This window comes from Semicossyphus pulcher, unplaced genomic scaffold (genome assembly GCF_022749685.1).
Source record: "Semicossyphus pulcher isolate SPU_LCO1_2020_fin unplaced genomic scaffold, fSemPul1.0.p SCAF_25, whole genome shotgun sequence".
Classification (NCBI taxonomy): domain Eukaryota; kingdom Metazoa; phylum Chordata; class Actinopteri; order Labriformes; family Labridae; genus Semicossyphus; species Semicossyphus pulcher.
Window position 1 is genome coordinate 8,744,327 of NW_027211699.1, and position 50,550 is coordinate 8,794,876.

Genomic DNA, 50,550 nt, shown 5'->3' on the forward strand with positions numbered 1-50,550 from the left:
ACATGTTGCTAGCTAGTTTGCGGCTTATTCGTCATGTTCATCAGATTAGCATTGATCGGCATTCTCAGTAATACCCTGTACCGCAGTTTAGGCTGTATCAAAGGCCGATACCGATACTGGTCTAATAATTGGTCATTACTTTGTTCAGACATACGTCTATTTCTTTGAGTGCACATTGAAGGCATTGTAATACCAGAGCCAAATTCCTCTCTCTCTATATATGCAATATATACAAAAATATAAACATATATATATATATATATATATATATATATATGTGCATTGAATATACAGTTTATGAAACGGATCATGAAGTTATAATTACAACAATAATTCGATACGTACATAAAGCCTAGTAGTAGTTATGATAGCTGTTCGCAGTTGCTACTTATATCCATAGTTTAAAAGAAGTCAGAAAGCTTTTTGGAAGCACGCGCAGGGCAGGTAGGTGGAGCTCGTGCGCAGCTGGTGTCACACATCAAACCAGAGAGAGAGAGAGAGAGAGAGGGAGAGGGAGAGAGAGGCCGTCGGGTACAGATCAGGGGTTACCACAGGACACTGCTGCCTGCTCGGGAGCTGGACCTCAACAACAAGCAATAAGACGCGTTCATGCACAAACTGCCTCGGATATCTCGACCTACCTCATTTTCACCTCTTGGATATTCAGCTACTTGGACATACAGCACAACACGGGACATGTGTGACAGCGTGTGTTCAGCATTAATGTTTCAGGGCTGTGTTTTTATGTCGTCTCCGTGAGCCGGAGCTGCGCGTTTCTCCCCACAGACTGGACCTTTTTACTTCTCGTTCGCGGCGTTCATTCAGCGTGCATGGATTTAAGGACAGGCAGTACTGGTTGTGACATAAAGGAGTATTCTGTCAACGCAACGGATAGTTCGCCTCTTTGCTACACGGATTAGCAAGCGATATCACAATTACATAATTGTATTTTAGTTACAGTAAATATGCAGCGAAAAACTGCTCGCGACGGCGACGTAGGACTTGTTTAACGAGGAGACGCGGACGTCGAGGTCATTGTAAAGTCTCGGACAACAAAAGTGTGTTCGTAGGGTGTAGTTCGTTACAGTGTGTTTTTTTTTATCGTTGTAGCTACAAAGTAACGAGTACTGCAACTCCCCGAGCACAGCAGTTAAGTTAGTGGAACACTTGTAGCATTCGAACTGTTAAAAATCGGTTACAACAACAACACCAACGTTCGATTTGTCGTCTAAACGCGTTCAGAACGTTCTAACCGACGACAAAGACGGTTAGTCGGAGGACAGTATCCTGCCTGTGCTCCTTCAAGGGCTGAAAGGTCACCGGGACCGGTCATCTCTTCTTCTCTCCTCCTCCCCCACCCATCAGTCTGTTATGAAGATGTGAACTCTTCTCTCCCTCCCTCTCTCTTTTCTCCTCGCCGTCCACGACGCTTTGATCTTTTTTCTCTCTATTTGCTACGAAGAGATCAAACGCGACTCCCGCCTCTCGGGGATGTACGAAAGCGTGGATGTGGTGGGTTTTAGCCCCAGCCCGAGCAGTCCGAGTCCCGGTGGCTCTTTTCTCAGCATGGACTACTACCACAGACCCCCGGGGCTTGGACCAGACAAGGGACTTCTGTCCGGGGTTGGAGGACTCCAGCGTCCGTTTGGAGGGTCCCTGGTGACCAGCAGGCATTGGAGCGGGTCCAGCCACTGTGAGTCCTATTGAAAAATAATGTTACATTTTGCCCTTGTAAACAAAATAACTACAGGGTACACCACAATTACTGTAGATAATTTAATTTGTTGAAAGATGACAAGGAGGTGCTGGTGGGTAAAGCCATTTCTCTTCCTTTGATATTTGTTGTGAGCTTGAGGGGATGAATGCACGAGTTCACTGGTTCCAACTGGGACACATGCAAGCCCCTTCTTCAAGTATCAGGTGCCCTATAGTCTCTCTTTTAGCTTTCGTTTACTAGATGGGAAATGTAGTGACATTCACTTTACTAAACCATCCCCCTCAGCAGGTTTCCTTCCCTACTTACAGCACTCGTGAGCTATTTCTGCACTAGCTGACTGCACCATTTAAACCATGCATATATTGACACATCCTATATGAATATTGTGATTGACTTTTTAGTCTGAGTTTTGACAATATACAATTATGAAAAAGGACTTTTGATCAAACTGCATGGTTAGTTTCAGCTTGCGTCAGCGAGCATGTTGTCCTGTTTCATTGTTCCTTATTGTTCGCTATCCAAGTGCCAGACGAGTTCTGCATTTGATATTCAATAAACCAGTATCGCACAAGAGGAAGTGCAGTTGTACATAGCAACACAGCTGTGATGCGGTCATAGTCATGAGTGCTTATTACCGCCGTGCTGATATTCAGTATAACAACCTCCAGTGTGAGCAACTTACTGCTGGACTGTTGCCCACTGTGTCTCCATGCTACCAGCTGCTCTGTATTATATACATTTATCTTTATGTTTCCGTTTGTCATGTAACCAGTGACATAACAGTTTGTTGACACTTGCTTTAGTGTCGTGTGATTCTGCGGCACAAGCTTCATCAGTGTCGGCAAAGACGGATTGCTGTAAGCTGAATGAGGTGGAGTTATACATAGACCAAAAGTCACTGTGTTGTTATACTCTATATCAGCACTCACGGGAGGCATCTTGTCCAATCAGATTACTCGGGTCAGAACTATCTGTTGTATAATGACCCACATTTGTTGCAATGTTATTGTGGGAATTAATGTCCTCGCCCTTGAGGCTGTTACTGTTATGCTGTGTGTTATGTGACTGAAAGGCCTCAGTAGGTCATCTGCTGCCTGAACTCATTCACCAACGCCAAACCATCCTGACCTCCAGTGTTTGGAGTGTTTACAGCTCGTCTACAAAAACTACACAGGCTTTTAATTTATGAATGTTTAGAGACGAGTACAGTGGATTAATAGATATGTAGATTTACAGACTATTGATTTTCATATTTAAGTTATCCTACAGTATTTTATTCTAAACATTGCCCAGTTTGATCTTCTTAAATAAGATTGTTGGACAAACAAACCATTTGAAGATTTCTTGAGCTTTCTACAAAGGTCCTTTTGACTTAATAAAAGAAGCCAGAAACTTCTCTTTTAAACAATTTTTCTTGGCCTGTTATGCCTTTACTGAGAGAGAGAGGACAGTGGATAGTGTCTGAGGCAGGGAAGGAGGGAATGGGGATGACGTGCTGCAGGGGGGCCGAGGGTGGGAGTCGAACCTGGGGCTGCTGCATTGAGGACTGTAGCCTCTGTATATGGGACACGCGTTTTAACCGCTGAGCTAAATCGGCGCCTGCTAGACACTTCTTTAATCTTACCTGTTACCAATTCACAAGCAGCTGTTCGAGAACTTTGACCAACTAAGACAAAAATCTATTTGCAGAAAATGCATAAAACGAAAGAAAGATTTCACTGCCAGCCGTTGGTACCTGGTGGTTTTAGATCAGTACAAAAAATATTCATGTAACGTTGTTGCATTACTCGGATACACATTAAGTAAAAAAAATCAGTTTACGATGATGTTAACATTTATATTTGATTCAAAAGTATTTGGAAGTGGCTCTCTGCCTGTGTGTGGCCGTCAAAAAAGTGCAGCGAGGGACGAAACATGGGAGAAAACACATTGACACGCAGATAGAATAAACCAGTTCCAAAAAGAACACGGAAAATTACAACTAGTAAGTACACTTTTTAAAACACCAGGTTACGGAGTGCTAAACAAACACTGGCATAAAAACATATAAACAAAAAGGCAAAAATCACAGAAGTTAAACAAGGCGAAACCAAAACAAACGTAAACACAAGACGGGGATGGAAAGCTACAAGAAGAGTTTTTAGCTGCTTCTTGAAAAAGATTCTGCAGATCTGATGGACTGTGGAAGATGACTCCAGAGGGTCGGGTACAACATGCGCGGTCGCCTTTTGTTTCGGTAATGGAGCATGGGATTGATGGAAGGCCGAGGTTAGGTGATCGGAGTGCTTTATATGTAGTGAACAGGATCCTGTAGTTTATTCTGAATTTTAAAGGAAGCCAGTGGAGGGATGCGAGAACAGGGGAGTTATGGGACAGACGACTGGTTCCAGCTAATAATCTGGCAGCTTGAACTATTGAGAGATGAGTGAAAAGGGAATTACAATAATGTAGGCGGGAGAAAATAAAAGTGTGAATTAATCGAGATCAGAAGATTGATTAGATTCTTGGTACCAGTCACCATCTTGTAAAATCAGCGTTAGAGTGTGTGCGTGTGATCAACAGGAAGTATACGCTCCCATGCGGGTCACCCTCTCTCTCCAGGTCAGAGAGAGTAAACAGGTCAGTGCAATCTATACACTAATCAGTACCATCACAAGTTCCAGTGAACACGCCCACCACCAATAATAAAGGCACAGTAAACAAGAAACAAACTATCAAACGGAGGAAACTTACAGTGGTGACTCCTGCAAATATATTTAAAGCATCTGACCTTTGACCTTTGTTTGGTTCTGCACTGAAAAAGATCAGATCAGAAATCCATTTATTGTGCACCCTTTTAATTGAAGGCACAGATATTTTCCATGCATCCATTTTCTGTGCAGGATCCTGGGGACTACAGCCAATCCCAGCATGCACTGGTGCACCCTGGACACTGCATCCTTCTATCACAAGACGAGCCCGCATAAACACACAAACACGGGGCTGCAGTGCTGCGAGTTCATGTTGCTGCCCCGCTCCCTGTGTCACATGCTGGAGTCAGAGGCGTGATGTCACCGTGACATCACCCTCGCACGAACGAGTTTAAGTCATAAAGAGGGAGAGAGAGAGAGAGAGAGAGAGAGTGCAAAGTGGTGAACAACAGAGGGACAGAAAGACAAATAGAGGCGAGAGGGAAGTGCTCGTAAATTCAGGCTGTAAAGACAGGATTGCCCTCGGAGAGTGTGTGTGTGTCTTTGTGTGTGTGTGTCTTTGTGTGTGCCTGGAATGAAGAGTGTCTCACAGGTTAAAGGTCAAAGGTTATACACCGACTGCAGGCGAGCACACACACACACACACACCGAGCCTCTGCTTTAGAGACGTGTAAGCAGTGGCTGGGGGATAGTTCTTCACTGTGTGTGTGTGTGTGTGTGTGTGTGTGTGTGTGTGTGTGTGTGTGTGTGCACATTTGGGTGTGATCCAGGGCAATGACTCACTGACAATTGGGAAGTGACCTACATCCCTCCCTCTCTTTATTTCTCCTTCTATCTGCCTCTTTCTTTCCTGTGTCAGCTGCCCAGTCATCATTTCCCTGCACTGAATGACCTCTCTTTCTGTCTGTTGGACACACACACACACACACACACACACACACACACAGAGAAACACAATGACGCACACACACATTCACTCACACTCACAGTTTGTCTGGGAATGTGAGGGTATACTGACTAAGTTTGACCTGAGTGTGAGTGTGTGAAAAGGGGAGGAGGTGGATGGTTGTGTGTCAGTGTATCTGCGAGATCTCTTTTTATTCTGTGTGTGTGTGTGTGTGTGTGTGTGTGTGTGTGTGTGTGTGTGTGTGTGTGTGTGTGTGTGTGTGGGATTGCACTGCCATCAGATAAATATTAAAAGAGTGGCAGTGGAAAGCTTGTTATTTATTCATTCATTTTAGAAAGTCTTCTGCACGGTGGCCGACAGGGGCAAACACGCTGCAGCTGCTGGGATGGTTTCCATCCGCAGGAACGGGCTGCAAAACCAGAGAGACTTTATGAGACAAATACTGAGACGTCGTGCAAATTACACAACGAGATGCAAAAGGCAAAAACATATGCACTGAAAGCAAATATCAATATAATAATATAATAATAATAATATCAAATAAACAGACATGTGGGCTGCAGTTCAGAATCAGAATCGGTGTTTATTGCGAAGTAGGTTTACACATACAAGGAATTTGTTTTGGTGATTTTGGTGCAGAACAATTAACACAGAACTAGAATAAAATGAAGTAAAAGACTTAAATAGAATAAGATAAAAAAGATAAATATTCTTATTTTATTCTTATTTATTTTAATCAGCGGGATCAGCACGGTGACTTTTGGAAACGAAAGCTCAGCGTTTCCTACTTCCTGTCGGCACACACGACCTCACGCTGTGTGTGCTCGGTGCAGCCGCCAAAAGTAAACACTCTGCAGCACATCCGCTCTGCGTAGCCACAGCGCTAACGAGCACCAGGACAAGGTGTCGCTGATCACAGGAATAAACACATCGAAAAGCCTCCACGCCGAACTAAAAGCCTGCCTCGATCATCCCGCTAACATGATCTGTGACGGCGTCGCATGCTTGTTTACAGTTTACAGGCAGGTGACACACGGACTCTGCAGCTCAGCTCTGGTGATGAGCTCGATATCAGACGGACTTCTGTCGTAGATTACTCGTGTAAAAAGAGAAAATGGCGAGTTTTCCTTTTGCACCAGGCAACAATGAAGGAGCAGCAGAATGAGCTTGTGACACAATCTCAAGTCCTGCGATGTGAGTGTTACACATGTGCACGTCACAGTTGTGATAAATGATTTATCGTGCAGCCCTAAAGAACAGCTGTCTACTCTCTTTATATGGACGTTACATGCGAGCTCTGTTGTGCAGCCAGGCTCAAGTTAAAGCAAACGGCTCTTAGAACTTATTTTATTATGTAGTTTGACATCATAACTGATTAATAAATAAATAGATCCATGAACAAACATCAATTTATTATGAAGAAGATCTTTTAAAACATTTCTCTCGTGTGTCCGACGAAGAGCGTCAACGTTGCTCAGTAGATTTAACGGACGTGTAAGAAGATTTAACAGACGTGTACCTGAAGGCGATACGAACACGTTGGATTGAATGGATTGTTGCATCAGTGTGATAAAATACCTCGACTCAGGTATTACCTAACCGACATTAAGCCTTCAGCTTCACCTAAATATAGTCTGTCAATAGGATTTACGATATTTATACTGATACTGTTTTGTAATAATATACACACACACCATCAGGGCTTTCAACAAGGACGTGGAGCAGCCAACCAGCGGGACGAAGTAGCCACCTTAAACCACGGTCTTTGTGAATACTTAATTCTGATTGGCTGCAAGGTGACACTATATCCCTGACGATGGACGGAGTACACTTCAGTGACACGGCCTGTTCAAAGTATCAGCCTTATTTAGCACCGTGATCGTACTCCGTCAGCACCTCATCTTCTGATCCCCACAGGATGGAGGCTGTAACACAAGCTGTAAGAACGGCCTGTGATGTGATCATCAAAAGTTAATTGGTTCGGGGGAGGCCAGAGCGTAGGGCGGTTCTTATCGAGCATTGTATTTTATTTCCTAATTCAAGTAATAAACACTTTATTACAAAAATAGCAGGAGGAAATCACTCAACAACAACAAACAAAAATATAAACTAAGGATTCACAATGTCATCGGCACGTTATCGGCATCAGCAGATATTTTCCTCCGTTAAAACAACTCTTTAATTCTGCCTAAATGCTCGATGATTCCCTAAAAAAGCTTGATGTAATGCTACAACATTAGCTCAGCACAAGTTATCGACAATATACATGTAAACACTAAAAAGCTAGCTAACAGTTAGCTCACATTCTCGTCATTTTACTGACTTAACATCAAACACGCTGAAAATACACCCGCAGCCAAAGCCGACGCGAACAGAGAGTAACATAAACATCAGTGTAAAACTAACTCACACATTCATGGACGCACACACGATAAAAAGAGTCCGTCTGCGATCACTGATGTCTCCGTAGTAGCTGCAGTAAACGAGTCCGGGCATGTCTCCCTCACTGCCGTGTTTCGGGGGGATGCTGCATTCAAGTGCGCTCAGAAACGTAAGTGATCAGACATGTGACCTTTTGTACAATGCCTCTTCTGTCAAGCGTGAAGACGGGTGCAAGGTGTCTGCGGTATGGCAGTTTTTGGCCACTACAATAAGAGTAGGCATGATATCGATGCCACTACAGGGGGAGACTCGATGTTCTCTGCAATTAGGTGAAAAAAAAACATGAGCCTAATATATCGGTGTGTATATATATATATATACAATATAAACTAAAAACGTATGATATGGAAAAACATAATTTATACAAAAATGCAAAAGCGTTCTTGGACTTTCAGGCCGTGTGTCCAATTACGGCATTTTTCTACTCTGGCAGCGCCCACGACCTCAGTTTCAAAGCGCGTCTCACCGGCGCCTACTGTTGCTAGGATACCACAGATGTTCCCTCGGTGGTGACCGTAAAGTCTGTTTGAAACTGCTCAAAGAAACGTCACAAAGAAAACATAAGAACAATGTGTCCTGGCTGTAGCAGCAGCTGAAATTGTACCCTTGAGAAACAAAAGGATTAGCTCCTCCTCCTCCATTGTTGTTGACAAAGTTAATATCAGAAGTCCCGCCCCTTCTTGATTTTGATTGGTCGGTGAGAGAGAAGTGACATTAACGAGCGCGGCTGTGTTCCAGAAGTTGAACTATTTTCAACTGAGAGAAAAAATTGCGGACTTTGAGGGCGTTTTGCGCTGAAGTGCAGAAGTTTGTATAGAAAAGCAAAAAACGCCGTTAGTGGACACAGGCCCTTATCGTGTAAAGTTCCAGTGTGAAGACGCACACCTGTTAATCTTATAACAAGGCCTGTTTAAAGTGTGTTTGCATCGTGTCTTAGAGATGCTCTGCCGTATAGATAGATAGATGGATAGACACACAGCCGCACATTCAGCTGGATCTGCTGCTCTGTTGTCTTCTAAAGCAGCTCATCTAATGAGGACGTCCCCGTCTGTGCGATCATGCAGCTCTTAACGTGTTTTGTCATCAATTATTTTGCTAAAATTTAAAAAGCTCTGAAGACGACTCTCTGCAGGAAACAAACCTCTCAGCTGAGCCTCAGACACACACACAGGATGTAGAACAGGAGCGTTTCTGTATCAAGATGCTCTCTTTGTTTTGAAGCCGGATCTTATGGTCGAGAAAACATCCATGCAAAGCTAATTAAACTATTTAATCAGAGTCAAATCAAACAGAAATCCTGTCAGAGAGCTTTTGTGTTCATCTCATAAACTACGAGAGGAGAATCTGCGGTCACAGTCGCTCTCTGAGCTGATGGAGATTTTTCTCTATTCAGGAACTGTTTTCTGGCTCACGTCCAGGACCGCCTGTGGAGACGCTGAACGTTGCTCTACATCAGATTTGAAAAACAGCTCAACCCAGGCCCGGCTAACATTCAGCTAAACTGACCTGAGCAGACAGGCTGGCTGCTCTAACCAGGACCGTGCTTCAGTTATAACTCAGGCCGAAAGTTTATCATTAATGCAGGAATAATAATCAGTTATTTACATACAGTTTGTTTTGTAAAGGCACTTACAAAAAGCTGCTTCAGGTGCATTTCCTTTTACAGTTAATGACAGAAAGCTGACCTTCCTCTTCACCTTGGGAAAGCTCAGAGATCCTGAGAGTGATAACAGACGCAGCGGAGGAGCCACTGATTGAACGATGATGCAAAGCAGTCAGCAGCGCCTTTAAAACGGCCCGTTCAAGACGGGACTGTTACACCTCGTCGTCTGTGTAAAAGCCACCGAGGCGAGACGGCAGGGTGAAGTCGTTCTGCCTCCGAGCCGGCATCGAAAGGGAGCAACAGAGGCATCAGTGTAAAGGGCGGAGCCGGCAGCTGTGTGTGTGTGTGAAGCCTGCACTGTTTGTTTACACGTCACACACGCTGTAACACTGTGTGAAAACACACTGGGGCAACAATATGACGGCGCTGTCTGGTTAAGTGTAAAAGTAAAAGGCAATTTAACGGTGGAGTTTCGCTGCATAACCTCTCAGAAAGTTAAAGTGCTTCCTGCCTATAAAATACCAGCCCATCACGGAGCGTCCGTCCTGCCAGGTTGCAAACAGAGCTGTCAACCGAAGCATGAATCTGCAGCAGAGCAGGTTGTAACATTACAACCGCCTAGTTCAGAAGTGGTTCCGCTAACACTCGGCTTTTTTGCTTCGTGGGAAAGGTTACAGTTGGCATTTAGACCCGGGTAATTATCGCCTCAGCTCCAATGGGCATTGATGGGTCCACAAAACCTGTGTCGACACGCTGATCTCCGCCCCCTTTCCGGCGCGATGCTATGCTCCATCGGTAACTTCTGTGGCTCCTCGTCATCTCAGCTACAAATTCTGAAAAGAAATAACCACCGTAACATCTTCATTGTTTACTAACCCTGTTTCGGGCGCGTTTGTGACATCAGACGGTGACGCAGCAGAAAAGAGACCAACAGGAGGATACTTCACTGGCAATGGGAAAAGAGACAATCGGCGTTTCTAAGCGGGTCTTCCCGCGTCTGAAAAACGCTATATTTCGTTGGGAAAGAGGTACAACAGTAGCCCTTTTTAAGCAGTGCTGTTATTTACCACCTTCATACTTTCACATTGAACCACACAATGTGTGATGTCCCAGTGTGTGATTTTACCAATGACGGTAAAGGTACTTGAACCACCCGTCTCCATCTACTTTTATTGTACAAAAGTGAAGCCAGAATCCCCCCGGAGCAGGCTGCCCGCTCCGTTGGGCTTTTGTATCTTGCACATCTTGCACATTTGTATCCAGAGTGTGTGCAGCAGAGATCGGCTGGTGGAGCTGCCCCCTTCCTCTACCCTAAACACACCTTTACCTTGTGGCCTTGCCGTGTTGGAGCCCTCAGGTGTCCTTGCCGTGTTGGAGCCCTCAGGTGTCCTTGGCGTGTTGGAGCCCTCAGGTGGGCTCAGTCTGCAGCAGAACAGCTTCTTGTGTCGGTCTGAAGCAGATATTCACGCTGATGCAAAGTTCAATGACTGTAGTGTTAGTGTTAGTTACGTCTCCTCTCGCCGTTCCTCCTCTACTCTGCTACTCGGGAACAGAACGCTGCAGGAGCCCCATTTGTCAACAGAGCTGTCAATCATGAGGCCACACCCCCTTTTTACAGCATCAAATAACTAATTAAAAGTAAACTTGGACAACCTGCTGTGTGAAAGGGGGGCTAGTTAGCAGGCAACAGACTGAAGCTGTGCTGCTCTGCTTCACGCTTACTTGCGTCACTCTGACCTCAATTTGGATCACCTCTGCCTCAGCTAGTTTTGTGGTTTGCGATCATTCTGAGACTTTTTTTCCAGATTTAATTATTTATTTCATGTGCACAGTTTGTCTCATCTGTGGGCTCAGTTTCTCCACAGCTCTGCACATCGAGCAAAAAGAGTTGATGAACCAAACTAGAATAGTTATGTCTCTGTTGAGATGTTTGGACTTCTTCACGTGACTTCCCTTAGCGAGAACTCCTGCATTGTTTCATGTGCGACGACGCAGCACAAACACTCTATCATCCACCATCTCTCTCACTGGACATCATCATATGGAAATGTGCTCTCCATACCCGGCCCTGCTCTCTCCTCTCGCGCTCCCTCTCTGTGTAAACAGAGCAGCAGAGGGGAGCCGAGTCTCCTCCATACAGGAATGTCTGGTATGGCTTCTAACGCAGGGGGAGGGGAGCGCTGAGTGTGTGTGTATTGGTGTGGAAGTGTGTTAGGTTAGAGGTCAGAGAGGGCAGAGAGAGAGAGAGAGAGAGAGAGAGAGAGGAGTTGTGGATGCTGCTGGTATCTTAATCTGAGCGGTTTAGGACGGTGAAATGTGTCACAGTCACACAGAAGGAGCGCGCGCACACAATCAGGGGAGGTGTTTACGTTCTGCTAAGCTGCTAAAGGGCAGCAGGCGGATTAAAAAGAGGACATTACATAAAAAACAAAACATGCGTGATGTCTGCTGTAGATGTGAAACAAACCACCAACAGTTTATGTTCATGTGTCAATCAAAAAGTCCAGACCGACCAGATCATAACTGGATTCAACCACAGCAGGTGATTGAGAGATTATAGAGTTCAAACCTGATTTTAATTTAAAGGTACGGAGTTTTAAAAAAGCATGTTAGACACAATAATGAGAAAGAATCAGGGCTCAGGGTCCCACACACAGAGGCCCAGGCCTCGATACAGCAGCCCCGGGTTCGGCCCCCGCCCTCGGCCCTTTGCCCCGTGTCATCCCAACTCTCTCTCCCCCCGTTTCCAACATGATCTATTGTCCCCTCTCTATGAACACTTGATTTCTCCTCGTGATTATTCGCCGTCCACTTAGCCATCCCATGACGCCTTGTGTTTAGACCCTCAAGCATCAGAGGCTGTGTAACTGACGTGTGTGTGTGAGCGCGTCGATCGTTTTTTTAAACTAGTGCAGAAGCTGAAATAACATAATGATGAAGTCAGACAGCATGAATGTGAGAAATAACGTGAACACAAGTTTCTGACATTTCTTAAAGGGCCAATTTTCAACCTCAGTCCTCTCATGCTATCATGTGAAGCTAATGCCATTATGGTAGAACAGAAAAGCAGTTTCACTCTGTGCCTTTGGAGGGCGCTATCCGCTTCTCCAACAGGCCCTGGAAAACCTCCGCCAGACTACGTAATACGTGCCATCTAGCGGAGGCCAGGGAGCTCGCTAAACTACACGTCCTCAATCTAGGACGCCACCTCTGATGTCATGCCTCGTTCAGAATAGTCAGGTTTGAAATGTTGACTGCAGACAGGAAGAGTTTTTAGATCCACCGGTATATTCTCGTCGTATTTCAGATGCTGTACCGCTCTGAGCCGTTGCCTGCAGTGAAACGGTCGTATTTCACTCCAGCGTGTCTCACTGGGCCATGCCTTTCAGAGGGAGGGGCGCAATGCATGCTGGGTGTTGTAGGAATGTAAAATGGGTGAAACTACGAGCTGTTTGTACAACTTTCTCCACAGCTATGGCGCCAATCTAAAGTATTATTGCTTCTATTGATTACACCAGCTTTGATTGACAGCGGCTTTTTCCAGGGGCGACCTGCTCCTTTAATGTTCTCTGCACTTTGAACTTTTATAATTGAGTTTTTTGTGATTTTAACTGATTTGGTGCTTTGATGTAGACCTCCCAGGTTCACTTTTTTATTTACCATAAAGCACCACAGTTGCAACTATTTGAAATTCTCATTTGCTCCAGCAATCATTAAAAAAAGGCAGAAAAACTTTCCAACTTGCATCAAAACTTTTTTAAAAAGCAGCAGATTTTTAAGGTCCAGCCTGTGATACAGCATCCTGAATCATGCATTGTAATGTGTCTCTGCAGTCTGACTAATCGTACGTCTCCCTGTTTGCCTCCCTCTGTCTCCTCTGCAGCTATCGAGACGGAGAGCACGAGTTCAGGAGAGGACCTGCTCGTCCCCGGCCCCCCCTCACCTCCACCTCCACCGCGCATCTACAAACCCTGCTTCGTATGTCAGGACAAGTCTTCAGGATACCACTACGGAGTCAGCGCCTGCGAGGGCTGCAAGGTAGGAAGCACAGAACACACACACACACACACACACACACACACACACACACACACACACACACACTCCAGGATCAGGCAGAAAACCTGAATGAAAAATAGCTTCAGAGCGTGAGCCGACTGAGCGTTTGCATAATGTTTCAGAGAAGAGGTCACGACCTTTACACCTCCCCCAGGATCACTAAGCCTCTTTGCTTCATTTAATCCCTAACACACACACACACATGCACACACAAAGAATCTGTGCATGCAGTTAGTATCTGCTCTAATATCTGTGTGTTTATGAGCAGGTCCTAGATATGCCTCCTCACGGCTCTGTTTGTAATGCAGGTGTAAAAACAGCACCTGCGTTGTGTTCCTCTCCTGTGCTCCGACTTGTCAGTCACTGCCTTTGTGTCTCCGTCAGGGTTTCTTTCGGAGGAGCATCCAGAAGAACATGGCGTACACGTGTCACCGAGACAAAGTCTGCGTCATAAACAAGGTGACGAGGAACCGCTGTCAGTCCTGCCGGCTGCAGAAATGCCTCGACGTCGGCATGTCCAAAGAGCGTGAGTAGAGTTAGATGCTGTTTCACTCTGAGGACGAGGACGAGCCTATAAAAGGCTCCTTTACTGAAAGGGTTAATGTTTGTTTAAAGTGGCTTTTTAAGCGACTTCTGCACTTCAACCAGGAGACACAAGACAGGACGGTTCAGGCTCAGCGCCGTGTTTTAAACGTTGACATCTGTCTCCCTCTGGTGGTTGTTCTAAGTTAATGCATGCCCAGTAAAAACACCATCACTACCTTATAAAAACTTATTTTATCACAGTAGCGTTTGTTTTTTAAAGAGTTGCACAAGCGAGTTACTTTGGTGCATCCACATATATGTAGCATTACAAAGAAAAAGGTCTTTGTGCATCTAAATCTGTGCTTTTCTTTTTCCTCTGATGACACAGAAATGCAGAAATCTGTGAGGGCAAATTAAACTGATGCACACATTTTATTTAACAGCACTCACGTGCAGAATATCTCTTCTCACATGTGAAGAACAAACATAAAAACTCCTCCATCGCTTCCCTTCTTGCTGATCTGGCAGCAGGTGGGTGGACCCATCACCATTTAATCCCTTCAGTCGGTTGCAGTCCTCGTCTTTTATGACTGGCTGTCGCTTTTGTTTCAGCAGAAGCACAAAAAAAAAGAAAGCAATAGTGCAACTCTCTGCAGAGATTCTCTGGCCATTTTGCCGTCACTATACGGCTGAAGAGAGACAGGAAGTACGGGGAGTAGAGAGTGGGGAGCGCTGTGCAGCAAAGGGCCGAGGGCGGGGTTGGACGTGTGGCGGCTGCGAGGAGCCTCTGGATATGTTGTGTCTGCTCTAACAACTGAGCTAAACCGTACGACTCGCTTGTTACGTCCACATCAGCTCTAGTTCAGGCAGGCCACGACGTCAAGCTCTATATTAGCTGTCGACAGCGAGCCAAGCCAATCCTCAATCAGCTGACTTCCCCGATGCCTTCTGTTGGAGAATTACATCCAGAGCGCTCGATTTAAACCGCTCAGGCCCAGCTTCCTTTGCTGCTTCCTCTGCTGGCTGATTTGCAACCCACCTCCACCTCAGCTCCTCCTGTCATGCTGTGTCCGAAATTAATCGGTCGTTCATGCTGTTCTGTTCGGGGGGTCTCTGCCGCTGCGCTTCCTGCTGTAGCCGTTCATGATGGCTCATGAAGGGCAGGAAGGTGTGCTCTTCCTGCTTCGGGCTGTCCACGCAAGCACTTGGAAGAGCAGGAGGTCCCGGAACAGAACCATCCCGCCAAATGTAACTTGTACAAAGTAAATACAGAATATTTTGACAAAATGGTCCTGACTGAACTACGCTCATTGTTGGACAGAGATCAGCTTCGACCAGCCGGGCCGAGATGGTTTCTGATGAGGAGCAGTGATAGGATCCTGTACTTTGGGACAACAGTCACCACGAGCGCTCCTTCAGATTCTGCCCACGCTCAAACTTTCTCCTCGCAGGCTAAAATATTGTTCATGTTAGCAGAAACAATCTTAAAGAAGGAGACACAGGACGGTTACCTCTATTTATTTCTACGGGACACAAAATATCTGATTCGAAACATAAACAGCTGCCAACAACGGGTGAAAATAGCCGCACCAATTATTCTAAAGTTACTCCTGTCAGCTGTTCAGGAAAGCAATAATTGATCCAAGTCACTCCTCTGCACAAAGCGACCTCTGCATCCTGACTGTTTCTTCCAGCGTTGCGTTGTGTCTCTTTAAATGACATCAGGCTGCACAGTCGGTGAAGTCTGACTGCTAGCCGTCCTTGGGTGTGGTGGGGAGCAGGGCAGAGGTGGTTGAGGAGAAAGAGCAGCACATGGCTGAGCAAAGATACCGACACCTTTTCAAAATATTTGCAGGCGTGTTTTTACAGCTGTCGCACTCCACATCAAAGAACACTTGTGGTAAAATGTTGCGTCCCTTTAAGAGATTTAAACTTCATTCATCACAGTAAGTAGACCTTACGCCCCCTCCTCGTCCCTAATGTGAGAAGTTAAATGTTCATTCTGCTCGACTGTCTGACCCAAACCTTCCTGTTTTCAGTGGTGCGGAACGACAGAACGAAGAAGAAGAAGGAGGAGAAGAGGCAGCAGGTGGAGGTGGAGATCTACGTCCTGTCTGCAGACACGGAGCAGATGATCGAACGCATTCGCCAAGCTCATCAGGACACGTTTCCCTCCCTGCGTCAGCTGGGAAAATACACCACGGTACAAACGGCAACCATCACAGAGCTGCAAAGGTTTCTTAAAATAGCTGTGTGTCTCACTCGCTCTCGTTTGTCTTCCTCCGCTGATGCGACCTGCAGAGTAACAGCTCGGAGCACCGGGTCCCTCTGGACGTGAGTCTTTGGGACAAGTTCAGCGAGCTGTCGACTAAATGCATCATAAAGACGGTGGAGTTTGCCAAGCAGCTGCCCGGCTTCACAACGCTAACCATCGCTGATCAGATCACGCTGCTCAAGGCCGCCTGTCTCGACATACTGGTGAGTTTATCGCACACACAAACACTCAGACTGAAGGCGTGTTCATGCAGAGGCAGAATCATGCGTGTGTATTCCTGTTGGTTAAATGTGACCGGCAAATCTTTTGCACCTCAAGATTTGTCTGCAAACCCAGACATGCTGTAATCACATCCCCTGAAGGTGCACACAGCTCGGATTACTTCATCGCCTTCTCAGGGAACTCTGTAACTTTGATGCCTTGCAGCTACATGAAGCTACATGTGTTGATTACCTGTTGGCGACACCAACCAAAGGCCTTTAAGTTTAAGCTGCAGAGCGCCCGCTCATCCATCTCTCGTGATTGGCATTTTCAGTATAACAATTAAGTCATGCAGCAGCTGCACTCTGGCTCATTACTGAGTGGTATTAACCAGAAATAAACAGATTTTCTTCCTGTTTTTTTAGATTATTTTTTTGGACTTTTATGCTTTATTGAAAGAGGACAATTGATGGTGTCGGAAACTCGCAGCAAAGAGCCGAGGGTGGGAGTCGAACCCCGCTGCTTCATCGAGGACTGTAGCCTCTGTGCATGGGCTGCTGATACTAAACCGGCGCCCAAAAAAATAAATTTTCATCTGATTTTTTTGGAGTAAACATGTCAAAAGGGTGCCGAAATAATGACATCATGATGCAGATTTGTAACATATAAACAGTCGTGCTTTGTCGGGTTTGTCTGCAAGAGGAGAAGCCAACAACTTTTAAAATGCTTGTTTTTTTAATGGAGTTTGGGTCGCAACTTCTACTTTTAGTTTCAGGTGTTTTATCACTTTCAGATTGCAGATTGTCCAGTTTTTTTGTAGATTTTTAAAGCTTAAATAAATGTTTTTCTTCTTGTCTAGATTCTCAGGATCTGCACCCGCTACACTCCGGACCAGGACACCATGACCTTCTCCGACGGTCTGACCCTGAACCGCACGCAGATGCACAACGCCGGGTTCGGCCCCCTCACGGACCTCGTGTTCTCCTTCGCCAACCAGCTGCTCCCTCTGGAGATGGACGATGCAGAGACGGGGTTACTTAGCGCCATCTGCCTGCTCTGTGGAGGTACTGCACGCCATTTCTCTGGAATATTAAATCAATTAATAAAAAATATCCTAATAGGGGTTGCATTATTGTGATTGCTTTGATTTGTGATGTGTCTTTGTGTGTGTGTGTGTGCGTGTGCAGACCGTCAGGATCTCGAGCACTCTGACAAGGTGGAAGTTCTTCAGGAGCCGATCGTCGAGGCCTTGAAGGTTTCACATCTAATTATTATCATTTTTCTATGTTGTTACCTGCAGGACATTTTCTTGCACCTGTTTTCTAGGAGATGGGAAGAGTGTGATTACTGTCAAGCGCTTACCAAAGGAAATATAGTGACGATATATATTTGTTTACACGTTTCCTCTGTGTTGTGCAGTTCTACGTGAGGAGGAGGAGGCCTGATAAACCCTGCATGTTCCCCAAGATACTGATGAAGATCACAGACCTCAGGAGCATCAGTGTGAAGGGTGAGACACACACACACACACACACAATTGTTTGGGTCACGCTTGTTGTTGGTCACTCACAGGGCTGAAATTGATTAATAACGAGTGTTAAAGGAGAACAGTGTCGTGCTGCACTGCTGAGGTGTCTGACCCCGGAGTGACCTGTCTGACGCGCTTTCGACATGAAAGTAATCAGAAGCCAGACTGCAGTTACAACAGTTAATTTATTAAAAGTGCTGCATGGGTGTGAGAAGAGTCTCTCTGGTGCTCTTCAGTGTGTGGATCCAAGTCCAAGTGACTGAAAGGATCTGAGGCACTGAGGGAATATTAACACATGCCATGGTTTTACTGTAGCTGCTTTCTCACTGGTCAATAAACCTGCTAACACTCGCCTTTTTTGTTTAATGGGAGCAGCTACAATCGGCATTCAGACCCGGGTCAAATGATCGCCTCGGCTCCGATCGGCACTGATGCACAAAACCTGTGTCGACACGCTAATCTCTGCCCCCTTTCTGATGGATGCTATGCTCCGCCTGTAACTTCTGCGACTCCTCGTCATCTCAGCTACAAATTCCGCCCACCTCCGTCCGAGCAGCGCTCGAACATCGTTTCAAATTTGTCGACGCCGAGTTTGATAAACAGACTGAATGAGTGATAGATACAATAAAGACCTAACCACCGTAACATCTTCACTGGTTACTAACCCTGTCTCGGCCGCGTTTGTGACGTCAGACGGTGACGCAGCAGAAAAGAGGCCGACAGGAGGATACTTCACTGGCAATAGTAAAAGAGACAATCGGCATCTATAAGTGGGTCTTAAAAACCTGTGTCAATGCGCTAATTTCGGTGGGAAAGGGGTATAAGAGTGCCTCAGATCCTTTTAGTTCGGTTATTAATTCTTCAGTGCAACGTGTAAATAAAGTCCCGAACCGTGAAAAACAAACTTTGAACTTAAAGTGACCTCAAGCGTCAGTGGTCAAAAACCTTTCGCCCTTCGGGGATCACACACCTGACCTAGGCAGTGATACAATGACACAACCACGCTGAGACGTATGTAAGTGTAACCACAGTTATGATCTCGCTTAGTTGGCCAGACACCAGACACAAGAGGACGTCAGTTTGAACAGCTTCTGTCTGATAACATTTCTAATGATGGAACTTCTTTGATGAATCTGTGATTAAAGGACAATTTACCTTCATCTCACCTGTGCTGGGTGTGAATATTTACACTTCATATGGACGTCTCGTCTACTCACCACTCAAAGCCTTTTTCTCACTGACATTTTATTTGCCATCAAATCTAAATATACGCACATTTCACACTGATGGAAGCACTGTGTGTAAACAGTGGAGAAGCCTCCCAGTGTTAAAGGTGGATGAAGCATTCTGTCTGATGGCCAGCAGGGGGCGACACCACTGCTTGCAGAAAGAAGTCAGATTGTATGAAAGCCTACCTCTCAGTTATCAGTGAACATGTTCCTGATGCGTTTATGGTCTCAATCACAAACTTTCAATGCAATTTAAATACTGGCTTAAGATAACACAATGCCAGTTTTAATTTCTTTGTCTTGAGAATCATTTTAATAAAAGTCACTCGTCTTATCCCGTCCTTCCTCTCTGCCTCTTCCTCACAGGAGCCGAGCGAGTGATCACGCTGAAGATGGAGATCCCCGGCTCCATGCCGCCTCTCATCCAGGAGATGCTGGAGAACTCTGAGGGCCTGGAGGGGCATGGAGCTGCGGGGGGGAAAGGAGGAGGCGCAGGAGGAGGAAAGAGCAGAGGAGGAGGAGACAGAGAAGAGGATGAATCAGAGCCCGGAAGCTGCGATCCACCTCCATCGCCTAAATCCGTCCCCTCTCCCAGCCTGAGCCCCGCGCCCTGCTCCCCTTCCTCTCCCTCCCCCTCCACCTGAAGTTCCACCATCAGCACGTTTTCTACACACAGCACCGCCCTGTGGCAAAGAGTGGTACTGCAATAAAAAACCATCAACTCTGCAGACTTCCAGCAGATAAATGCGTCTCCTAAGAGACGATGAGGAGGACAGAGGAGGAAATATCTTCACACACATGCTGCAGAGAGGAACACTCAGCTGTGGGGCTGATCAGAGCCCAGACTTGATGGTCTTACACATGAAATGCAATAACACATGATCTCACATTAAGTGTTATCTTTTTTATGCCTAAAAGCTTCATTATATGCAGACTGTGTGAACTTAGATGAAGGATTATGGAAGCTGTTTTCACGTATGAACTCCGGACACTTGTTGCATATTGTCCCCTTTCACACATGATGCACAAAGCGGGAGACGACTCTGTTTGGTTTATGCGAGGGGTCATAACTGGGCTGGGAGGAGGAGGAAAAGGCCTCGTTACGGTTTTAATGTTGATGTCACTGCAGCATGTATTTGGACGTATCTGCAAAACAAACAAGAGGGAAAAACAATTCACAAAATAAAGAGTATAAAGCAAATAAACTCAACGTGTAACATGAGCGACATCATCAACGTCCACAAGCTCGCTGTGAATGCTCTGGAAAATCTCCTTCAGATTACTCCGACTACTGTGAGGAACTAGAAAGTTCCTGTTTCGAATCCCAGTTCGGACGTAGTGGACCTTTCTGTGTGGAGTCTGCATGTTGCTCCAGTTTCAACCCTCAGTCCAAAGACATGCTCGTTAGGTTCATTGGTGACTCTAAATTGAACGTAGGTGTGAATGTGAGCGTGAAAGTACAATAAAGACCTAACCACCGTAACATCTTCACTGGTTACTAACCCTGTCTCCGGCACGTTTGTGACGTCAGACGGTGACGCAGCAGAAAAGAGACAGACAGGAGGAGGCTTCACTGGCAATGGGAAAAGAGACAATCAGCATCTATAGGCGGGTCTTCCCGGGTCTGAAAAACCTGCGTCAACGTGCTAAATTTTGGTGGGAAAAACGTATAAGTTGTGTTCTCTGAAAAAAAACCTCTTCCTGCTTTCTTATAACACTCCAACTCATCACTCACTGTGAATTTCTGCCGTGGAAACAGTAAAAAAAAAAACTATGAAGAAATAATCAAACGTTTGCTTTTGTCGGGCATCAATCTGTTTCATAATCAATGCAGAAGTCCTCACAGATGCTTTAAACCGACTCGTAGGAGGGGCCTGGCAGGTTTAAGTCCAGGTGAACAGATTCAGACTCTCCTGAGGTGAGGAGTGCAGTGCATGTGTGAAAGGGGCTGACGATACTGCAAAGTGACGGGGACTCCTCTTAAATCACACTCTTCTTCTCTTATGAAACTTCCTGTACAGTATGCAGAATCAGTATGTGTAATATAGTGTACATAGAAAAAAGGCTGTGAAAGCTGTCGGACTGAAACGGACTAAAAAAGAGGTTATTTTCCTAAATAAATGTACATGTGTAAATACTGTATCTCCCCAGTAGAGCTGTTCAGACTTTGGTCCCCTCACACACACGCCTGTCTGAAGACGTGCGTGTGTTTCCCCGTGTGTTTCTATGCATCATCCTCTGTGAGCGAAGCTGTTTGTTTTCTTAGATGCAGCTTCAGCAACTCAAGTGACTTCACTTCAACAAACTGTGAAACACTTTGATTTTAAAGTGACGAAACTCCTCCAACCAAAGCAAACCATGAGTACAAACCCCCCCTCACAGCTGGTATCGACCCCCCCACTGTGGCACGAGAGCTGCAGAGCTCCTCAGACGTTTAATAAAGGTGCTGCGGAAACACGTCTCTTAGTTTCATCATCACAAACTGTCTTAGTGTGTTTACACCGTGCCACTGCCTCACGACTACGTCCTCTGTCAGGTACAAATCATGTTGTTTTCATGTATGCTGGGGTCAAACCCACGAGAGCTGAAACACAGGGAGTTTAATAAAGAGGTTTGATTTCTGTTTACGCTGATGTGTGTTCTTTGAAATCTGTCATATTTATAAAATGTCTCTGAACAGCTGCAGCGCCGGGGACTCGTGATCAGGGGAACACTTACAAAGATAAATAATATTTCTACAGAGAAACAAGAATCATACGGAAGCCCTGAGCGGACATGCATCCATACACTCCTGTGATAACAATTAATCTCACGCTTGTTGGCTCGAGATCTCGTTACCTCAAAAACAAAGTTGGTTGCAAACAGGCTGCTCACTGATATCACAGAGCAGGACGTGCCATGCTGCCATCGCCCACACTGATGAGGTAAGTTAAGCCTGTTTCTGTGTTTGTCTGGTGCTTCTGCAGCTCTGAGGATACGAGTTATTATCATCTGACGTTACTATGGTGCAGCGTTATCTTGAGATAACGAGATAAATAAGTCGAGATCTCAAGTGTTGTGATGTTGATTCATCGTCTGCATGCAAAAAGGGGATCGACTTGGAGGCATCAATGTGTTGAATGTACAAATAGTTCCTAGTTGCCTTGTTGTGTATGAGGCTGTGTAGCTGCAGACCGGTCCGGGTGCCCATGCTGACCCCTGTCCACCGCTGAAAGCGCCTACATCGGGCACGTGAGGATCAGAACTGGACCACGGAGGGATGGAAGAAGGGCAGCCTGGTCTGATGAATCACGTTTTCTTTCATGTGGATGGTCGAGTGCGTGTGCGTCTCTTACCTGGGGAAGACGTGGCACCAGGATGCACTCTGGGAAGAAGGCGAGCCAGTGGAGGCAGTGTGATTCTTTGGGCAATGATCTGCTGGGAAACCTTGGGTCCTGCCGTTCATGTGGATGCTACTTTGACACCACCTACCTAAACATTGTTGCAGACCAAGCTCATGGAAACAGTGTTCCCTAATGGCAGTGGCCTCTCTCAGCAGTATCATGAGCCCTGTCTCACTGCAGACATGCTTCAGGAATGGTTTGAGGAACGAGTTCAAGGTGTTGACTCGGCCTCCAAATTCCCCAGATCTCAATCCAACCGAGCATCTGTGGGATGTACTGGACAAACAAGTCCGATCCATGGAGGCCCCACCTCGCAACCTACAGGACTTAAAGGATCTGCTGCTAACATCCTGGTGCCAGATACCTCAGCACACCTTCAGAGGTCGAGAGGAGTCCACGCCTCGACAGGTCAGGGCTGTTTGGGCGGCAAAAGAAGGACCTACACAATATCAGGCAATATCAAGTACTTTTATACTTCAAGTAATATTAAAGTACATTTTGCTGATCACAGACTTTGGTTTCTTTCTGCACTTAGTTTGTGTTTCAGTGGAGCGCATCATTCTGGTAGTGTGCCAAGCAAACATGCGCTGAGGCCAACAGACAGTTTTATCTGCCAACAGTTGTCGTACGCTTAGTTTGAAGTCTGTCATCAAATATTTGTGCAGTGAGGGATAGCTTCGTGTCATACGTGCACGCGTTTGATATAGTTCCGCTAATGTTGGTAGATCATCATCTGCATGCTAATAGAGGATTTATTAACAGTCATTTAATTGTTCCAAGTGTGTGTTAATTATGACAGTTACAAATGATAATAATTAACGTGCATTCACAGCTGATTTAATTTAGGCGATCTGAGAAGCCCCTGACGTTTAACAGGAGAAAGCAGAAATAAAAACAAGCGGTGTGTACACATACAGCTCCAGAAGAAAATGAAGAGACATTTTCTCTGGTTCTATTAATCGGTTTGTGTTTGTGTGAAATGAACTTTAGTTTTATTGTAAACATTTCTCCTGCTTCCAAATCAAATCTTCTCATTGAGGTCTTTTGTTTGCAGAAAATGACGGCTGGTTAAGAAAACTAAACGATGCTTTTCAGAGCTCGAGTAAAGCAAAGACAACAAGTTCATTTCAGGTCTGCACTCCGTCCCGCCCACGACGCTCTGCCAATGAAAGGCACTGATCTTGTTGATGTTGCTGATGATAATTATTATTATTTAATATCACACTTTACACTGCCTGTCGGCACCAGTGTCAACATGAAGCTGTTTGTTGGCTCTTCCAGACTTCCTTCCCTCCTGTCTCGATCGTTGCTTGTGTTGTATTAACTCTCAGATGTTTGTCGCTTTGGACAAAAGCTTAATGAAATTATAACAATGTAACATTCATGTTCATGTTTTAACAACAGAATACTAACGTGGTGTACGACACACACTAGTTCCCTTACTTTTCTCTTCCTTACTTAATTACTGTAACTGAATTTCACATACATTTTGTCGAGGTCAAGTTGTCATCTTATAAACCGCACAACAGGATGAGGTGTAGCCGGCACTATAAATATTCCTGCAGTGTTCAGAGTGCACACATCTTGGCTACGCTACACTTGTGACTGCAAACATGGGTGAGTTTGAGCTATGATATGATGAGCTATTTATCCTTTATGTTCACTTCTAAGTTTTTATTGGTTTTATTTGTTTAAACAATTAGAGATCATGTGAGCTAAAAACATACATCTGAAAAATTCTTGCTGGAACTGCTTAGAAATAAATATTCCATGCTTAAATTTGTTAAAACACACACACACACACATATATATATATATATTCATATATGTATGTATATACATATAAATTGGACCATTGACTATAAATATTGAACATGTGTGCTGTGTAAGCAGGCCTGCTGAGCTGGCTGAGGCAGGACAGCCAGCTGAAGAAGATGGTCCTGATTGTCGTTTTTATTGCCTTGTTTCTGGATCACATGCTGCTGTCAGTGGTCGGTACGTTCAGATAAACAACCTGCTATCAAAAACCGTCTTAGTATCTCAATTCCAATTCAAAAGGAACCATTTGTCTACATTAATTCTATATACTGTGAGTACACTGTGAGTACACTCTACTATTAATAGTTTAACACTTTTACTTGCAATGGAATGAATTTAAACATTGAACTGCTTCCACCACTACAGGTAACTGATAACTGTCCATCATCAGGCCACATCATAAAAATTATATGTTGATTTTGTTTTACTTTGTTGACAGTGCCAATCCTTCCCAGCTACCTGTACGGGTCTGATCCGACTGCTATCATTACTCCTTTGAACAGCTCCGGCTCGGCAGTCTCTCCTCCAGTCGTCCGATCACACTCGAACAGATCAGCATGTTTTGCTCATCCACACCAACATCCAGCTCCCACCAGCGACTCCGTGGTGGCCCCAGTTTTACCAGATTCAAACTGCTCTGAAGCCGGTTCTCAGCTGGACGACGTGAACATCAGAGTCGGACTGTTGTTGGCTTCCAAGTCCACCGTTCAGCTCATCTGTAACCCCTTTATCGGGCCGCTCACTGACAGGTGTGTGTCTCTGATCTGTGGGGAACAGGTAGACATTTAACAAGCTCTAAAACACTATACAGCTCTTTTCATACACCACATATTTTCGTACATATTTTATGTAATATTTCTTTAGGTTTATGTTCTTTTTTTATTCACGTTAAATTTGTCTTTAGTAGGAGTTCAGCTGTTTCTTTGTTCCCAATTTTTATTCTACTTCTATGTATCATTGTATGTGGCATTAAACCACATTCAGATTTTGATGCTGTGCATCATGTTTTGCACAGGATTGGATACCACATCCCGATGTGTGCTGGTTTTTGCATCATCGTCTTTGCGACCACCTGTAAGTGTCACGTTTGCAGCTCTGGATGAGAAGTGTGAATGAGGCCACTCGGCTCCAGCAGGGATGAAGGGACACATAACAAAATCAGGGTTGACTTTTGGGACAAGGTGGTGCAACATAAAATAAGAGACAGTAACATAAATGCACAGGGGCACTTTGGAACTTATTTAGACATGAGTTGTTGTGGGTGCCGGTTTAGCTCAGAGGCTAAATTGGCAGTCATATACAGAGACCACAGTCCTGGATGCGGTGGCCCCAGGTTCAACTCCCACCCATGGCCCTTTGCTGTGTCATCCCCACTCTCTTCACCTGTTTCCAACACTGTCCACTGTCCTCTCATGAAAGGCCAAAAAAATCATCATTAAAAGACATGTATTGTTTTTGAAAGTTAAGACTCATTTTAAAATGTTTTCTATCTTCTTTTTTTTTTCGTTGGACATTTGTCCCACAAAGACGAGCGCTTCCTGTACATCTTCATGTATTAATATTTTCTCGTACTTTCCTGAAAGTGTTTGCCTTTTCATCGAGCTACGTCTTACTGCTGCTGGCCCGATCGGTGCAGGGTGTGGCTGGATCCTGTTTGTCTGTGGCAGGTGAGATATTAATATTTGTAGTTTAACCTGCCAAAAGAATAAACACCTTTAACGTTAATTTTATGAAACAGACTGAAATGAATTCTGATGACTCTATATGACCTACAAAAGCAAACAGACCACCAGTGACAAGATTGATTATTTCTATATAGTTATTTTTAATGCCTGAAACCGCTGGCATGTGAGCTTTTTTGTTAAAAACACCACTTAAGCATGTACAGGACAAAATCAGCTAACAGATGAGAGCTACAGCTTTGTCCACAGGGGGCGCCAAAATCAACACAACCTGAAAGTGCCTCACAGGAGCTTCAAATAGATTTGAAAATCTTTTTTTAAATTGTAATTAAAATAGAGGATTCCTCTCAAAATTCTTCGCATTATTTGTGTTTTGCAGGAATGGCGATGTTGACTGATACGTACAAAGATGAGAAGGAAAGAGGGCGTGCGATGGGGATATCTTTCTCTGGGTTGGCCTTGGGATTAATAGGTGTGTGTATATATGGGATTAATATCTTAACAGCTTTTAAGACAGGGTCAGTGGCGGCTGGTGAAAAATATTCTAGGTGGGGCTGTGCTGTGCCATACTCAATTTTTAACAAGTCCATGCTGTAACGTGCCAGCAGTTTTAAAAAGTAAACACGTGAAGCAAACTAGTGCATTTACATGGCTACATCCAGCTAGCCAAGCCTTTCTGGTGTAACAGTTGCGAGAAAATCCTCTGGTGTAGGTTTTACCTTTTTCACTCGCTTGTTGGTTAATTTTAATATCTGGCTGATCCGGTCCAGTTTCTTTAATCCGTAATTTTTCACTTAAACTTCTCCTCTTGAACGGATGTTGAAGAAGAGAGCGTACAGAGTTTTTTTGCGGTGTCAGTGTCCATTTCAGAATCGCCCTTGGGGGATTATTTTCCACGACGCTGATTGGCCAAATTCACATTGATATGCGCGTATCTTGCCCCAGCAACAGTCCCTGATTGGCTACTCGTCTCTGCTTTAGGGGCGCTGGAAAAAGCGCCCAAAAAGCAGAGACGAGTAGCCTAACGCTTGTTTCCCACATTTCCAATGAACATTAATTAATGTATATATTATTTTGTATATATACATATATATATATTAAATATATAAATACGTAATTTTGTTAATATTAGTTTTTTAAAATAAAATAAAAAAAAATAAAAACACACTCTCCACTAGGGAGGGCGGCGCCCTAGCGCCCTCTATTGGCCAGCCGCCACTGGACAGGGTGCTTTTATTGCTCACTACAATCTTTCTCCTGTTTTAATGTAAACTTTTTTCACAGTAACTTCTGTCTTATGCTTTTCTCTTCCTGAAGGCGGAGCTCCTTTTGGCAGTGTGATGTATCAGTTTGTGGGGAAGATGAGTCCGTTCCTGGTCCTGGCTGTCATCGCTGTGTTGGGTGGAGGTACTCTGACATGTTTAACACAAGATAAAACACCTTTAGAAGTTCAGCATGAAGTATTTTATTATATGTTACGAATCCTGTTTCACCGTCTGCACCCAGGTTTGCATTCCCTCATCTTTCAACCATCACGTGTGCAAACAGAGGTGAAGCACTTTAATTACTGTCCTGCATTGAAATATATGTAAACTAATAGAAACCTGTGTTTTGTTTATCAAACATTGATCCTTTGTCAGTTTCTTATTCTTATAAAATAAAAAAAGGAAATTCCACATTTAACTGACAACAAAAAAAAGTGTAGCATTTCTACATAAACCATTTTTTATTGTGACCTAATAAACAGTTTCAACAATCTACAGAATTTATTAATAAATGTCTTTAATTGGCACAATTATTCTTAAAAAAACAACAAAGAAATGAAACAAAATTCATGCACTTAGTAAAAAACTGATAAAGAAAGCTATAATATAAGTTCAACCAGCATGCAGCTTATTTAATTATCATGGTTTAATTTATCTATATATACAGTATATATATCATTATTCAAACTGTTACTTCTCTAATAATCTCTCCTTTGCTTCTCCACAGATGGAAAAAGGGACTTCACTGCTGACTCTCCTGAAGGATCCGTACATCCTTATCGCTGCTGGTAGATTGAATCATTGCATGTGTTAAATAGATACAGTACAATACTGTTTGTCATGACATAATACAAATAATAATAATATATTTTGCTGACTCTTTGCAGGAGCCATATGTTTTACAACTTTTGTTATTGCCGTGATAGAGGCAGCGCTTCCTGTCTGGATGATGAAGACCATGCATGCCAGCAAATGGCAGCTAGGTAGTTTACACACACCTTTGTTGTGCTTGTTCCTGTGCTTACAAAGTACACCCAGTAGTGTTTGTCGTTTTGGCGGTTTGTCAATATTCACACAACGTCAATTTTTCCCTGATGTCATGCACACGGTGCCAACTCAGTTTTACTAGCATAACTGTAAGCTAGGAACAGACTGAATGCTAATGTTACAGTTACATCATAAAGTTACACTTACTAGCTAACATAATTGTAAGCTAGGATCAGACTGAATGCTAATATTACAGTTACAATATAGTGTTACACTTACTAGCTAACATAATTGTAAGCTAGGAACAGACTGAATGCTAATATTACAGTTACAATATAGTGTTACACTTACTAGCTAACATAATTGTAAGCTGGGAACAGACTGAATTCTAATATTACAGTCAGCAGGGGGCGCCCGAAATGTTTTGGCTTCACTTTTAGGGAGCTGTCACGTAGTCCATCTATATATACAGTCTTTGGTTTCCACGTGCACATACGTGATCTACTCAGTTACTGAGTGAGCAAAGAAGGAAAGAGCGAAACGGAGAGATTGATTCATGTTGTTTTTGCACAAACGCTACCTATACAACACCGAAACTCATTAACCACACGTAGCTATCTGACCTTAAAAAATGAATCAGCCAGCTACGGCTATGGAGCTAGGCTATATGCTCCTCAGCGTAGCTAGCGGTTATTAGCCATAGACTAAATAATGAATGGGCTAGTTTGACTTTGTCAGGAGGAGATTCTGTTTGTGACGGTGACTGACTGCAGGTGTTTAGTTATCAGACTAAAGAAGTAGCGGACTTGCTGCTCGCTCGCCTGGGGAGAGAGCGGCGAGCCGACACGTAACGGAAAACTTAAAATAACCGCTCTGCTCATCACTGCGGTCCGCTGTAATCTCTCCGGGGAAAAGCCAACAACTTCTATTTACTGACCGACGATTAAATAAATGTTTGCTAAACACTGAACAGGCTGACAAGCAGCTAAAGCGAGCACAGTATACCTGCTACTTAGTGCTAAAAATGTTTCAATACAATAACACTAACATTTAACTTACCGAAAAGCTGGAGCTCAGACTTCTTGCACGCACAGAAAGTTCCATAAATCCCACGGAGAGAGATTATTCGTCCTCTAAAGTCTCCAACAACACAAACAGGTGAAGTTCAGCTCAGTGTCTGTGTTGACGTCTAGCAGACAGCCAGCAAGATCCACTTATGTCAATCAAGTGATCCGGTCCCTATGATATAAGGCTTAATATAAGTAAAACGGGTGTGGAATAAAAACAATTCACCCCCCGTACAGTTATCTTGAACAATAAAATTTGCTATTTGTAAACACTGTTTTTTGTACCAGGCTGTAAACATGTTTATTTCAGCTGTAAAAATTGGCATTTTCCCACCTGCTGTAATGTTATTTCTTGTTTTCTGGAGCCAGCCTCAAGTGGCCACTCGAGGAACTGCAGTTTTTTGCACTTCTGCATTGGCTTCATTTTTCAACATTGGAGGTTGCCGCTTGCAGTGACCCCCATCCCACGTGGGGGAGGGGCTATGCGGTCACTCCAAATACAGGTCTGACCTTTGAATGGCAAATCGGCTTGTTCGTTTCAGGATGAAGGAGAGGCTCTGAAAAATAATTAAGTTAAAATATGTATACAATTTTAAAAATGAAACAAACTTTACCAACATGATTCAAAAACATTTCAATAATAGAAAATGATGGCCCCTTTAAGCAGGCAAGTGATTTCATCATTTGGCAGCATAATTCAAAAGATAAAAGAAATAGCCCGTAGTTTTTCAAGGGCATCACTTACCATATACCTAACTAATATAGAGATTTTAAAAAATCCTGTAAACATCAAATATATTGTCATGTATTAATTTTCTTTAAATACTAAAGTTCAAAAGTCAAACTGTTATGGTTTGATATTGTGTATCCTATTCTGTCTCACGCTGTCTTTGTGTTCAGGCATCGTCTTCTTGCCAGACAGCGTATCCTACCTCATCGCATCCAACATCTTTGGTCACCTGTCACAGAAACATCGTGGAAGGTAAGCTGATGGAGCCAAACACACAGAAGTCTTTCAAAGTTTGTAAAAAGATGCAAAGGTTCTGTATATGGCGGGATGTTTAACTGCAGTTTGGCTGTCATTACGCTTATGACTGGCCAGGTTTTTATAAGAATTTGTGGGAGCATGGGAAAAAGGGATTTAATTAATCGGATCTGGAAGCTATATACAAACAATGGTACTATGTTGCTCTCTCTTATCACAGTTGGCTTTGCGCTTGTATTGGAATGATCGTGGCGGGAATCACCACAATTTGTGTGAGTCTCATGGATAAAGTACCTGGTAACATTTTTGTAAAAATACTTATCCTAGTAAACCTCTGAAGGTATCCACTTATGATTTTTATTTTTGTTCCTTTTAATAATTTGAAGTTTGGGTGATGATACTGTACATTTCTATCTTTATATTTCAGTTCCGATTTTCGAAGAACATCTACCATTTGCTTGTTTTGAATGCATTTATTGGCTTTTCAGTCGGTAAGTCATCTACAGATTATGGCTGGGCAATATGACAATATGACAAAATATCTATCGTATGTGTTTTTCTGTATCAGCTCAATCATGATGTCACAAACCTGCGGCTGAACTGCTTTACGGCAATTGACATTAACGTGCAGAAAAGGACTCCGGCTCAGCCCAAGTGAAAACGGAAACTCTTTTTTTTTTTTAAAAAAACTTTTATTTGTCAAGTATTTAAAGGGGCTATATGTAAGGTTACATATATTCAACAATCAAATATCATTTTTATTGCCAATGTGTGAAAGGATAGTAGAGGAACTGATAAATTGAGACCTTCCCCAATTTCCTCCATCGGCCCTAACAACCTGTGGGCAGATTTTTATGTAAACTCGGAACGGTTTTTCCGGGAAACAAGAGGAGGTGACATATCTGCGCGTTCGCGAGTACCCCGCAAGAGCTCATTCTACACCACTACAGTCAACAAATGACCGGCACCCACAACAACACCAACACAAAGTACACACAAGAATAAAAAACAAAAATAAGTTTTATCGAGTGAAGCCCGTCTGACCAAACAGGAATGTGATCGACGTCAGGGGGAAAACTAGAGTCAACATCGGCAGGGCATGCGAATCATGGAGAGACCTTCGATTGCTTTTGGCGATCAGACCCACAACTTATTGTTGTCATAGAAACAAAACCCGCGTGCAGCCTTCTCTTACTGGGTTCAGCTTTTTTTCTCTCACAGCACAAGTGCTTCATCCCAGCTCTCTCCAGCCGCCCTGCCCTGCCTGGCTAATGTTCACCGATGCTTGTGATGATTTGCTGGTTTGTCGGCGTAATTTGTCGTTTGTTTACGAAGCACAATGCCAGATCCGTGCAGTGTATTTATGTTAGAGCTACTTGGCTAACCTTAGCATGCTCGCTAACGTTATGACAACCAAAATACTATCTGAGTGTGTATGTCAGTTATCTAGCTTGACAAATAACTTCGCCACCTAACACGATATTAACTTAGATATTATGACAAACTGTTGATTCTGGACAACATGATGCTGGTCAATGAACACGTCTCGTCAGTGAAAAGCAAACAGAGCCGGTGAGTTCAGAGAGTGAGCATGCTCAGTTTTGTGTGTCTTCGATGCTCATTCATGCGTGCGAGTGCGTACAAGAAGGCTGACTGCTGTTCCCTCAACGGCCGACCGTGTTGCTAGGAATGAGGACTTTCTGAAAGTTACATATAGCACCTTTAATTCACACAGGATTATCCAAAAATAGTCTTTACCATGTGGTTATTTCATATGGACCAATTATTTGTTCAATTACCAGAAAACATGATATATCGTGATGTATATCGTTATCGAGATGTGAAAAATCCTATTTTGTGACATAGGATTTTGGCCATATCGCCCAGCGCTACTACGGATGAATGTATAGTGTTTCATATTGAACTTAAAGTTAAATTACTTCTTGTTTCTATCAGGCATGGTGGACTCTTCCATAATGCCTCTCATGGGTACCTTGGTGGACCTGAGACATCGGCCAGTTTATGGTACAGTTTATGCCATTGCTGACGTCGCAATATGCATTGGATTCTGTGTGGGTAAGCACTTTTATATCATCATGGAATATAGGCTCCATTTGGTAAAATTATTTGTATTTGCATATCTATCCTGTTGTTTTGATTTGTCAAGGGAATTTCTCTTGTTGAGATGTTTAAGTTACAGTTTAATCACAATTTTTATCTCTGCTGTTTCTATCAGCTCTTTTGAGATCCAAAACTTCCTCTAACTAACTGCTGTAGTTTAACAACCTGTACACTTACAGTTAAAGATCACTGTAACTCAAATCAGCTGAGTTAACAGCCAGAGCACGTGTTTGTTTTTAGCACCAATAACAGTTAAATTGTATCAGAAAACCTAGTTAACTCTAGAACCGCCAATGGGTTATCCGCAGCAGTCTTTTGATTGGATGTAACCTTTTTTCCAGGAAATAAGCAATTGTTTGCTACCTTATTCCAAACAGCAGGCAGCATGTCCACCGCTGCTCTATCATGATTGCTAATAAGTCAACTTTACCAAATTTAAATCTTATTATTCACTAATGACTGTGCTACGACCAACAATGTTTTCATATTTTCTCCTCTGCCCAAAGGTCCGGCTATGACAGGTCCCATAGTGGCATCGATCGGCTTCCCCTGGCTTATGGGCATAATAGGAGCAGTAAATATAATCTTTGCTCCGCTCTGTATCTTCCTGCTTACACCAACTCAGCCGGAAGAACGTTTGGTGAGGACTGAGATGACTAATCTTGTTACTCAATATTAAAGCCCAGTCACAGCTGGTTTAACTGAAACAAATAAAACTACCGTTAGCTTGTCATAACCTGCTCAGAGAGATGACTATAACGGTGAAAATAGAAATATCACACATGTAGCTTGTACAAAATAATCTGAAATAATGAAAAATGAACGTGACTACATATTTTTCTTTCCTTCCAGCCCATATCAAACGGAAATTAAGAAAACTTGGCTATTCTTGGTATTCCCAAGATGCATTGTGCGCTACTTCAAACGAAATGGCGGACTTTTAAATGGCCGAGGAATAAAAGCCAAAAGCCAAAAAAAATGGTAATTTGGTAATGGCCTTCTCCAAAAGTGTTTTAGCGGTTGCGTCTGTCAAGTTCTTGGAAGTGAAACTTTGGCAAGTCTTTTGGGCCTCACTGAAATCAAAGAGCTTTGCCAGTAAAAGGGACCTGCACCACAAAGAACATAAAAGATACATTTCAAACATTAAACTCTTACAAACAAATAGAGCACCCTAGGGCGTATGTGGCCACGCTCTTCACTCATATAGTTTGTTTTACGGATTATGTCTCAATAAACAGAGACTGTGTACACAACTATTTACACATTGGTTTATGTGTTTACAATAGCAACACATGCCCTTGAGGGTCGGATCCCCCAGGGTTTTCACTTATTTTTATAGGACGGGTCGACAGGCTATGAACAGCTGATAAGTAAAGCAAGGCTCTGTACAATGCACCCCTGATTGAGGGGTTCCACAGGGATCAAATGTGGGCCTTCCTCTGTTTCTTGTCCTACATACTCGTGGCACTTTTCTTCAACTGGACTACTTAACCCTTGAGCAGTTCCAATGATATGGAGCTAATAAAGTCATATTCCTGTTGCATCACATCATATTGTTGTGAAAATGCATCATTAGAAGCATAACCAAAATTCCAGTGATGACGGTTGGAAAGGAGGACATAACAAAAGGTCATGGCATTGTTTCTGTACGTGGGGAAAAGAATGGTAATGAAGAAAAAAACATTTATAAATTGGGGGGTTGTGTGTTCTCACGACATCCTGCACACGATGTTACAAAACAAAGCTATGACTAGTTAACAAGTCTGGTGTGTGCAGAGGTTTGTTTGTATTTGTAGTTTTTTGGTTGCAGCCAAGAGTCATTTGCACATGGATAGTCAAGGTAAATAGTGGATTATTGTCTCTGACTCATGCTGTGCTCATGTAAGCTAAGATGGACGGTATGGATCAGAAAGGTACACATGTTTAAGACCTATAACCTAAATATTGATTTTTATTTTATTTACATTAAATTTTACTTAATCCAGGATCTTACGTCCCTCCCATATTTGAAGGTTGGATATATCCCAACTTTTTCCACTTGTTATTCAAGCATTAAAGTCAACGGCCGCACTAAAAGGACAGAGAGGCTTCACTCGTAGTGATGGGCTACATGCCAATGGCGATGTTCCAGCTCGCTCAAAGAAGGCTAAAACTTGCTAATGTACCAAGTGTTTGTTATTGTTGCCATATTACTTTGACATGCAATCATGCAAAAATGTACAGTTTCATCTGACAAATTCATTAAGTATCCATCTGATAGTTATCGAGGCATATTATTTAAACCAACAAATCTCAAACTCATGGTTGCACTGGAAAAACAAAGTAATTAAGATAAACCATTTAGAAACCATAAATGTTAAAATGTAGTTTTTATCTATCCAAAGTTATTTTGAAATGACATGTTGGTTTGCTAAATGTAAGTCCCAAGTGAGGAGATTAAGGGGTCTTTTTTACACCTCAGCATCGTTGATAGACTTTGAGTTTTCCTGTTTTATGGTTGTCCAATTTTTTGTTGATGCAAGACCTAAGGAATGCCTGGAGAGAATATGTTGAAATTTGGCACAAAGGGCCACTCAGACTCAAGGATGAACTGATAGGAATTTGGTTGTCAAAGGTCGTAGGTCAAGGTCTCTGTAATCTCTCAAAAATAAAACAATTATGACACAATTTCACACAAATATAGTATAAAAATATTAATTAATGGCATTTTCCTTTGAAAAAGGAATTAACTGATTAGATTTTTCCCAGTCAAAGATCAAGATGACCTCAAGTCTGAACCATTCTTGTAAAAGAAATTTGACAGCAAGAAATGAATGTTTCCCATTAAGTCGACGTGTGTATTTCAAGTCTGCAAACATTTCCCAAAGAACAAGGTTTGTACACAACGTTGCAAGAAGATATGTGTTGTTTGCAGTACTTTGGCAGCCAGGTGTATCATGCTGGACCCAAGAGATTCAACTGACTTGCGTTTCTCAGAAATGTAAAGATGTAAAGATCTGCCCTACAAAAGCACAATATTTGATGTCTGGTAATATTTGCACATACTATGTCAACTTTAATATAATGCCTGACTAGGCCTGAGTCTCTCGTCTATCACTCACTAGATAAATATTTGATGGCTATTCATCTATTCAACAGAATGAAATGTGAGTTAACAGTGACCTTGACCTTTGACCTTTAGCTACTGAATTGTGATCAGTTAATCCTTGATTCCTAGTGGATGTTGAAACCATATTTTAAGATGTTCCCTCCAGGCCTTCCTGAGATAAGCCTCTAAAGACTGACTGACACACAACCTAAAAAATGATTGAGGGATAAAAATGAATCACAAATATCTGGTTGGGGATGTTTTCTGCACAAAATCTGTATCTAAAGCAACTGTACTATATTACTGTTTTCCCACTATACTTTGTGTTTCTACTCGAGGTGACTGAGATCACTATGCTAGCTCCTCCATGACATTCATTACTTCTTCCTTAACAACTTGATTGCAAAGGCCACAGACATAATCATGTTTGATGTGACTTACTGTAAGAAGTACGTGGTTGTTCGTTTTTAACCTTGTAAACAGTGTTTGTGTACACATGAAATGGATATAAAAGTAGGAACATCTTGAACATACTACTACATTAAACACAATCAACAGTGATTTATTTTTTAAGTTTCATCAAGAGATTGATACGTTTACTTATTAATCGAATATCTAATTGGTCGATTGTTTTAAAACCTGGTGCAGATATCCACGGTGTCCAGGGGTTACATTTTAGGGAATTTCCCAAACTTTCCTTTTTGGTCTCTAAAATGTTTTCCTGATAGATTGGCAAACAATTTTGCAAAGACATGTATGGTTCTCAGAAGATAAAGCTTCTGTAAATCTGTGTCCAATGTGCTTGACACCGTAGGTAATAGTCTAATGAGCAGATTGTTATATCTACTGCAGCTATCCCACCACAGCAGACATGGCTAGATGCTAAAAACTTTGTAGGTGTATCTTACTATCTTGATAAAGAGCCTTTTAGATGGTAGGAAAACATGGCACCAATGACCTTAGACCAGGTTTTTGTTGGTCAATGGTACAGTCGCATTCCGCACCACCAATTCACCTGACCAAACCTCATTGTAAGACCCAGACGCCCATTGGCGCAAGCACTTCAAACAGATACTGGAGTACTTCCTGTTTGAGGACTAAAGCGGTACACCTATGGCAGTTACTGCGAGGTGGGAGTTTGACGACTCACCAATCACTGGCCTTCCAAATTCTGCTCCTTCCTTCCTGAACTATCTGAAAGTAGTAGTCCAATCGTTGTCTCCTGGACCCATATATTTGGTTCCTGGTTCCTCCGTCAAAAGGCAGGCAAAATGTATGAGTTCCTTAAAAGGTTCTTGGTCCTAAAGAAAAGTCCTTTTTGAGGATAACCCTGCTACTAATGTTAAAAAAGGCCCAGCAATTTCCTTAAACAGCTGGACACTTTAGTTAGCAAATACTAATACATTTTTTGGGAACTATTTCAAGCTGTGGATTAATTTGGTGCTTAAATGAAAATGCATCTATGATTGGTGGCTTTACTAAACTATGTGTTCAGTGTTACAAGAATAGGGTTATGGAAGACATTTTGGGGGGTAGGGAGCTGCTTTGTGTGTATTTATTTATTTTATTTAGACGAAATAAACAAGAGCTTTCTCCCTCTGGCTGTCAGACTGCCTTGCACCTCCCTTGTTTGTCTTTAATAATGAGTATATTCTAAAACACAAGGAAATTAAAAAACTGGTTTTTCAAGATAAATAGCCTTATTGTTGGTTTTGAAAGAGTAGGTGGAGAAAAGCTGAGCTAACAAAATCAGCATGTTGTGATGAGCGTTAGTTGGACTTGGTGAGTATCTCAGCCAAACATTCTTCCAGTTCTGTTTCATAGAAATGCTGCTTTAAGGTTACTAACTTGACGTTTTCTTACATTTTCACAGTTGCAAAATATGGAGGAACATGTCGACCATGGTAAGAGGAAAAATAACCTTCTCAGAGGGTGCTATGTGTACGGCTGATTAGCCTACGAATGCTTTGGCTAATTTTTTGTTCTCAACTAGCAACAAACAAAGACAAGAGTTTTTTAATGTTAACCCTGAAATGTCAATATTTGATTTGTATTTTAAGTGTCTTCAGTAATTTGTTCATTAAATATTTTTTTTAACGTCTTCTCAATTTTGTAGCAAAGGTGACAAATGGATTGGATGTGTTGCACATCCTTTCCCCTGAGAACTGTGACATCGACATTTTAGACAATGGAACAACCATCGAAGATTTCATGGACATTAAAACTAAAGAGCTTGCTCGGCAGGTGAGTGTCAGAGACATCGCGACATTTCATTTCTAGTTGAGATTCATGACGTTCATCTTTTAGAATCAAAAGTTAACTTCACTCTATTCTTTAAGGGCAATGAAGAGCCGTTCTTCGTGGCCAATCTTGACAGTATGTTTAAGAGGCACCTGAAGTGGCTCACCAGCTTACCCCGAGTCAAGCCTTACTATGCGGTGAAATGCAACAACACACCAGCAGTTGTGCAGACGTTGCGTGCTCTGGGCACTGGTTTTGACTGTGCTAGCAAGGTATGTTAACAATATAATTTAAATTCTTTCACAATCTTTGTCATGGCTGTTTCCAATCCTTTCTCTCTTTTCTTGTTTGAAACATGTTTTGGTGTAACACAGGGTGAGATTCAGCTGGCCCTGTCCCTTGGAGTAGCACCTGACAAAATCATTTATGCTCATACAACCAAACCAAGGTCGCACATCAAATACGCCTGTGCTCATGGAGTCAATATGATGACTTTCGATAGCGAGGATGAACTCCTTAAAATTTCTATCTGTCATCCCAAAACCAAGTAAGTAATCAACTACCAACATCTTTGTTGATTTACTATAAAACATTGTTGGATTATTGAGGAACTTAAGTCTTTCGAATCCCTTTTAGGCTGATACTCCGCATTGCAGTGGATGACTCCAAATCTCTCTTAAGACTGAATTTAAAGTTTGGAGCCAAGATGGCTTCCGTCGCTCGGCTGCTGGAACGTGCTGCAGAGCTGGACTTCGATGTCATTGGGGTCAGCTTCCATGTGGGTAGCGGCTGCACTGAATGTGCGTCGTTCAAGCAAGCCATAGCAGATGCCCGACAGGTCTTCGACATAGCGGTAAGCCATCAAATCAGCATCGAACAAATATATGGAGACATAAAGGATGCCTTAAACACAGTGGAACTGATGTTTTCCAGAATCTGATGGGGTTCCAAATGAGTCTCTTGGATATTGGTGGAGGCTTCTCTGGCAGAGAGGACTTCCAAGTGAAATTTGAAGAGGTAATAAAAGGAAACTTTTCAGTGTTAGAGCTTCTTCCTTGTTATAATGCAGCTCAAGATTCTATTGACGTAATTGCATCAACATGTCTCATACGTATGTGAAACGGTCTTTGGAAACTTACCTACATCCTGGCCATTGGTGGTTCAAGGATTTTACTTTTATCCTTTTTTCTACATCTCAAGGAAACATTAACGGATGTTATGCAATGTTGGAGACGTCAGTTTGTCATTTGACTTTTTTCAAGCCTTTCATTTGTTGTTACTCATAGAAGCAAACTTACCTTACCTTCGTTGCTTGCAATGCTTGTTGCCGAAAGCCACTTTGAATTTATGTGTGAGCAAAATATCAGAAATATTGATAAAGGTCTAATTTGACAAAAATATGATTCTTTTCCGTCTGTGTTCTTGCCCTCCTAGTTTTCAGAGGTGATTAACGGGGCCCTGGAAAAGTACTTTCCCCCTGACAGTGGAGTGCAGATCATCGCTGAACCGGGCCGATACTACGTGGAATCAGCCTTCACACTGGCGGCCAACATCATGGCCAGAAGAGTCGTCACAGACGAGATGGAGGAACTTTGCAGTAAAGTTTATATATTTCTTTTGAAGCCCATTGAATATTGCCTGCTGATTGATAGATTAATTCCCTTTATGGTCCATCTCAGCGGAAATTTGTCTGGTCTCCTCCAAGTACAGCAAAGTGTACACACTTAGCAAAGCAAACACACCATTAAAAACCTACAAAATAAACAACACAGGCTACATAGTGTAACTTAGCAAATAGGTTGTATAAATACGATACTAGAAAGCAGTACACAAACTTTAGTTGTCATGCATAAGCAATATTACAATGTCGGATTTCGATTACAAAACGGTTGAAAGTGATTTAAAATGACGTTTCTATGTATTCTTTCCAGACAGTGAGGAAAACAGCCCTGAGAGGATAATGATGTACTACCTGAATGACGGAGTCTACGGCTCCTTAAGTTGCCTCATCAATGATGCTGCCCACACCGCGGTTGAACCATACCTTCGCAGGGTAAATATCAATATTGCCTCATGAATAGGTCGGTATTGGACACCATATTATGAGATGCTTCTTGTGCGTCCAATGCCAGCTATTCTTATTTACCATGGTGTTTGAGCATGGTGACTTCTGAATGGTTAATAGTGGGCAAAGATAATGGTTACGTCATAATAATGTACTGTTTATCAGGGTTAGGGATATATAGTTGTTGAGGTCAATAGAAAGGCAACTGCAGGTCTTGAAGAGAGGGCATGGAAGTCACTTTGTGTCTAAAGAATGTACTACTTCCTGCATTGGGACAAAACATTTAGAGTTGTTCTGAAGCTGATACTGGTACTGATACCAGTATACTGAAACTGGTATTGGCCTCTGATACTGATTTAAATATGGTATCAGGTACCAGCAAGCATGCCAGTCAATGAATCCACCCGATACCATAACAAATTAGGGCCCAAAAATCAGCTGTGAATTATCGTGCGACAGTAACAACCAGTGACCAAGTGCAGGGCTAGCTTAGACTGTGATGTTAGTCAAAGCTAGCAAAATGTCGCCAATCAATGTTTTTCCACCCATTTTAAGTGTATGTTTCATCCCATTAGTATCAGAGGTACTCTGTGTCGGACGATACTCAATACTGGGTAACAGAATCAATTACAGGAAAGAAAAATCCGATAGAAACATCTCTAAAAACGTTGGCAGTGAACATCAGTCTTTAGGTGTGGAACAGTTCAATACAGATCTTATTGTTTGGGAAACTGTGACACAGTAACCTAACCTGAAATAATCCCAGTCATCGCGCATTTGAAATGTTTTACTTGAGAATCTTGGAGGCTAAAACTCACCGTTTGATCGAAGAAAAAATTTGTGCAATTTGATTTAAGCAAATAGATCGTTGGACAATATTATGACCAGTGTGATTTAACGTTTGTGCTTCCGCAGACTGTCGACAGCAGTGAGAAAAAGTACCGCACTGTCATCTGGGGTCCAACCTGCGACTGCCTCGACAAAGTAACCGACAGCTACTTGTTTCCCGAGCTGCAAGTCGGGGACTGGCTTTTCGTCGACCACATGGGTGCTTACTCTGTTAGTTTAACCACCGACTTCAATGGCTTTGAAAGAGCACATATTTACTCTGTTGTGACAGCTGAGATATGGCAGGCCTTAAAGCTTTCCAACACCTACGACATTATCCATGACTGACCTGCTGACACTTCTGCATGCATTGCACAATGGCATTTAACGTAATTTGGTCGTTGGTTATTATATTCTGAGTCCTACTGTTGAATTGGACTTGAAGTCTGGAAAAAGGTAGAATGGTAAATGGAATATGCCACCATTCTAGTCATCCAACTAACCAAATCATTTACACTGAACGCTACATCTTATGGAGCAGTTTGGGATCCAGTATGTTGCCCAAGCACACTTTAGTTTGCGTACTTATGAGCCAGGGTTTGAACCACAAGACATCCAGTTAGCACACTACCTGTCCTCCACCTCAGGCTGGATGTCATATTACATAAGCAGTTATAAACCTTGTTTAATGAGTCATCTTAAAAGCTTCTGGGGAATTTATGTTTTCATGTGGGAGAACTTTATGTACTATATGTTTACTTTACAAGGCCTGTGACATCATCAGTCCCAAATATATAACTGAGCAAAAGTCTGACACACCTGGTGTTGACCATTGTTTCATGACACATCTGTCTGCTCCTCATTAAAGCTGAACGCTTGAAACTGCAGATCTGTGTCTGTTGTTTTTGGGAGTTTCTCTACGTTGTTTCTTTTTCTTTGGATTTTCACTTCTTGTTGAAGTTGTATCTGTAGTCATCCATCTTTTCTTTGTTTGTTCAGCCATAGTAGATTACTGTTTACTCGCAACACTTGCAGAGAGCAGAAAAGCAACCGCTTAGCTCCGCCTACCCTCTCTGGCAGACCAACCACTGCTGGCTGATGGAAAACGCGTCACTAACTGGGCGCCGCTTGTGATTTTTTAGCGAAAGTTGCGCCAGACACCCAGTCTGTAATTCTGCAAATGCAAAGGCTTTCATCAGTGGGCCATCGGCTCAATCAGCATTGTGTTACCTCATTCGGCGATAGATAGTGATTTAACAGACATTTATTTAAATGAAAATCTTCAAGATTATTACTTTAAAGTTACATAAAGTAAAGTTAACCTAAAGCTAACATCAATGTCAGCCCTATTAAACCAAGTGAAACTGATTGTAATTTCTGAATTAAAACTAAGTGTCTTTTATAGCGAGAATTTTTTATTTTAGTTAAATTTTCAACACTTAATCCTGTAGTGCCTTTAAAATGTGGAAGACACTGAAATTAAAACTGTATTTTTCTACATGTTTCAACTGCTTGGTGCTCAGAATGAAAACGTATGTGCATGACATACGACAAGCTCATCTTATTGCACATTAGTATTAATAATATTATAGAAACAAAAGATCACTTATTCCAGATATATAGACTTGACATGTTACTAAATGTAAAATGCAAGCACAATCAATTTCATACTATTTTACTCTAAAGTCATCACAAAAAGCATAGCAGAAGAGAAAACAAAACTGTGGCACCGACTGGAGCTGGTTAAACATAAATTACTATGAAAACAGAACTACAAGGCTCAGGCTAGTTACTAGCTGACCGCCAGTTGTAGCTAACGTTAGCCCGAGGGACACAGCACATGACAGAAGTAGCTACTTTTCAGCTATGGAAGCTAACCTGTAGCTCATTCAGACAGTCCTCCTCTTCACCACCGTCCTCATCATCCTCGTTACCCTTCATCAGGGGAAACTTGTACGAGCTTCCGGTGAAGCCAGCGGGTATTAATAAACGACTTCCGGCTCAAACTTCCCTTTCCGTGCGCTGCGTTGTTTACAGTCCGACTAGCATCTTGAGACGTGTAAATGGACTTGGAGTTGAGATATGACGCTTAAGAACTGATTGTTAGCTTCACTTGCTTGCAGATATCTCTTTATAGAGATTAGTAACAAGCTCAATAGCCTCTTCTTCTCTCTACACCGACTGTTTTCCTATAACTCCTTCCTAGAAACACAACAAGCAGCAAAGGTTCACGTCATCATCACTCATGTAACTGGAACGTCATTATGTAATTTAAAAATATGGTTATATTCATAAAAAACTTTATATTTTAAATTAATGGATACAACACAGATCAATGTCACCATATGTTTGCCGCAGGCAATGAGGAATGTGATATATAAGGGACAGGCTTTGAAGACACACATTATACAAGGTATAGAATATATTATTTGTTGATATGAGCACTTTAATGGGATTTGATGAGAATTAATGCCATGGAATATACAGACTTGTCCTTTAATGATATCTAGCTTAATGAATAGACGTCATTCATATCATAATCCATGTCAATATCAAAGTATTAATCCACAAAAAATACAAACAACTCTGTTTATTTTCCCTATATATTACAAAGGTGTATTATCATATTCCACGTGCAAATTGTGTTTTGTCCACTAGATGTCCTCCTGCATTATCTTAACCGCTCCACCATGACAGCTGCTGCTTTAACTGTAGCCAGGGATTCTGTTGTTGTCTGTGCAGCACACACTCGCCGAGCCCACGGAGCTCGTTGGCCACGCCCCTCTGGTGAATAATTCATCACCTCCCGTCGCCGGAGGAGACTCGTGCCACCGGAGCTCTTCAGACGTCAGGTCGTGCTCACCGTAAAGGAAGGAGAATAATGGATGTAATATCACCGCCTGTCTATCGATAAGGATATTTTCTGAAATCCGGTAATGAATGGGGATCTGGGAAGTGTGGGAATCCGCCTCGCGCTCAACGGCTCTGTGGGTTTCTACCGGCGATTTACAGAGGACGGGGCTACACACTGAGGGCTTGATATCAACCCGACCGTGACCGACCTATTATCTACCGGTCTGACATTATTCTTATCGCCGGTGATTTGACGGGCTACAAAACACACAAGGTATGTTTTAACGTATTTTCCGTGTATTTGTGTGCTTATGTTGCTGATTTGGGTGTGCGCGTGTGTGTAAGCACGAGGGAGGGAGAGATGGATATTGTAGTAAAATGGTTTGTGTGTGTGTGTGAATGTGTTTGTGTGTATGTGTGAATGTGTTTGTGTGTGTGTGTGTGTGTGGAGGCTCTCATGTCCTAGCAGCACAGCCATAATATGAAAGGAATCAATAACATTTACATTTGATATATAAAATAATAACGATGTCTCAGAATTATTGTTGATTTGGTTTAATAAACATTAAAATGACACCAGAAATATTGTGTGTACAATGTGAAACATATTTTAAAATCATCCTTTAATACAACAGTAACACATTTCCATTTTGTGTCGATGATTTCAAAGGTGCAGCTGTTGTAGTGTTGCAATGGTTAGTCGATTAATTGATTAGATATTTAATTGCTATTATTTGATCAGTTAATCAACCAATGTCAAATATTTGCTGGTTCCCCCATCTTTAGAGTCAGTATTTACAGATTGTATTTGTCATTTGTTTATTTTATTTGTCATTTTGGGGTTTTGGACTGTTTGTTTATCAAAAATAGCACCTTGGAATTGTAAGAAAATCTAAAACTGCTTGCGACTAATAAAAACGAAAAGATTAATCAATAAATTATAAAATATATCAATAAACTTGTGATATATTGAACTAGTCTTTGGTTGCAGCAGTACGTTGTTTTAAAATTAATTATATAAATCAGCAAATACCAATATAAACTAAAGCAAACGGATTGTTTTGAAGGCTGAAAGAGATTAACCTCACAAGAACTGTGTTAATGTATGTGTGTGTGAAGGATTTTACTTTTCCCGCCCTCTCTTCTGTCCTTGTTTATTCTCTGTTTTCTCCCACATTTTGGTCACATTTTTTAATTCCTGTTGCTTGTACCGACGTCTGTTTGAGCCAGCTGGTGGTTAACAGTTGTTTTGGCAGGAAACAGAAATCCTTTGTGTAGAAATGACGGGATTATCTCTTACAATACTACGTCCATTATTAATCCATAATGTTCTGCTTGTTGCCTCTATGAGCAGTATCTATCTATCTATCTATCTATCTATCTGTCCTTCTATCTATCTGTCCTTCTATCCATCCATCCATAAATAAATGATTATATAACCTATATAAAAAATATATAGGCTATATATAATTACATGCAAAACATACATATTTCCTTTATTTTAAGTTTAATTTATAGATATCTGATACTTATAATATAGTTTTTTGTTTGCATTATTGCTGTATTCGCTCTCACTCACGGGTACAGCTGCTTTTTAGAGAGTAGGCTTTAAACTGTAGAAGATAATTCATTAAAAAAAATGCAGTTTGCTCTGTGATACTTCTGATTAACCCTGAGTCGTGTGTGGCGTTGTCCCTCTCAGGCTGCATTCAGCCTCAAAAAGCCTGTAGCGTTCAGCTAGGCTGCAGCCTAAGAGGCAAAACTCAGGGGGGGAAAGGTCTAGTAGTAGCCCAGTCTTACCTGTTATTGTCATTACTTTGTGCAGTAAAACTCAAGGGGATTCAGAGTGTGTCAATGTTGTCATCAAATAATATTTTCTCTTAATTAGCTAGGAAGCTGTGGCTAGCTAGCAACGTAGCTAAAGCGTAAAACCTCAGTTATTGTCGTCTTTTTTTCCTGAAAACTTTATTCATATTCGTACACAAGCAGATCGCTCTGACAATGTTGTTTCTTTTTCATATTTTGTCTCCTCTGAGCTTCCCTCTGGCTTTTTTTCCTAGACAGTGGCGGGCCAGATTGATGTAATCCCATGTTAATCTGCCTAACCCTGTAGTTCATAGTCTGGGTTTAGCACTGCTCTGGTTGAGCCCCCCCACCATGTCAGTCATTACTTTAATTAGATCACTCACACAGCATCACCAGAGCTAATTAAAAGAATACTTCACATTTGGACATACATCCCTCTGCCTGTTTTTCCAACTCCCATCTCTAAAACAAGCCGTAGGTTCATCATGAAACAGTGAGATAACTTCACAGTGTTAGCGAGCAGTACCTATGTGAGCTCAGTTCATCATTCTGACTTCCTGTGGGAAGACAGCGTCGAGGAAATGGGAAATGGGTAGTGTGTGATTTAATGCTGCGGTATCATCTTCCATATGGTGAGAGTGAGAGCAGAGTGTGGACCGCCTGCGTGTCCTTGATGAACTTCAGAGGGTAGTGCACCTCTCATGCAGGCGTGTGACGATCATGAAGCTGGCCTGCACAGGTTGCAGCCCTAAGAGGTTAAAGCTGTAAATATTATCTGCACCATACAGAGAAATGTTATATTACCTGTTGAATTATTTTTACAAGGCTTCCATCTCAGACCTATCCCTGATCATCTTTTTATTTAAAGTATCTCTGTATTTATCCCGGCAGTCAATTTTTTGTTCCTTTTTTGCTGAAATTGATTTTGGAACAATGACAAGGACAGTTAGTTCGTCTTGTTGTTAAATGTCCCGGGAAATTATATTTACTTTATATAAACCACACGCAGTGTTTTTGACTTTGAATCTTGCTAGCGTGCCGTTAGCTTTCTTGCTCAAAGCCGAATGCTAAATCGAAGCTCTCTATGAGCTGTGCGGACTATTCCCCGTTTCCAACTTGTATCTAAGATCCTTTTTATTTTATGGAGCAGTGAACAACATTTCTATTGCGTTACAACCATAAGGGATGGAAATAATCTTTCAGGTATCACTCGAAAACGAGAGTTACAGCTTGTTAAAAAATATTTTTATTGCTTATAAAAGTAACCGTGGTATAAGCGAGATAATGCGCTTTGAGCTGTCCAGAATCAGGAACCATCTGACGTGTAATTCTGGCCTCCAAGTCGGCCATTAAATCCTGATAATGGACACCTCGTTGGGCATTTTTCTTGTCGCACTCCAAGTAAAGGAACTATTTCACCCATCTGACCCTCTCCCAGACAATCCTGTTATATACTGAGGTAGCATAACGCGAGGCAAGTTTACTTGTATTGTACTTTCCAACAACAAGGCAACAAGAGAATATGTAGATATAAAAGACAATATAAAAACATACCCAAGTAGGATTTTAAAAAGAGTAGAAGTAAATGAAATATATGGTAAAACCAGGCTGAAATGCAACACAAGCTGCGCTCATTCATTTTGGAAAATGGAACAGACTTACTCATCCTAGTCCGCTCAGGTGATGTAGGTGCTTCTGGGTAAAAGTTTTAGTGTCAGGAGGCCTCCAGAAGCTGCTGACAACTTCAAAGAGCGTAAAAGTGAAACGAGTTTACAGCAGAAGAAAGGGGAAAAGGTGAGAAATGAGTTGACCCTTTGTTTGTTTATCTACAGGAACCTATGTCACACACACACACACACACACACACACACACACACACACACACACACACACACACACACACACACATTCCCTTCCTGTATGTAGGGAGTCCTGAGCGATTACAGGAAGTCAGGATCGGCTTCACTGGGGAAGAGAGATAAGAGTGTGTGGGCGGGTGTGCGTGTGTGTGTGTGTGGGTTCAACTAAAGCAAAGCAGTCTGGACTCATCTATTGCTTATAACAGTCACACACAGAAAAACACACAACTAAACCTCGTCAAACAAACCAGACTCATGTGTGTGTGTTTTGGGTTTAGTGTGTGCTGTGTGAAACTGGTCCGTTTCCTTTGCTCATAGCAGGCAGCAGCTCTCTGTGCGGGTCGATGGAAGGTGAAGTTCCTGCCCAGTGTTTGGGAGGAAGGTGCAATCAGTCGGAGTAAAACACAAGTCGACCTGCAGGTAAAGAGGAGACGATCATCTGTGAATCCCTGTGAAGGTTTGCAGAGGCAAAGGTACGCCGTGTTCTCTGCTGTGCAAACAGACACCGATGATAGATTTGATCTGGGAACAGGTCGAACAGGTGGAAGTATTTGAATTTAGTTTGCATGTTATTCAACATTATTATAGATTCACCTAGACCAGGAGAGCCATGCTAACCATTCTGCGAGGCTGTAAATCAGCACGGTGGTAGGATAGCTGAATGCTAACATCATTATATAGTAAGTATATCATTTTAATAACAGATTCTACAAATGAGGGGCAAGGATTTTATTATGGATTTCCGTTTATAGTCCGAGTATTGGTCCTAGTATTGGTGGAGTATTGGTATTTAGGTTTTCGCAGGCTCTGGTTGTATAGAGGAAAATAGTCCCTGTGTAGAGAAAAAGATGTGGAATGCATTGGCCGTTATGCAATCGCAGAACTTGGCGGCCGTCATCTAACAGCGATTTAGCTTTTGATGAATCTCTATAAACAGACATCCACATATAAGTGCATTGAACAGTCCGGTTGTAGACGGTGTGTCTCGCTCCAGTCTTGACCTGTAAGGCGGGGAACACACTACAAGATGATCAACCCGATTTTGGGCCAGATTCCCCCTTTCAGACAAAAGTAGCAAAGTCACGATTTTATGATACATCTGAAGATTATCTGAAGATTAAGAGTGATTTAACTTCCCCCGCTCTGCTCGGATGAACATCATGTTCGAGTTCAAATCATAAATATTAAGCATGGTCAATATTTACGATCTGATATCCTGTTGTGTGGGGGGAACCCCCGAGGACAGCCGAGCACGCACTCTGTGGATTGTGGATCCGAACGTTATACAATTGGGAAGCAAGCTGACTGAAGAAGGAAGCACAACAACCGCAGCCATGGCGACAAAAGCCACCATCGTTTATTTCTTTCTTCCTTAATTTTCAGTAAAAACTATCATCGCCAATTCTTCCTGCCCGTCGTCCGCCATGTAGAGGTCTTCACGTGTCCAAAGTTTCGGGCCCGAGCCCAAAGAGACCCGTCTATTATTTGAAAGCTGGGGCCCAAGCGGAGTTATGTCGGACCCGACCCCAGCCGGGAGAAACGGACCCGATCAGCACCGACTTCACAGCTGATTAATATTAACAAGTTACTCAGCTGTCAGAACAAACCTTTTTGTCCTACCTGTGTGATGCAGCCTTCTCCCCTGTGCCTGTCCGTGCATATAATCCATCCTCTGCCAAAAAAGTTCATAAAACACATCCAGGTTTCCTGGTATCCATGTCGTGTTGATAAAAACAGAGATGCTAATGCCCTCGTTATTTCAGATTAAAAGTCCACTTGCTGTCACGCAGTCAGATGACAAAGGCGCGGCTCGTTTAGAAGCCACACACGTGTCACACTTAACTGTGCTTACTTTCTTCTTTTCTTTTTTACCTCTTTATATTCTTTTTCTTTTAGCTTTTTTGTCCCAGCAGCGAGGAAGGTATCCATCTTTACCGGCTTTGGCTTCAACTTTTCTCTGAACCTGCAGTCACGTGAGACGTGGCTCAGCTCGTTGTTGCTCTTTCTTCTGTTTTTTTCCACTTTATTTCCCGCACGTTCTCATGAGATTGACACATTGTTGCTTAAGTTAAAATACACACACAGACACACACAGCACTTTAATCATGAAGCCTTTCTTATCACGGCCGGGTCTTCCCGGATCCACTCGGGTATTACACCTAACGTTGAACAGACACAGAACATGGGTCCTCGGGTTCTGGAAGACCCGTAAAGACCTCTACCGCCATGTTTGTTTACTCTAAAGTCTCGTTTGACCGCGAGAGATTTAGCAAGATTTCCAGCTGTGAGAGTCGGACTCTGGTTGTTGGTGAACGTTAGTGTGGTGTGCCCGTCTGGGTCATATCGTTGCTCTCCACACAAACAGAACTGTTCAATCTGTCATTATTTGTCTCTCATATTTTAAACCTGAATAACTGCTGGCTACGCTTGAAGCCTCGGAAATAGTTTCTTCCAGAGGTTATATGAAGGTCAGACGAGCGTATAAAGATGACCATGTTCATCATTTTAGTCATGCTTGTTTGCATGTGAACAATGACTAATTTAAACCCCATAGTCACCATGAAATGAATCTGAAGGGGGATATATGGATGATTAACAAGTGAACAAATATCTTTTCAGATCCTAGAAATACTTTTACTGTCTTAAACTTGTATAATAAAAATGACTGCATACAAAAAGAAGAGTGCCTTATTGGAAACATAATGTGAGACTGATGTTTAATACAGTGATTTATCTTTCTGAAAATTAATTTAAAGCCGTAACAATAGTGACCAGCAACAAGTAAATAACTCAGTCACAAGTGGTATTAGTAATTTACAGTTAGGGTCAGCTGACGGGAGAAAGGATGTGGGATCAGACGAGAAAGCAAGACACTGCCAGTAAACATGACTAACAGACACATCGTGTGATTCAGGCTGGTTATGGAGAGAGACCACATGAAGCCGTAAGACGTGTCTGACCACTGAAAGCTATTAGCACACATCAGCATTATTCAGATCACACGCAGCGCACTCGTGTGTGTCACTGCTGCAAGACAAAGTTTAATTTGAGCAGGAGGGACGAGAGCGATAAGGGGAAAAACTGGAGACTGTGATGACCTCTCATAAACAACACGGGAGTCAGAAGGTACCACAAAAGTAGAGCAGGATCAGGATGCTGCCTACCCTACATATATTGTGGGATTTTTTTTATGACTCATTTAAAAGAAATGCCTCTGATTCATAACAAATACGATACAATATGGCACGATACAATTCGACACAATATGATGTGATACGATTAGATAGGATACAATATGAGACGATGTGATACTAAAGGATACAATA

The 50,550-nt window shown here is 42.5% G+C and overlaps 1 protein-coding gene and 1 pseudogene across 1 annotated transcript; both read left to right on the plus strand.

Moving 5' to 3' along the window:
• Positions 1–600: 600 nt before the first annotated feature.
• On the plus strand, positions 601–21,801 carry LOC138604054 (retinoic acid receptor alpha-A-like; annotated as a pseudogene).
• A 2,371-nt stretch (positions 21,802–24,172) lies between these two features.
• LOC138603968 (synaptic vesicular amine transporter-like) lies at positions 24,173–41,503 on the plus strand. The gene is made up of 24 exons (XM_069675750.1): positions 24,173–24,176; positions 24,453–24,554; positions 24,817–25,126; positions 25,393–25,451; positions 25,961–26,044; positions 26,439–26,531; positions 27,377–27,466; positions 27,566–27,609; positions 28,052–28,112; positions 28,212–28,307; positions 30,279–30,360; positions 30,584–30,635; positions 30,791–30,854; positions 32,320–32,439; positions 32,991–33,124; positions 37,446–37,476; positions 37,689–37,816; positions 37,912–38,085; positions 38,188–38,360; positions 38,450–38,666; positions 38,747–38,830; positions 39,248–39,410; positions 39,745–39,866; positions 40,794–41,503. The coding sequence occupies exons 1-24, from the start codon at positions 24,173–24,175 to the stop codon at positions 41,052–41,054; spliced, it is 2,748 nt and encodes a 915-aa protein (XP_069531851.1). The 3' UTR covers positions 41,055–41,503.
• Positions 41,504–50,550: the final 9,047 nt, after the last annotated feature.

Excerpts from the sequence above, each read along its gene's own strand:
- LOC138603968 (XM_069675750.1), top strand. Across the intron at positions 30,636-30,790 it reads CGGGAATCACCACAATTTGT|TTCCGATTTTCGAAGAACAT; the intron begins GTGAGTCTCATG and ends TTTATATTTCAG. Across the intron at positions 33,125-37,445 it reads CTCAGCCGGAAGAACGTTTG|TTGCAAAATATGGAGGAACA; the intron begins GTGAGGACTGAG and ends ACATTTTCACAG.